The sequence below is a fragment of the Camellia sinensis genome, chromosome 6 (assembly GCF_055761805.1).
Source record: "Camellia sinensis isolate YWXY chromosome 6, ASM5576180v1, whole genome shotgun sequence".
NCBI lineage: Eukaryota > Viridiplantae > Streptophyta > Magnoliopsida > Ericales > Theaceae > Camellia > Camellia sinensis.
Genome location: NC_138966.1, coordinates 199,983,772 through 200,055,860, shown reverse-complemented (window position 1 = coordinate 200,055,860; position 72,089 = coordinate 199,983,772). Strand labels below are relative to the sequence as shown.

General features: G+C 35.6%; 1 protein-coding gene and 1 long non-coding RNA gene across 3 annotated transcripts; one reads left to right on the top strand and one right to left on the bottom strand.

The window, feature by feature from the left end:
* The first annotated feature begins 34,584 nt into the window (after positions 1–34,584).
* On the top strand, positions 34,585–38,962 carry LOC114269396 (acetate--CoA ligase CCL3). Of its 2 annotated transcripts, none has more exons than XM_082875840.1 (3): positions 34,585–34,875; positions 36,928–37,567; positions 37,816–38,962. In XM_082875840.1, the coding sequence occupies exons 2-3, from the start codon at positions 37,034–37,036 to the stop codon at positions 38,710–38,712; spliced, it is 1,431 nt and encodes a 476-aa protein (XP_082731966.1). In that variant the 5' UTR covers positions 34,585–34,875; positions 36,928–37,033; the 3' UTR covers positions 38,713–38,962. The 2 variants fall into 2 exon arrangements, with proteins under 2 accessions (XP_082731966.1, XP_082731965.1); XM_082875839.1 differs by having other exon boundaries at positions 34,586–34,875; positions 36,977–37,567.
* LOC145793157 (uncharacterized) lies at positions 38,518–50,654 on the bottom strand. Its single transcript, XR_014333800.1, has 2 exons — positions 50,374–50,654; positions 38,518–40,176 (listed from the first exon to the last, which is right to left on the bottom strand). It is a non-coding gene; the product is annotated as an uncharacterized LOC145793157 (long non-coding RNA).
* Between the last annotated feature and the right edge of the window lie 21,435 nt (positions 50,655–72,089).

Sequence of the window (72,089 nt, the reverse complement as noted above, 5' to 3'; positions counted from 1 at the left end):
TAGATGATCCTAAGTTAAAAAATATATATATTGATAAATTAAAATCTTTATTAATTCCTTCAGATAATAAACCTAAGTTTGATAAACCTATTATTAGTTTATCCAAGACTCTAGAAAGATTTAAAACAAAAAATAAAGAAATTACACTACAAGATTTACAATCTGAAATCAACCAAATTAAAAAAACTATTCGAGATTTACAGAAAAAAGATAAAAAATTAGAAGATGAAATTTTACTCTAAAACTTAATCAAAGTCTAGATAATTTCCAACCTAATCCACATACATCACCTCATGAATCTGAAAATAATTCTGAACATGATTCTGGTCACACTAATCCAGAAAAACTCTTATTTGATAATCGATCTCATCAATCTAATAGTCTTGAAGAAAAACGATTAAATCTCATCAATAAAATTTATATTCAAAAATGGTATTCAAGAATTAAGATCGTTGTTGAAGATTTTGAATTAGATTTAATTGCTTTAATTGATACTGGTGCTGATTTAAATTGCATACAAGAAGGATTACTTCCTACTAAATATTACGAGAAATGTCATGAGAAATTAACGTCTGCTAATGGTAGTCAAATGCATATTAAATATAAATCACCTAAAGTTCATATTTGTCAAGATAATGTATGTTTCAAGACTTCATTTGTTTTGGTTAAAAATATGACTGATAAAATTATTTTGGGAACACCATTTATCTATTTACTATATCCATTTACTACATCTAGTGAAGGCATAACAACTCATGCTTTAGGACAACCTATTACATTTAAATTTTTATCTCCACCTGAAATGCTAGAATTAAATCAATTAAAAGATTGCTCTATTTCTCATACTATTAACAGATTAACTCGACATTTAAACTTTCTTAAAGAAGAAATTAATTATAGACGTATTGACCAACAATTAACTGATCCAGTTCTTATTTCTCAAATTAATGATTTTAAATTAAAATTAGAATCAACTGCTTGTTCCACTTTACCTACTGCATTTTGGCATAAGAAAAAGCATGTAGTTACTTTACCCTATATTAAGAATTTTAATGAACGACAAATACCTACTAAATCTAGACCTATTCAAATGAATCATAATTTACTTGAAATGTGTAAAAAAGAAATTAATGAATTATTGAAAAATCGGATCATTAGTCCTAGTAAATCGCCATGGTCTTGCCCTGCCTTTTATGTTAATAAAAATGCTGAATTAGAACGAGGTGTCCCTCGCTTAGTTATCAATTATAAACCATTAAATGCTGCTTTAAAATGGATTCAATATCCCATTCCTAATAAAAAAGATTTGATTAAAAGACTTAGTCAAGCTGTTATTTTTAGTAAATTTGATTTAAAAAGTGGTTTCTAGCAAATTCAAATTCACCTTAAAGATCGATATAAAACTGTTTTTAATACACCATTTGGCCAATATGAATGGAATGTCATGCCTTTTGGATTAAAAAATGCTCCTAGTGAATTTCAAAATATAATGAATGATATATTCAACCCCTTTAGTCATTTTTCTATTGTTTATATTGATGACATATTAATTTTTTCAAAATCCATTCATGAACATTGGAAACATTTAACTGCATTCTTTTACACAATTAAAAGTCATGGTTTAGTCATTTCTACTCCTAAAATTAAATTGTTTCAAACTAAAGTTAGACTTTTAGGATATGATATTCATCACAATACTATTCTGCCAATTAGTCGCTCCATCGAGTTTGCGTCCAAGTTTCCTGATGAAATTCTTGATAAAACTCAATTACAAAGGTTCTTAGGTTCTCTCAATTACATTGCTGAATTCTACAAAGACCTTAGGAAAGTCTGTCAACCTCTGTTTGATAGGTTAAAGGCTAATCCTCCTCCTTAGTCTTCTGTTCATACTGCTATCGTTCAACAAGTCAAACAATATGTTAAGTCTCTTCCTTGTCTTTGTATTCCAACTGAAAATTCATTCAAAATTATTCAAACTGATGCTTCTGATATTGGTTATGGTGGCATTCTTCTCCAGAAAGTCACTCCTCAATCCTCTGAACGGATTGTTCGTTATCACTCTGGTGTCTGGAATAAAGCACAGTTAAATTATAGTACTATTAAAAAAGAAATTTTATCTACTGTTTTATGTATTTACAAATTTCAAGATGATATTTTAAATCAAAAATTTTTACTTCGTATTGATTGCAAATCTGCTAAATATGTCTTAGAAAAAGATGTTCAAAATCTTGCCAGTAAATAAATTTTTGCCCGTTGGCAATTTATCTTAAATATTTTTTATTTTGATATTACCTATATACCTGGTTGTCAAAATTCCCTTCCAGATTTTCTTACCCGGGAATTTTTATAGAGCGGTAAGGGATGAGTGCTACTCCACATATTCCATACCTTAAAACTCAAATTACCCATTACCAAACCCTGATTAAACAGTTATCCTACCGCATTCACCATCTCAAATCAGCCAGAAAAACTACTAAAAGAGCCCAATACATCAATTACCACCAGATTCAAGCTCGACACCATTTACTTGCTGATTACATTAACTGTTTGAACTATTACCAGAATTATTTAGATCTTCTTTCTGGCTGCTAATCATTGTTTCTTGTTCAACAGATGTCTCATCCAAGGCCTCCTTCCAAGGCTTTGGTCCCATCTTCTATTTAACCTAATCAGCTCCTTGTTCCTCCTCCCTCGGAGCCAATAACCCAGTTTCACCCTCTTGAAATGGTTAATCGCTACTAAGTCCTTGGTAACATTTACCGACCCAATTACTCATCCGCTTTGGCCTCAGACCCTTTTGCTTCTTCCTGCCAAGTAGTTTCAATTACTCCATTCCCTGCTAACCTAGTCAGGTCATCTCGATCTGATTATACCAAATCACACACTACTAACCTGTTCTATAAAAAACCCAGTCATCCCAAAGGTCAAGTTATCCATGAAATTGCTAAATCCTATTTTGGCTCTGGATGCCATTTCATCCTTTCACATCCAGAGAAAACACTCACCTATTACAAGGATATTCTGATCCATCACCAATCAGTTTTAATCAAACCCATTTATGATCGAACCTATGCTAGCAAGGTTCTGTATCATTCTATTTACATTCACAACATTGTTTCTTTAGCTGAATAGGGTCCTCCTTATCAGCTTCGTAATTTACCTGGTCACTCTATTCAATACAATTACCATGATTACATTGATGCTTGGTTCAAGATCTTCTTGTACCAAAATGAAACTTTCAGTCACTCCTGATTCATTTCCTTTGATCAAAAATTCAAGTCTGAATTACCTTTCTGGTTTCTGCGATGGTGGACTCATTATGGTGCCATTTCAGACATTCTCCCTGGTGATCTTATTGAACTAATTAACTATTTTGCTTCTATTTATCCATTCACTGCTCATTAGCGATCATTTCCATCCTTGTTAATTTTTATATCCAAATATAAAATCCCTTGGATATTTAAATGGCATTATGGAATTGATGATAAAATAATCATTCGTCAACACTCAGTCAAATGGTGGCCTAAATTCATCGTGCCTCGCATAGTTGAAATTGTTCAAGAAGAATTTCCTATTGATCAATGTGCTCCTACTCCTGCACTCGTTAAAGCTCAGCAGAACCCAACTGCTACAATCAGCCAAGGAAGTCAGCCCAGTCTTCCTCCAATCAACCTTGGATGCCCCTCATCAAGTGGTTCCAAGCCCAATTCATCCAAGTCCAAAATTCAGCCCACAACTGATAAATTAAGGTCCAAGGTTAAGTCCAAAGCTCCTGCAGTACCGGCTCAGCCCAAGACTCAATCAAAGCCCAAATCAAAATCCAAGTCCAAGGTTCAGTCAAAGCCCATTTTTTTTAATAGTGTTTGATGGAAAACGCCATTAATTATCATAAGTCCTGTTAAACAATAAGTCTACTTATTAGAATCTATATGTAAGTCTCACAAACTATAACTTAAATAATCTAAAAAATTAATTATTAAAAAATTGTGAGTGAAATACTTTTAATTTCTGATTTTTTTTTATTATTAACTTTTAACTTATAAAAAATTACACTAAACAAACCTTATCTATATCTATATCTATATTATATATATAACCAAATGTAATTGTTAAGTCAAAAAGTTTCAAAACTTGAATCCTAAATTTTCATAATTTTGAAAGAAAAAAAATATTACGTGGCACTGTCTTTCACCTCTCTTTTCCCTCTTCAAGCCTTTTCACACTCTCTCTCCCTATATAAAATATAAAATATTAAAATATTTATCCATATCCATCACCAACAATAATATTTATCCCCAAATAATAAAATATTCATCCATATCCATCACCTACAATAATATCTATCTCACTCTCAATCTCAATTTAATAAAAAAAAAAATAAAAAAAAAACTGGAACTCCTATAACTTTCACAAACACACCTCTATTCAATTTATTCAAATCAAATTCAATCATTTTCTCATCTATCCATATTTTATTTCTCAGAATAACTCATCTTCTCCGTTGTTACATTTTGCAAGTTTGATGATCTGAAAAAAATCATTACAAGGTCAGTGTAATATTATTTCTTATTTTATATGTATTTTTTTAATGTTTGTTACTTTATGTGTATATATTTCTCTTTCTTAATATTTTTCAATTCATCTACACATCTTTTCATATTCTCCATTTTTATGCTCCTAATATTATTTCTTATTTTATATGCATTTTTTTAGTGTTTATTACTTTTGTATGTATATATATATATATATTGCCAATATTTTTCAGTTTATCTACATATCTTTTCATCTTCTCCACTATTACATTCAATCTATAGCGATTCCGGTTTTCCCTTTGCTTTAACTGTTGTAGCCGGACTTAGGTTCCGTGGAGTTGGTTGTTATATATGTCTTGTTTACATCCTTTACTCCTTGCATTCGAGTATTGAGTTGTGTTGGGCGAGTTTGAAACAGGTTGGTTGAACTTAGAAACCAAGAGTAGTTGCCCAGATTTTGGCCCTCACGCTCGAGCGGGGATTTTGACGCTCGAGCGGGCCCTTCGTTGTTGTCTGTTCGCTCGAGCGGGGTTTTCGACGCTCGAGCGTAGTTTTCCATCTTCCAGTATCTCCTCTGCAGAGTTGTACGCTCGAGCTGGAGTTTTGACGCTCGAGCGGGATGTTGTGTGTGACGCTCGAGCGGGAGGGTTGACGCTCGAGCGGAGACCTGGTTCTGTAAAAGTTCTGGAAGTGTGTATTCGCCGCTCGAGCGGGATTGTTGACGCTCGAGCGGGAGTCTGTGAGTGATGCTCGAGCGGGGCGTTGGACGCTCGAGCGGGGCGACTGGGTTAAAGCTCCATGTTTTGACTTTTCAAATCACTTTTTCCATTTCTCTTCTCTCTCTTACTTTTCCAAAAACCCCATTGTTGAGCTTCTCACTCTAGGACTCTACCTTCTCTCTAGGTATTGATCTAGTAGGAGTGATTTGCTCACCTTTGGCCTTTACAAAAAAGTTGTTGATCGTCGAGGGCTACCTTTTGATCCGAAAAGTTTGTGGTTTGGAGCACTTCCGTTTTTGTAACGCCCTCAAAATAAACCCATTTTATATACATCATTGACATGCAATATTAAAAGAAAACAATTCATTATCCCATTCATCAGAGTATTATTAAATAAAAACATTACATGTAATACCAAATTAAATGCCCTACATTTTTCCAAGCCAACACTTGGACACAAATTATGAGTTCTAACTCAAATACAAATAAAGCCCTAGGCTTGATTATAAATCAAATAAAAACAAATAACTAAAGATGGTCTTCAGAATCTAAAAGCTAAATCCTTCCAAGCTAAGTCCTTGGAGGTAGCTTATCACCTGAACCTGAAAATGATGTTCCCATAAAGGGTGAGCCACAGCCCAGTAGAAAAATACTAAACCAAATATAAGCATTGAATAAAGCATTAGCAATCAATAGATGGTTAACCAAGATAATCAATTACATCATTTTACAGTCTCATGACAATATTGTCTAAGACACGTTTTACTTTCCAACTTTATCAATATGGCTCAGAACCTGGCCAAACTTACAACAGTGAACTATATATATTATATTCACATTCTTCCAATGTCAACAAACAGATGAGACTCCAGCTCAAATCAAACACTTCATACTTCCAGTTTGATACACATTTTAGTGTTGTGTCAAATAAAACACTTCAATATAAATAAGCACACATAAAAGTGATGCTAATGGAGTCCATCCCCTATCTCCTCCCAAACAAAGTCCGGCTTAGAGGTCCATCCCCTATCTTCCCCTAAACCGTGGAGTACATCCCCTATCTCCTCCCACACAAAACAATATATGCAAATGCAATGCTCAATCAATACACGTATTTTCTATATTAATGCAATAGTCAACATTAATGACTTAACCAATGTGATTAGTTTCAGTTATTCCTAATCCACATGCAATGTCTACAACAAACATGACTATCCTCTACCGATAGCCCAAAACAGTTATTTCTAGACTGGAAATAAATATATCAACAATTCAATAGGCTAGTGATTTTAATTATCCAACTACACCATTTAATCAATGAATTCCTCAATTTCATGCATTTAACCAATTTCCCAAATTTCCTTAAATTAATTATACAAATTAATTTATTAATACAACTAGGGTTTTTCCCAAAATTACCAAAGTACTCCCAACATATCAAAATACCAAAACTTAGGACAAAACTTATAGGATGGAGTAGGAAATCCCTACCTTGAAGCGAAGAATTCGAATGGAGAAGATGACGAAAACCAAAGTGCTCCAAACCCAAGATTGTTCAAATTAAACGGAAGCCCTCGACCCACTCTATCTTTTTAACAAAGGACTTAGGGTAGAAATACACTCTAAGTAGATCAAACCTAAGAGAGAAGGTGTGTAGGGAGAGGAAGAAGACGGTTCTAGGGTTTTAAAATCAAAAAGGAGATGAAAAATGATTCAGAAAGTCGGATCTCGGATTTTTATACCAGTCGCCCCGCTCGAGCGTGGAAACCCCCGCTCGAGCGCCACTTACAGACTCCCGCTCGAGCGTCCAAACCCCCGCTCGAGCGGACAAGCCAAAATCTGGGCAACTAGACTTGGTTCCTAAGCTCAACCAACCTGCTCCAAATCTTCCCAACACAACCCAAGACTCAAGATAAGAAAATAATGAATGACAACAATAATTATACAATGACGGAATCTACGGAACCTAAGTCCGGATACAATAATCAAATGGGAAAAGACCTGGGTCGCTATAGTTTTCTTCGTCTTCTCGGTTAGGAGTTATCTTTGGAGGTAGGGATAACCTACTCCTTACTATGGATTTTGTCTTTAAATTTTAGTAGTTTGAGATGTTGGAGTTAGTTTGGTAATTTTGTGAAAGTTTGAGACTTTTGTGCAAATTTACAAAGTTAGGGTTTTAACTATATAAAAGCCTAGATGCATGTTTGGCATGGAAAAGTGGAATTAATGTTAAAACATTAATGAAAATGGAACCTAAGGGTTGAGATGTTAATTATGGAAAATGCCCTAATTACATTGGTTAATTAATTTGTAAAATTAATTGTGAGAAATGAGGAATTGAATTGGAAATGTTGAGATTAGGAATACATGGGATTAAAGGGTGTAGTTGGATTTTATGTCACTCACCTAGTTGGAAATGTCGATTTTATATCCATTTGTTGCATTTATTTTCTATATAGAAATAACTGCTTTGAGCTATCGGTGGAGGATAGTCTTGGTTGTTGTAGACAATGCATGATGATTAGGCAAACTAAAACTAATCACCAGAATGTATCATTGAGTATGACGGTTGAATGAATACATTAAATGTTATGTATTGGTTGATGATGTGTATAATTATTGTTTATATGCATTGTGTTGTGTTGGAGGAGATAGGGGATGTACTCCGCGGTTTAGGGGAAGATAGGGGATGGACCTCTAAATCGGATGTTGTTGAGAGGAGATAGGGGATGGACTCCGTAGATAGAGCTCATTTGCTTATCTAGTAATGTGTTGACAGAGCTCATATGCTTGTCATTGGAAGTGTAATAGTGCTCATATGCATATCTGTGGAAGCGATGATATAGCTTGTATGCTTATCTGTTAGTATGTGATATAGTTAGTATGCTTATCTGTTATGTAATGGGAGGTGCTTGATATGAGTTATTGTCTCATATGAGTTGTTTGGCCAGGTTCTGAGCCATGGTTATAAATTGAGAATTTGAAAGGAATTGGAAAATGAATGGTAATATGGACTTGTATGTCACGAAAATGTAAAGTGTGATAAAGGAAAGTATCAGTGTTGGCCATCTATCAACTGCTAATCTTTTAGTCATTGTTCATATTTGGTTTAGTATATTTCTACTGGGTTGTGGCTCACCCTATATGGGAATATCATTTTCAGGTACAGGTAGCATGCCACCTCCAAGGACGTAGCTTGGGAGGCTAGAGGCAGGCAGACTTTTGTGGTTTTATTTCTTGATGTATTACATGTATATTCAAGCCAAGGGCTTAATGTGTAAATGAGTTAGCACTCTTTTGCTGTAACCAAGTGTTAACTTGAAAAGCTGTAAGCCCGTAGGGCATTTGCTTTTGTTGATTAACATGTAATAATTTTGTAAAGAATTACTCTGATGAATAGAAGAATGTTTATCTTTATTACCAATGCATGTCTATATTGATGGGTTTAATGTGTTATTTTGAGGGCGTTACACAATCATTCTCTCATCTACCTATCTTTTCTCAAAATAACTCATCTTCTCGATTGTTATATTTTGCAAGTTTGATGATCTGTGAAAATCATTACAAGGTCGGTGCAATATTATTTTTTATTTTCTATGTATTTTTTTAGTGTTTGTTACTTTGTGTGCATATATATTTTTTCTAATATTTTTCAATTCATCTACACATCTTTTCATTTTCTCCATTTTTATGATCCTAATATTATTTCCTATTTTATATGTATTTTTCCAATGTCTATTACTTTTATGTGTGTATATTTTTTCCCTAATATTTTTCAATTCATTTACACATCTTTTCATCATCTTCATTATTATATTTTACATGATTTGGGCTTGCTTTTTTTAAAAAATAAAAATAAAAAATTGTGAATTGCGTTTGTTCTTCAATTTAATCAGATTTGAAACTCATCAAATCTTGAATTTAATTTATTTTATTTTGTTTTATCTCATATCTATCACACCATCACACTCATTAATAGTTTCAGATAAACTTTCGAAATCAAGAAGATCAGCTATGCATAGAGTTAATCTCACATTTGTTCCTTCAAGCTCTCTCAATCGTCTACAACCAATATACATCCAGTTAAATACACACACAAAAAACAGTTTCAAAACCTTAAACACAATTTCTCAATTTTAAAATTTTTAAAAATAAAAAATATATTTGGCTTAAAGTGATAGGTACATCTAACAATATTTAATTTGAAAATTTGAAAATGTTTAAATTCTATCTAAACATACCTAATTTAAATTTTTGATTTTTTTTTAATAATATTAAAAAAATGGTTCAAATCTATTAGTGTATTATCTAAATTTTGAATTAACCCACATAGCATAATCTTACTGGATTTAACATTTAAATTTTAAAATTAACTAAAATGTCTAATTATATGATTAGAGGAATTCCAATACTTTGTTTTGAATTTTTCATTTTTTTTTTTAATTTTTGCAAAATTTAATGCTAAGTGTTGATTTTTTATTGGCTATCCATGATTTTATCCAAAGTTCTTTTTGTAGGCTATAATGATAACAATTGACTACCATCAATTTTAAAATTTTCTATCAATGGTTTTTTTTTTTTTTTTTTTGAAAAAATTATCATCAAGCATGCAATTTAAAAATTAAATATATTTTATTCTATTACAACTTTATTAAAAAAGTAAATTTATTTTGCTACTATTCAATAAAATATATATGCCTTTATTTTGATATAACAAACAAAATTAAATTATCTTTTACTCATACGTAATCTCTCATAAATATTTTATCTTTTTAAAATTTTGATTATCAACAACCGAATTCCCACACTTCTCTCTTCTTTTTTTTTGTAGGATGTTTATTTTACTTTTATCTTTATTTTTCAAATTAGATTTGATATCTATCTTTTTACCTATGCATATAGCTATACTATATATATAAGCAAATATAATGTGTTCTCTAAAATTTTTAAAGTCTCTATACTCAATTCTTAAGCAGAGTTAAGATTTTATTTCTTACATGTTGCTCTCTTAAAGTTATGTTTTTAATTTTTCATCCTTATTTTTCTCCAATAAGAAATATTTTTTTCTCTTACTATTGTTTTTATTTTAAATTTTTAACTTTTAAAATCTTTTTATTATCGAAGACTCCTTATTTCTCTTTATTGATTTTTTATTTATCTTATTCTTCTCTAATATTTTCATTTTTCTTTATTTCTTATTTCTTCCTTTTAATTTTTTTTTTTTTTTTTTTTTTTGTATCCCCAATCCTATCATTATCTCCAACTTTATTTTTATTATATTTTTCGTATGATCCTTTTTTTAAATTTATTTTAATCTCTAATCTAATAATTATTTTCAAATTCATTTCTATCTTATTTTTCAAATGCTTCACACTTTAGCTATATATTTTAACATGCCATCAAGTTTTTTTAGTGTTTGCATATTGGGTATAAAGTTTTGTTCAAACTCTACGTTTAAGATTCGAGTTACATTCAACCATCGACAACGTTATAATTGGTTAGACAATTGTAGGATTTTAGGATTTTCATGAATTTTATTCTCTTTGTATACCTATATGTATATGTAGTGGGGGCATTTTTTTTTGTTGTTTTCTTTAAAGGGGCCTTTGAACATTTTTACATTATTTGTAGTAGTATTCATTTTTACATTTTTATATTATTTGTAATGGTATCCACTTTTACATTATTTGTTTTTAAAGCTAGAATAATGCTCGATATAAATATAGTTCATGCTGCTAAATGACCTACTTGGACTAAGATAATTTTATAATCGATGTTTCAAATGACAAATTGCTGGAAAAAATGAATGTATGAACTTAGGTATTAGATAGTTATCATATTGAAAATATTTGTTAGTTATAACTCCCTATTATATTTTACATTTATAAGAATTTTATATTTTATAATACAAAAATGAGTATAATAAATTATTTAACTTATATATTTTCGATTTCCGTGCATAGCACGGGTTACCGCTAGTGTCTATATATATATTTGTATATAAAAATGTTGAAACTAGTTTAAAACAGATGTTATAGCAAACATTTGAAAGAAAAAAAAAATAGCAAAAATTTGAAATAGTCACGACAAGCCCATGTAAGTAGCTAAGATCTTTTGTTGTCCCTTTTTAAAAACTCACAATCAATAAATCATATGACAATTTCAAGGTGCGAATAGAAAAATTATCGTGTATTTAAATTGTTAGGAATAATAGTAAAATAAAAGAAAATATTTGTATTCATAAAATGGGATATGAAACTCTCACAAAGGATGGGATTCACATGTGCAGGATTCATATATAAAATCCACTATAAAATGGCTGTATCTGTGAATGATGTTTGTATTCTTAATATTACTTAAAAGAAAAGAAGAGAAAGAGATAAAAGAGAACTGAGACTCACCAAATGCTGTAACAAAAAGGATAACCAAGAGAATCACTTTGAAATTAGCACTCAGCATGTCTCTCAATCAATCAATATATGCTAGAGAGCTTCGGATTTTGAACTAGTATAACATCGTGGTTTGATTTACACCGTTGTTGACATATCAATCCTGTAACAAAACTAAATTTCATTAGTCACCCTTTAATTATGTGATATATCATAAAATACTATAAAAATATACGTTTCAATTCAGTCTTTTTGAAATTATAATTTTATTTATTTCATCTCTAAATTTCTCAATTTGGGTGAATCAAATTGTTCAATTTTATCATTTTAGCTCCTAAACACTGATATAAAAGACAAAATATAGTAGTGTTTAAGGATGAAATTTACAAAATTGATACTTTCGGTATCAAAATGATACACAAAACATAGGATCCATAGGTGAACTTTTTAATTGGACTAATTTGACTAAACCTTTAAAAACTTTATGAAAAAAATTAACAAAATTGAAATTTAAAAGACAAAGGTGACACCAAATACATATGTATAATTTATCAAAATTTGAAATATATACTAGACTGACCAGTTATAGCAACTAAGAAGATAGCATGAAAGCCAATTTGATATGTGTCTTCTCCATGTTGTTGAAAGTGTATATATCTTATGCAGTAACTTTGAATTTACTTTGTTATGTGACAACCATGGTTCATTTGAGCGGTGTTTATAATGTTGGAAAAATTGTGTAATATAGGCTTATTTTGGTTTATTTTTTAGTCCAAAATTGAGTGGGCTCCGAATATCTTTTGGGGTGGATCCGAAAAGGTAACGTGTTCCTTGCCGCATGGCAAGTCACACGGTTAAGACGGTTCATCAAAATCATTTATGAGTGAATGGAATTTGACGTCGTTTTCGGATTCGTGAAATGAGAAATTTAAAGAAGTAAATGTAGGTTTCTTGAAATGGGTTGTCCCCCATTGAAACTTTAAAAGAACTTGTTTATGTATATAAGCTCTAGACTACAACACTTGGGTTGGGCCCCAAGGGGCACCCCAAGTTTGTAGAAGGGAGGAGTTATGGACGAAGTGAACCTTAGCCCAAACCACCACACACGTGCACGCGCCGCCGTCCAGGCATGGGTGTGGGTCGGTTCTAATATTAATTTTTTAAACAAAATTTATTTGAATTTTTCCTAAATTTCTTGCGGGAAAAATTAATTTAAATTTTGTAATTTGAATTTGAATTCAAATTATTGTCCAAAAATTGTGTCTCTTTTTGTTCATTCCATAACAGATTATAACAGGCTGCTGGGTAGTTATCTGTCCATAACTGCTGCAAATCTGTTGCAATTTTGAAACCTATCTATTCATTTCAAAAGTGCACCTGTTCAGGTTATATTCATACCTGTTCAGACAGCACTTTGTTTCCTATATATGCCAAACATTTCCAGCAGTTTTGTTCATGGAAAAACAGTCTGAAAAATATTATTTTGCAGTCCAGACTTTATCTTTGGTGCATTATTCTTCATATTAGTTTTAGAATAAAATTCAGAGATTTAGAACACAGGTTTGGTTCGCCGTACAATTTGTTTTGGAGTGCTACTACAAATTGGTTAAGATCATTATATATTGGGAGATAGACGCTACATAACCGTAAGCACCATAGCGGGGCGAATCTGTCTTAAGGACAGAATGTCACACACTTGACTTGGTCTTTTAGTTTTTCGATTCAATAAAATAAACTATGTTAGTTATTTATTTTATTTTGTTTGATTTAGTTTCAATTTATTTTATTTACACAGAATATTGTTCCAACAATCTTAAGACAGATTCGAATTATTCTGTTTACAGAATTTTTCGTTTATTTCCTTTCTCTTTTCTTCTTACAGAAATTATTTTCTGTGTTTTTACAAAATAATATTCTGGTTGGAAAATAAATAGTAGTAATATACTGTTTGACAGATAGTAGTAATATACTGTATATTTTCTTTGACAACTAGTAATAACATATTGGTGTCATTAACAATTCAGAATATTTATTTGTGAAGTTTGTCAGAAATTAATTTTGGTTTTCTTAATTTATTTCTGAGTGTTCATTAATTAAAAAATTCTGGTTTAGTTTTTTTTTTAATTATTGAAGTGTTACAGAAATTTAATTTTCTGTGTGGAATTAATTTGGTTAAATAAAATTTTATTTTATTTTCAAATTAATTGAAAAATAAAAGTTACATTCTTGTTTCTTTTATTTTTACGGAATTTAATTCTGTGAATTTGGATTAATTTTCTATGTAGTATAAATTCTAATTATAATTTTGTTTATAATTTAGAATTCATGGCTACTGAAACAAATGCTCAAACAAGTACTAGTGTGGTGGCTGCAATTGCGCCAACCCCCTCTCCTGTTGTGATAGTACCGGTAAATCACGGTGAGAAGCCAAAGAAGTTCTCAGGAATTGATTTTAAAATATGGCAACAAAAATGTTGTTCTATCTTACAACTCTGAACCAGGCTCGTTTTCTTCGTAAGGATGCTCCTATTTTGAAAGAGGATGAAACCGACCGACAAGTGGTTACGGCGGTCAATATCCAAAAACATGTTGATTTCCTTTGCCGGAACGACATCTTGAATGGACTTGACAACACATTATACAACATCTACAGTCCTATAAAAACAGCAAAGGAATTCTGGGAGTCTTTGGAGAAAAAATACAAAACGGAAGATGCCGGCTCAAAGAAATTTGTGGTTGGCAAATTTCTGGACTTTGTGATGGTTGATTCTAAGACTGTGATTAGCCAAGTTCAAGATCTCCAACTCATTCTGCATGGCATTCACGCAGAAGGCATGTGTCTTAATGAATCCTTCCAAGTTGCAGCTTTAATTAAGAAATTATCACAAGGCTGGAATGATTTCAAGAACTACCTCAAACACAAGTGCAAAGAAATGTTTTTAGAAAAATTAATTGTGCGTTTGAGGATTGAGGAGGACAACCACAATTCAGAGAAGCGGGCTGGTAAGCATCCTATGGAGTCTAAAGCAAATGTGGTGGAACATGCTCCAAAAGCAAATAAACGGAAGTTTTCTGGAGAAAGTTCATCACAAGGCTCTAAAGGAAGAGGAACTAAAAAGTACAAGTTTAATGGCAAATGTTACATCTGTGACAAAGAGAGACATCGAGCTAAAGATTGTCGTAACAAAGGCAAAAGAAAAAGAAGAACAAGCAAGAAGCTTGCTCAAGCCCATATGACTGAAGTGGACAATATTTCCAATATGGTGTAGATACCATCAATCTTTTTGCTGTTGTTTCTGAGACAAATCCTTTCGGAAATCCTAAAGAATGGTGGGTGGACACTGGTGCTACTAGCCACATTTGTGTCGACAAAAAAATGTTCACATCTTATTCTACAGTGGACAACGGTGAACGACTTTTTATGGGCAACTCCTCAACTTCCAGAGTTGAAGGACAAGGGAAGATTGTTCTTAAGATGACATCTGGAAAGGAACTCACTCTCAACAATGTGCTGCATGTACCGGACATTCGTAAGAATCTTCTAAAAAGTACAAGTTTAATGGCAAATGTTACATCTGTGACAAAGAGAGACATCGAGCTAAAGATTGTCGTAACAAAGGCAAAAGAAAAAGAAGAACAAGCAAGAAGCTTGCTCAAGCCCATATGACTGAAGTGGACAATATTTCCAATATGGTGTAGATACCATCAATCTTTTTGCTGTTGTTTCTGAGACAAATCCTTTCGGAAATCCTAAAGAATGGTGGGTGGACACTGGTGCTACTAGCCACATTTGTGTCGACAAAAAAATGTTCACATCTTATTCTACAGTGGACAACGGTGAACAACTTTTTATGGGCAACTCCTCAACTTCCAGAGTTGAAGGACAAGGGAAGATTGTTCTTAAGATGACATCTGGAAAGGAACTCACTCTCAACAATGTGCTGCATGTACCGGACATTCGTAAGAATCTTGTTTTTGGATCTTTGCTGAGTAAGAATGGGTTTAGGCTAGTGTTTGAGAGTGATAAAATTGTACTTACTAAGAATGAGATGTATATAGGAAAAGATTACATGTCTGATGGCCTTTTCAAGATAAATGTAATGGCCGTTGTACCCTCAGTTATTAATAAAAATACATCTTCTTCTTACTTGCTTGAGTCTTCAAATTTATGGCATGGTAGACTTGGACATGTTAATTATGGATCTTTACATAGATTAACTAATATGGAATGTTTACCTAAATTTGACATTGATTCAGATCATAAATGTGAAATTTGCGTTGCGGTAAAATTATCCAAAACTCCTTTTTATTCAATTGAAAGAAGTACAGAACCACTTGAATTAATTCATAGTGACATTTGTGATTTTAAATCAATTCAAACTAAAGGTGGGAAAAAAATATTTTATCACTTTTATAGATGACTATACTAAATATAGTTATGTTTATTTTATTTGAACCAAGGATGAAGCTTTGGAAACTTTCATTCAATATAAGAATGAAATTAAAAATCAACTTGGTAAGAAAATCAAGAAACTTAGAAATGATAGAGGTAGTGAATATGAATCACCTTTTGATGAGTTTTGTAAAGAATATGGAAAAATTCATCAAACCACCGCTCCTTATTCACCTCAGCAAAATGGAATTGTTGAAAGGAAAAATAGGATTTTAAAAGAAATGATGAATGCCTTGTTAATAAGTTCTGGATTACCTCAGAACTTGTGGGCAGAAGCAATACTTTCTACTAATTATATTTTAAATAAAGTACCCCGAAAGAAAATGAATCAAACACCTTATGAAATGTGGCATGGGAGAGTACCATCCTATAAATACTTAAAAGTGTGGGGGGGTGTTTGGCTAAAGTGGTTATTCTTAGTCCTAAAAAGACTAAGATAAGTACTAAAACCATTGACTGCATTTTCATTGGTTATACTAAGAATAGTAGTGTATATCGGTTTTTGATACATAAATCAGAACATTCCGAAATGCATGTAAATACTATTATTAAATCTCGGAATGCATCTTTCTTTGAACATATATTTCCAAATAAGACTGGACAAGAGACTAGTAATAATAAAAGATCTCATGATGCTATTACTAGTCAGGATCAAGAATATGATCAAGAACATGATCAAGAACAAGAGCAAGAGTTAGATCAAAATGAGAAAGAAGAACTTAGGCGCAGTAAACGTGCTAGAACCTCAAAATCTTTTGGTCTAGATTTTCTAACATTTTTGTTAGAAAATGAGCCTTCAATTTTCAAAGAGGCTATGTCCAGTCCTGAGGCTCCTTTATGGAAAAAAGCTGTCAATAGTGAAGTTGAATCCATCTTACAAAATCACACTTGGGAATTGGTGGATTTGCCACCAGGTTGTAAACCTCTTGGGTACAAGTGGATTTTCAAAAGAAAAATGAAAGTAGATGGATCAATTGAAAAATACAAGGCTAGACTTGTGGTCAAAGGATTTAGACAAAAAGAAGGTCTAGATTACTTTGACACATACTCACCGGTTACTAGAATAACATCCATTAGAATACTAATTGCTATTGCGTCTTTGTACAATCTAGAAATTCATCAAATGGATGTGAAAACCGCTTTCTTAAATGGTGAGTTAGATGAAGAAATTTATATGGAACAAACAGAAGATTTTTCTGTTCCAGGAAAAGAAAAGAAAGTGCGTAAATTGGTTAAATCATTATATAGTTTAAAATAAGCGCCAAAGTAATGGCATGAGAAATTTGACAAGGCAATGATGTCAAATGGATTTAAAATTAATGAGTGTGACAAATGTGTTTATATTAAAAACATAAACAAAGGTTATGTCATTGTATGCTTTTATGTAGATGATATGCTCATCATAGGTAGTAATAATGATATGATTAAAACTACCAAGAAAATGTTGAATAAACATTTTGACATGAAGGACATGGACATTGCTGATGTAATTCTTGGTATGAAAATTACCAAAACATCATAAGGTTATGCTTGTAGACATCCCATTTTTGACCGACCTTAAGACTCAGACGTCATCGATTGAGCGCTCGGTGATTGCGCATGTTGTGCTCGTTCTAAGGTTACGGAGTCTCGGTTGAGAGCCTTGCCCCTGGACCTTGCGACCCTTTTTGTGCTTTGCCTCGGTCTGCGAACCAGGTTCTATTTTCTCTTCTCGAAGGGAGGGAGAGGTCTCGTAGACCATCTCTCAGTGGCAGTAGGCTACTTTTCGTAGTCGTAGACCACTGTTCCCGTTTGGAGACCAGTTTCTAGTTTTCGGAGCTGTCGGCCGTGCGCCTCGGTTCGGGACCGCTTAACTTTCTCCGTTTGCTCCGATTTTTGGCACACGCTTTGTTTCCTCTCTCTAGAGGGACACTGTGGCCCGGGAGACCACCTTCGTGGTCGCACGCCACTTTCGATGCTTAACAGTTAGTTTTCGGGGCACCCGGCTGCGCGTTTTGGCCCCCGAACCCTCGTTTTGCATCCGTCTTGGTTCATTTTTGGCATGGACCTTATTTTCATTGTTTGGAAGGTGGTACGAGGGTGGGAGACCACCTTTTCTTCTTGGAGACCACTTTTTCCCGCCGGTCAATTTTTCTTGTCAGGTAGCTGGTCTCCCTGACTTTTGAGCCACAATTACTGGTCTCCCACCATACCACTAGCTTGCATTGAGTGAGGAGACCACCCTAGGAGATGGCCGACCACCATTCACTCACTTGAACCTTTTGAACTGGTCGGCCGACCAGGGGAAGTGGTCGGCCGAACCCCTGAACTGGTCGGCTTGCCTCCTCTTGTCTTGTCCCTGTAAGTTGTTGCCAACTGTGCCAGCTGGAAGACACAGAATTGATCCTCCATACATGTATGGAGGATCTTCAAACTTGGTTTTTGGCTTCTTGAAAAAGCTTTGGACCTCTTTAGCTATAAGAGAGACCCTCTCCCTCATTAGCAAAGGTTCAGAATTTTTGATCTAAGGCATATATACCTCTCTCTCTGTATCTTTACATTCAAGATCAAAAGGGGCCTTGTTCTTACACCATTGCATATCAACACTTAGCCTAACACCTCCAACACCAACCTAAGCTTCTTGAAGGTCATTTGCAGAGGTTAAAGGCTGAGTTTTTGGTCCAGAGGTTGCTGGCCTTGCTGAGCTACAAGGGTAACACCCTATTCCCTCTTTTGGTCTTTATTTTGCTTCATTTTTTAGCTATACTTGCAAGCATATTTGGGCTTTGTCATAAACTGAAAAAAGTCTTATTTTGAGGTCCTTAACATGTTTGTTTACGACCATTTTTCTGTTAGGGGTCGTCTACCCCCTTTGCATGCTTTCTTTCATCTTATTTTGAGCCATGCCTTAGGGCCTTTACATTGACCTTTGTTTGGTCTCCTGGCCACTGAAATCCAGTGGATTTTCAGTGGCTAGCATGTTGTTTTGAGCACCAAAATCAGAGAGGGGTGACCCTCTCACCCCTTGTCTTGTTTACTAGCATATTTGGCCTAACAAAGGGGCCCTTATTTGCATGCTTCCAAGCCATGTTTCAGGCCATTTTGGTGGGTTTTAGGACCTGTATAGGCTTTGTCCAAAGCCCATTTTTCCATTTTGGGTGTCCATCTTGCATGTGTAGAACAACCCTCTTTATAGCCTATCAAAGGAGCCTATCATTCTTGCATGCATAGACTATGTTTCTGTGGTTTTTTTGGGCTTTATTTGGCATGCCATACCTCTGGCTTTTTTTGGCTTGGTGACCTCTTGATTGCCTCACATGCTTGTAGTGCAAATCCTCTTTACTAGCTTACATTGCATGCTATTTTGGCCTTTGATTCTAGCACTTTTTGGCCATGCTTTAAACTGATTTTGTGCATGTTTTGGACTTCCTTAGCTCTGTTTTCATGCCTCATGGTCGAATGATACTTGCTATGCATGGTTGTAGTTCAATACCCTTGCCTAGCTTTGAGTTTTGGAGCCTATTGCATGCTTATGTTGAGGTGTTTCTATGTTTTGGGACCACTGTGCATCATATTTTAAAGCGTACATGTATGCCATATTCTCATGTTTTCCACTCTTTAAATGCGTTTGAGAGTCGTGCTTGTATATATACCTCATTTTTGGACCATTGCATGAGCTTAATTTCCATGCCTTTCGAGCCACCATTTTAGTCCATTTTCCCACTGTCTTGGACCTGCCTAGGGTCTGTTTGGGGCTGGTTTGGCCATTTGTGCATTGCTTTGTGTACCTCTAGTGTAATGCGCTTCACTAGTTTCGGTATTCGGGCCATCTAGTATGCATTGTGTGAGGTGTCTGCATGATTCAGGACCATCTTGCATGTCATTTCAGAGCTGAAAAATGTATGATTGTATGCCATATTTCATCCCTTGCCATGCTTTGGTAGAGTGGCATTTGATGCCTTAAGTTTGGTCCCTTGCATTTGTGCATATTTGCATGTGTTTTGTTACCTAATTTCATCATGTTTGGCCACTGATTTGAGTGTGGCTGAGGCCCATTCATTTTAGTTTAAGTCCATCTTGCATTGCGTATGCCATATAGTCCATATTGTTGCGTGATTGACCATTGCATTGTGTATGCCTTGATCATTTCATTATTAGTCTCCATGTGTGCATTGCGTATGCCATATAGTTTTCATGTGCATTGAGTATGACATTGATTATTTTATAGCATTGTGTATGCTAGTAGCATGTTTACATATCATCATTTGCATGCTTGCATCATTTAGTGGCATTATGTTTAAGTTGCATGTTAGAGTTGCATTCATGCATGCCATGTGTATTGCATTGTGTTTGGAGTAGGGTTTAGTCCAGACACGGGAAACGAGGGACGTTTCGTACTCCAAGTGACGAAACATGCCTCGATTCTCGGTCGCCGACACTCCGGATTACCCATGATAGAGTTTAGGACTTGTGTTTATATGTGCATTCATTTTACATCGAGTCATGTAATCCGACTCCTTGGCCATCATGCATCGAGATGCGTGATTGATGGCACGAGGATCGAGGACTACACTCCCTAGAGCTTATGCAATGACGGGGAGAGTGGTCGTGCACACATATGTTGAAAATACTTTGCCATGCCCCCCTTTCTTGCTCTCTGTTGCAACAAACCGGAAACCAACAGCAAAAACTAGTTAGTAGTATCCCTACAGCATGGTGGAGTTTCAGCCTTCTGGAGTTTTGAACAGTGTTCTGGGATCAGTTGCAAACAGAGGCAAATCGGGGCATCGCGATGGATTTTCTGGCAAGGTGACTCGAGTATGCATGTATTCCTTATCATTCAAGACCGAGCTGAGGCAGTCCATTTCATATGTTTTGCATGCTAGCTTATTTGTTTTAGTTAATTTGTTAATTAATTAGGGTTTTGTAATAATTAGCTGTAATTCGTTATTCATTCGGTTGTGTATTATTTATTCGGACTCTCTGAGGAGGGCAATGTTGTAATAAGTGTGGGTGTGTGTGATGTATGTCCTCCAACCCCACGTCTTTCTCCCTTTTATTTACCAGCTTATGATGGTTAGTTTTAGGGCACGTTTAAATTAGCATCCATATGCTCTTGTGTTTGCATCCATTCATCTGTTTTGCATGCACCAGGCTCGGCGCATCATGCTAACTGCATTGTATTTCAATTCCAAGTTGAATACATGTATCGATTGTTGTATCTCATATGCCATCTTAGAATAGCCGAGCCTATCGTAGTTGCATTTTTGCATGTGTTGCATTAGGCATTCTTAGTATAGTTAGGATTCATGCATGATTTCTAATTAGCTTCTTTCTTTGGCTCGGAGTACTCGGTAAGTGTTTATGCTTTAGCATCCTTGCATGCATGTGAGTGACTGCCATGATAACATGCTTGCCATGAGGCTATGTGCTTATGTGATATAACTGCCTGAATGCCTGTGGATGAAGGTTAGGTTGTTTGAATTGGAATAATTCGTCGAAACCCGTGTTTTAGCCTACTTGAGAGTAGCAAACTTCAATCCATTTTTAAAACAAATGGATATGCGATGCTTTGTTCCAACTTAGGCAATCTAGTCTATACTTGTATGTTGTGCGCATCACATAGTAATTCTAGGCTAATAAACCGGAATAAGAACGCATGTGTTTTCAAAAACTCGATATCATGTTTAGTAGTGGCCGATCTTTGATCAGGCGAGCGGGGGTGCTCACGAAGTGACCTTCCCTAATCGTACCCAAGTTCCCGAGCCGAAGCAACTTTGGTGATGACGGACACGTGGCCTTAGGCACGAGTTAGGGTTTCCTAAATTCTCCAAAATAAAATATTTAGGTGGCGACTTTGTATCTGGCAAAGCAGTCTATGTTTGGCACTTCTTTCTAAAAATCAGTTTTTCAAAACGATTTGTCAAATTTGGACTCTTTGATAATTCATCGGTCTTGCATTGCACTCTGCGAGATTAGATACAGGACCGTGACATTGAGTCCTGAACTGTAGTAAGCCCAAATGAACAAAACAGGATTTCCTCCCGGGACGTTTGGGGACGTCTACAATGCTTTGTCTCAATCTCATTACATTGAAAAAATACTTGACAAATTCAGCAAAGATAATGATCATCTTGCTAAAACACTTGTAGATGTTAATTTGTTTCTATCTAAGAATGTACAGGAAAGTATTTCTCAATTAGAGTATGCCCAAATTATTAAAAGCTTAATGTACTTGATGAACTGCACTCGCCCGGATATTACTTATGCAATAAGTAAATTAAGTAAATATACAAGCAATCCAAGAGTATAACACTGGAGAGCAATTATAAGGGTTCTAAGATATCTCTGATTTACTCGTAACATTGGGCTGGATTATACTTGATATCCAGCAGTACTTGAAGGATATAGTGATGCAAACTGGATATCGGATACTAGAGACTCAAAATCCACTAGTGTGAATGTCTTTACTCTTGGTGGTGCGGCTGTATCTTGGAAATCTTCCAAATAGACTTGCATAGCTAGGTCTACTATAGAATCAGAATTCATAGCTTTAGACAAAGCTGGGGAAGAAGCAGAATGACTTCGCTACTTCCTTAAAGATATTCCAATATGGCCAAAACCGATGCCTGCTATTTGCATACATTGTGATAGTCAATTAGCAATTGGTAGAGCATAGAGTCATATGTATAACGGTAAGTCACGACACATTCGTCGTCGACATAACACCGTGAGACAACTACTCTCTAATGAAATTATTTCCATTGAATATGTGAAGTCTAAAGACAATATAGTGAATCTACTAACCAAAGAGTTAGCAAGAGAGTTAGTTGAAAACTCATCGAGGGGAATGAGACTTAAGCCTATTAAATAAGAGTTACCACAACGGCAACCCAACCTAGTTGACTGGAGATCCCAAGATCTAGGTTCAAAGGAACAACCGAGTTGTGTATGACTCAGAAAGATCACTGGGGAGTCCAACTCCTACCCATTTCTAGGATGAAATAAGTGATGTCTGCAACGGTTTACGTTAAGTAATACTTTTAATGATTCTTATATCTAGGTAAACTTAGTAGAGTATGGCATGATACTCTTCATAAAAATCACCTATATGAGTGTGAACTGGGCCGGTTCTATGAGATTTGTAAAGGGGTACAATTCTCTAGAGCACTCATGAAAGACCAGGTTGTTCAGGGCCAAAATGAACACAATAGTGAGAACTAAACTGTGTCTGGGGATATACTGTGTGAGTTCTATTGTCTTGATTTACACAAACGGCTGGACAGTTCAAGACATCATGTTCACTGGTTAGCTAGTAAATCCGATAGTGTCTCACAAAGGAAGGTTAAAAGCCAAAATCTACCTATCATTTGCTAAATATTTCCAATTTCTGTACTCTCCGTATTTAGATCATGTTGTTGCATTTTCTCTTCGTCAAATTCCATTCATATGGGGAATTATTGGAAAAATGATGTAACATATGCTTATTTTGGGCCATCTTTGAGCCCAAAATTGAGTGGACCCCAAACATCTTTTAGGGTGGGTCCGAAAAGGTAACGTGTTCCTTACTGCATGGCAAGTCACACGGTTAAGACGGTTCGTCAAAACCATTTATGAGTGAATGGGAAGTTGACGTCATTTTCGGGTTCATGGAATGAGAAATTTAAAGAAGTAAATGTGGGTTTCTTGAAATGGATTGTCCCACATTAAAACTTTAAGAGAGCTTGTTTATGTATATAACCTCTAGACTACAACACTTGGGTTGGGCCCCAAGGGACACCCCAAGTTTGTAGAAGGGAAGAGTTATAGACAAAGTGAACCTTAGCCCAAACCACCACACGCGCACGCATGCCACCGTCGCCGTCCGACCGACCTAGCTGTGTCGTGCCGGGTGTGGGTCAGGTCGGTTCTAATATTAATTTTTTAGACAAAATTTATTTGAATTTTTCCTAAATTTCTTGTGGGAAAAATTTATTTGAATTTGATTTCAAATTATGGTCCAAAAATTGTGTCTCTTCTTTTTTATTCCATAACAAATTATAACAGGTTTTGCACCCGGACAGGATCCAACTGCTGGGCAGTTATCTGTCCATAACTGCTGCAAATCTGTTACAGTTTTGAAACCTATCTGTTCATTTCAAAAGTGCACCTGTTCAGGTTATATTCATACCTGTTCGGACAGCACTTTGTTGCCTACATATACCAAACATTTCCAGTAGTTTTGTTCATGGAAAAACAATCTGAAAAATATTCTTTTGCAGTCCAGACTTTTATCTTTGGTGCATTATTCTTCATATTAGCTTTAGAATAAAATTCAGAGAGTTAGAACACAAGTTTGGTTCGTCGTACAATTTGTTTTGGAGTGCTACTACAAATTGGTTAAGATTATTGTATCTTGGGAGATAGACGCCACATAACCGTAAGCACCATAGTGGGGCGAATCTGTCTTAAGGACAGAGTGTCACACACTTGACTTGGTCTTTTATTTTTTCGGTTCAATAAAATAAACTCTGTAAGTTATTTATTTTATTTTGTTTGATTTAGTTTCAATTTATTTTATTTACACAGAAGATTGTTCCAACATATAAGGGACCATGGGGACCCTTTGCATATTATGGTAACTGCCATAATATTCTCAACAATATTAGAGATCTCAAAATTTTTACTAAATTTTTTACCATATGTCTCGCATGGGTATGAGACTCATATGGTGTGGATTCCACACTCATGTAAGAGATTTGATAGAAAATTTGACAAAAATTTTGAGATCTCTAACATTTTTTTAATCTTTTTAGCCAACATTACCAAAAATGGATGTCCAAATTTGATTGTCCATTGAAAAGAATAATAACAAGTTTTTTGCCAACCTTACCAAAAATGGACGTCCAAATTTGGTTGTCCATTAAAATAAATAAATAAAATTAAGGTGTATTATATGAATAGAATGGGAATGCATTTAACATTGTGATAACCACCAAATAGAGTAATTAAGAAAGGAAGGTATGATTTAGGTAATCCACTAGTCATTGTCCAAATGACAATGTCCAAGTTATAAGGAAAATGATCCGTAGTTCGAAATTTTCGAACTCGAATGGCCCGAATAAAAGGTAAAGTCTATTCTCTCTCCTCAGACTTCAAAACCATCTCTCTCTACACACTCTCTCCTTAGACTCGACTCCAAAATATCATCTACTCACTCCAAAAGTATTCGAGCCCTTAATCTCTTCCAAATCCTCTCATAAACACCGTATCCTCATCCATCTCTGTGAACACGTAAAACAGATCTTCAGCTACGGGTGTGGACTTGCATACGGCGGTGTCGACTAGCAGAAAAAAAGGTACCACAACAAAAGGTAAACCAGGGTTTATGTGTTTCTTAGTTTAGATTTTTCTTGCAATTTGTGTTATAGGGTTTTGGTTTTGCCTTCAATTTGTAGAACATGTTTTCCGGCCTTATGAATTAATGATTGTTAGGGTTATGATTGTTTGTTAGGGTTTGGGCATTATGGGTTTTGCCTTCAATTTGTGATTGTTATGTTGATTTTGATTGACCATTATATTGATTGTTTGGGCATTATGGGATATCCATTGATGAAAGATATTCATTTACAAAAACTGATTGAAGTTATAATTTGAATGTTACGTTGTCAAAATATTTCGATAAAATTATTTTATTGGTAAAAATGATAATACTATTATTTACTTTTGCCCACTGGATATTTTATAATGAAAATGCATTTAACAGTGTAAAAAGTTGACATGAACGTAACCATGGCATATTATAGGTGGCAGATATGATTTAGGTAAGCCACTTAGTCATTGTCCAAATGACAATGTCCAAGTAATAATTTGAATGTTACATTGTCAAAATATTTTGATAAAATTATTTATTGATAAAAATGATAAATCATAGCCTAGTTTGAAAAGACTAAATAAGTGCACTTTTTGACTTTTTATGAAATATGGGTTGGGTTTGGGTTGAGTTTGAAGTGATGTGTTAGAGAGGTAATGTGACTTAAATAAGATGATGTGACTTAAATAGGGTAGTGACTTTTTGACTTTTTATCTTTTTTTAATCATGCCAAACTTGACAATTTCTTTACTTTTGCCCATTAGATATTTTTCAGCGAAAATGCACTTACAGTGTAAAAAGTTGACATGGATGTAACCATAGCATAAACTAGAGGTGTCAAGTGACACTACTAGATGTTGAAATTTGATTATAATATAGTGAACCCAATGTCATCGGAAAAGAAAAAAAAAATTACATTATGGGTTTCACAAAGTGACCCAAATAGAATAAAATGAAAAATATAAATGCAAAAAATTTACATTTTATAAATTGATCCACAGAATATGAATATCTAACGCACTTAACTTATTAAGGGGTTGTTTGGGATGACCTAAATAAGTGCACTTTTTGTTTTTTTATGAAAAGATGTGCAGAAAAATAGAAAGATGATGTGATGAAAAAAAAATAAAAAGATAAAAAGATAAATTATTTGGGACTTTCCAAACTTGGGCTTAGTACCTCCTGCTAAAATTTATTGATTGTAGTCAAATTTGTCATCCATTGATAAGAATTATTTGCATGTTGTTATGAGCTTTTGGGGGTTGTCCAATTTTTTTTTTTTTTTTTTTGGGGTTACATCTATGTACTCTATTTAAAAAGTACGAAAAATAGAGTGTTTCTGTTTTTTCACATCTTAAGGCTTCGTTTGGGAAGCTCAACTTGAGGTTTTTTTGACTATTTTAATCACGAAAAATAAAATAGATTTTTTAGTCTAATAAGATAAAACATTACATCCAACCCATAATCATTACATTTTTTTTCTCACAAAAAAATCAAAAAAATCAAAAACTTTTTCCAAACTAAACTTTTTAACCTCATGCTAAAATAGTCAAAAAAACCAAAAACTAGCCCACTTCGCAAACCAACCCTAAATTGCTTCACTCACATGTTTCGGTTAGATGCTCACCGATTCAAATATAAAAAATGACTTGGCAAGTTTGGCAAGAACATGAGTCTTTAAAAAAAATTATAAATATAATTTGTTTAAAATATAAATTATCTTTGTAGTTTAAAATTTTTTAAATATCTCATTATTAGAATTTTAATTTGATAGAATTAATTAAAAAAATAAAATTTCTAACTACTCTTTTATACAATAAAAAAATTAATTAAATTATTAATTAAAATAAAATTTTAACATAATTAAAAATTGTTAATTGACTGAATAATTTATTAACAAAAGATGCTATTTGTTATGAAATTAAAAACTTTAAAGAGTGGGATGCAATTTTTAGAATTATAGGAGATAATTTGTATTTTAAACAAATCTCATATAATGTATTTGTAATTTATTCTAAAAAAAATTACATAAATTGTAAAATAACCCATATGAATTATAAATATTTATCACATGCATATTTCACAAAAATTTTAAAAAAAATTACAATAATTATAATATAACTCCAACCCTGTATCAAATATTTCATCAAATTTAAATTTGATAAAACACGCCTACTTTTTTTTGCTCCAACGCTAACATTAAACCCATATCAAATAAGGAAAAAACCAAAAAATTCATTAAATTGAGAAAAGCTTTATCGTTCATTAAATTACTATAAATAGTCGTTGGAGACTGTACACTGAATGATCGGCCAGTTGTCCTCCCGGACAACCGCCTTGTCAACCGGTCTTGCAAAGTTGCCTATATCATGATTTCGTCAATTTACGCCAGTCGGACAACCACTCAGACATTCTCCAAGATGTCCACTCGGTCAACTAGTTGTATGATGAAAATTAAAAAATCAGTGTTGGAACATATGATATCAAATAAAATTTTTACTCAAATATTTACTAAAATTTGATGAAAAATTTAAGTAAGCATTGGAGATACTCTTATGCAATTAAGCTTTTGGTGCCTAGTCTAATTTTTGTTTTTTTCCATGTCAATCTTGCCAATTTGTGTAGTGCATGACTATAAAAATAAATAAAAATTATATTGATCAAAAAATAATTATAATTTCATAATATTATTTATTTATTTATAAAAACATATTTATTTATAAAAATATACTTATTATTTATTTTTTATTTTTTAAAAATAAATATACCTCCTAATATATCTGTTATTCTAAGTTTCCTGATGAAATATACTTATTTTTTATTTTTTTAAAATAAATATAATAAAATTATATAATTATAATCAGATCACTTTAAAAAAATAATAATAAAACAATATACACAATAATTTCTATGGCCGAAATAAGATCCGTGGACCTGCACTTCCATATATGCCTGGAGGAATCGAATCAGGATCCTTTCCGTTAAATTCCTCTTTGATTTTTTATTTGTTAGGCTATTGGATCTACTTTTACGCTCAATTTTGATAATCCGAACAGTTCACATTTTAAGATTTGTTCAGTATATCATACCTATAAAAAATCAAGTTGATCAGATATCAGAAAGTATATGTTCGGATCATCGAACTAAAAATTATTTTTTTTAAAAATTTAATAAACAATTTTCCGAACACATGCTTTTTGATATCCGATCAACTTGATTTTTTATAGGTATGATATACTCAACAAATCTTAAAATGTGAACAATTCGGATTATCAAAATTGGGCCTAAAAATGAACCTAATGACCCAACAAATAAGAAGTCAAGTAGAAAGTTTAAGGAGAGGATCCTGATTCGGAGGAACCACATAGGAGGAGCCGCCTTCTTAAATGGGTCTGTCTTCTTTGGACCAAACTCTAGATTTGGCGGTGTTATCGGTGCGTTTAGTTTTACTTTTTTGAATTTAATTTTTTAAAAATTAAATTTTTTTTATATTTTATATATTTTTTTATTTTTAGTAATTATTTTTAAAATTTTAAATAATTTTTTTACTTTTTTAAATGCACCTTACTTAGATTATTTTAATAGGTAAAATATTTTAAAAAAATAATAAATACACAAAATACAAAAAATGTAATTTTCATATATATATATATATATTTTATATATTTTTGGTATTTAGTGAATTTTTAAAGAAAATTTTCACAAATATTACACTTTTTAAGTGTATTTATCTAATGTCTAAAAATTTTTAAAATTACTTAAAATATTTAAAAATTGAAAAAATTAGTCTAAAATCCTTCTCTCATTTTTTGTAATAGAAAAGATCCATAATATTATTTTATAATGTCTAAAGTCCCTCAACCACACGCTCATATATCACAGAGAAATTTGACTCTCTCAAATCAAACCTCGTTTCTCTCTCTCTCTTTGTATATGTATGTATATGTTTTCTCTTTCTAGAATTCTTCGAATTTCTAGGGTTGCTGTTTTTCTTTCTTTGCGATGACTTAAGAGGAATTGCAGAGAAGTTGGGTTGAAATATGTTGTTTCGGTTGCACCTGCCTACAGCTCTTCTAGCCCAAGATTGTAATGTGCAAATTGCTCAACATTAGTGCTAAGGAGTTCAATTGCAGTGCCAATGACAACGACAATGGCGACTCTAATTCCAATCTCGAAGGTCTGAGACAAACAACTTGCAATTTTGTATATATCTGTATATATATATATATATATGTATAGTTGATTGAATTTTGAATTTTGAAGTATTTACTTTTTTTATGTTTGAATAATTTGATTTAGGGTTTAAGTTTGATGCCGCCAAGTGTTTTTCAGCAGAAATTAGTGAATGGAGAAAATAATTGCGATTTCAAGATGGCGACAAATGAGATGAAGTTGAGACTGATCTTACTAGTAATGTGTTCTGTTTAAAGTTCAATTTTTGAATTTTTTTAGCATGGTTAAATACCTATTTGCTTTTCATCAACTCTGAGTATATTATATATTTGGTAACAGTGGTGATTTGATTTTTTAACATGGTTAAAAACCTATTTACTTTTTTCTTTTCTAGTTCCCTTAATATCTTATTGTGACAACCCTCACCTCTGATTAATGCTAAACTGTGATTGAGAATGATAAGTAACTGATTTGACTGAAATTCTGAACTGAATGCATGAGTATATTGCTTTACTTGCATTTCTATTTGTTTGTTATTTGATTGATCTGTTCATGTTTTAAGTTTCGAACTGTAAATTAAATGCCTTATCGGCGGCCGAATCTAAAATTGATTGGTATTTTATACTAATTAGAATTTATGTGATTTTATGGTGGATTTAATTGAAATGTGATTTAGTATGATTAAATTAGATTAAATAAAGCTAAATTACATTAGTTCAAGTTTATTACAATACTGCCATTGAGTGGGCCACTTTCATTAGCATTCTTTGAGGCTCAATTTATACACTTAGCTTATCACCTCTTCAGCCATTTTTTTCTAGACCAAACCGTATGAGAGAGGAGAGTAAGAGAAAGAGCTTGAGTTCATCTAGATTGGCTTGAAACTTAGAAGATTTGAATGAGAATTGCACATTTGAGCTATCACACCTAGAATTTAAGACCTAAGGTAAGAAAATCACTTTCTTAATTGTGAATTTGAGCTACTTCTTGCATGGTTCATGGTAAATTGGTGATCTAAGTCAAGAATTGACTTAAAGAGTTGATTTGAGTAGCTAATTCATGCATGCATGCACATGTTCTTGGAATTTGAGGTTGTTTTTAGAGAATCCTCACATACATGTCCATTTTCTAGTTGTAGTTCATGAATTCATCATGTTTTTGGAAGGATTGACTCATTTAATCATGTGTTAGAAGCTTTGAATTCAATTGAACACATGCATGTTAAACGTACATCTTGTTTTTGAAGTTTATTTGAAATTCGTGTCTAATTGGCTTACCCTTGGGCTTTGATTTTTCAAATTAATTTTCAAAACATGTTATATTATGGCTTAAAGTGTTTTAAAGTACATCTTTGCATCATCATTTCATCCTAGGCATTCCTAAGCCTAGTTTAAGGCATCTTTATGAGGATATCGATGTAGAACCACACCGAGTCAAGATAGGGACTAAGTTGTTGATTCCCAAGTGTGTAACTTAGTGTGTGTTCGTTCTGTAACCGTGTAGGGTTGGCACCCGAGGACGCCCACTAACTGCTTATAGCTCAGTGCTCTGTGAGTAACAATATTGTAAAGATATGTTCAATTATGATTATTTTCTGAATGATCAATTGTTCTGCTTACTGAACCGTTATTGTTTAATGAATGAATGTTTGTCCTACTTGTAAACTGTATCCGTGGCATTCATAGTAATTTACTGTTACTGCTACTGTCACAAAGCTATCTGTCGGTTCTCATGTTTGGAACCACTACTGTTACTGTTATGATGGCCATCAACTGACTGTTCGGTCTGTTAAGATCTACTGTGCTGCTTTGCTATGGGATACATCACATATGACTGTTATGGTTTCTAAGTGACTGATATGACTGTTTAATTACTGGAAGGACATTCATTCTTAACCCCTTTACGCATATGTTATTCACTGGGCTTTAGCTCACTATTTATATACATATATAGGTGTCCAGGCACCGGACCGGAACTAGGAGCGTCGGGTTAGCTCTTGTTTTGTCAAGCCAACCACTGTGCCTCACCTCGAGGTTCCAAGTTCGTTCAAGCCACGGCTGTTTTGGGGTGTTCAGATTCACCCTTCTGTTTCTGTTTTGTATTAGATGAATAAGACTTGATTGTACAATTAGTTAGGGATTTGGTCCCTGACATGGATGTTTGTGTATATGTCGCATGTACATATGTTTTGGTTATAAATATGACTTGTTCATGAAAGTCTTTTTGCATTCAGACTGTCACAGCTCATTGGACATTTTTTATTTACTGTTTTGGCTTCCGCAGCCCCTTTACTCTGTATTATTGTCATTACTGTTAAGCAGGCCTTTGGTAATCAGGGATTACTGGCCGGTTACGGTGCTAAACCCATAGGGGCGGGTTTGGATCGTGACACTTATATTTCGCGATTCAGAAACTCGGAGAAAATTTAGAAAAAATCTAGAGAAATTTTACAGAAATCCAGAGAAAATCTCTAAACTGGAATCCAAAGAATTTCTCTGTTTGTTTCAAGGTTTATAAGCTGAATGAAGAAGAGCTCAGATAGGCTGAAGTGACAGATTTGGGTGAGAGAGTATTGTTGGTGGGTATAGATTGCTCCTACTCTTTTCTATTGCAGATTTCGATATATGCAAAGGGATGAATTGTGTTTTCTACTTGGATGAATGTTGCAGTCTGTATGATGAAAACTTTCATGATCAATATGATGAACTTAAGGCATATGGTCAATGTTTATTGAACTGTATTTCTAGTTGAGTTTGATTTTAGTCCTACAAACATTACAGAAGAAGAAGAAGAAAAAGAAGATGATGATGATGACGGAATCATAGAACTCTATGTCCATGGATTTTCTCTCACTTTCTCTCTTTTCTTGGTAAAGTGAATAGAAAGAGCATTTTTGTCTTTTGATGTTAATGTGTTTTTGATCTTGAAAGTGAATTTCTCTGGACTTTTATTTGAGTCCAGAGAAAATTAAAAGCTTGTTATTACAATTCAGAGAAAATTATAATTATTATTTTTCGCCTATTTTTCTTTTGAATTTCTTAGAACTCTTTGATCATATATGGTTTATATAGCTTAATGCACGTTGTGTTGAAGAGCTTGGGAGAGAAGTGCTCATGGAGAGATTGTTTGAAGATGATCAAGTCTGTTGAATTTCTTTGAGAAGTCCAGTCTAGAGAAATTTGGATTTTCAGAATTTCTTTAGAGTTGTAGCTGTGTTTTTTTCTCTTTTCTTTGAGTTGTTGTTGACTCAAGTGAGATCATACGTGGCTAGTTTGTAGTTGTTGTATCTGCTTGTTGTCCAGCTTATTTTAAAAGGGTCAAATCGAGCCATTGATGAGTGGAGTTGATACTGTTATTTCCTCAGGCTACCTCTAGTTAATCATTTGTCTTGTTGTGCATCTGTGTTGATGCTATTAAAGTGATGTTGCTTCTATGACTTTTACGGTGCTGCTACAGCTGCTTATTTGATGTAGAAAAAAGATGCTGATTATGATAAAGGCTATCAAAGAATTTCTCCGGAGAAAGAATTTCTCTAGAGTGGTTTAAATTTTCTCTAGAACGAAGTAGAGAAATTTTGAATTTCTAAGAACAAAGCAACGAAATTTTGAATTTCTCTGGAGTGCTTTGAATTTTCTCTTCATCAGGTAAGAACAAGGCATAAAATTTTTGAAGCCTTATGAATGCACCATGTAATAAATTACAGATTTATAATTTAGAGAAATTCTCAACAATTCAAATTTATAATCCAGAGAAATTCTCAATAATAATGAAGCCTTGTGAACCAGAATTTCTCTATGAAGTCCAGAGAAAATTCATCTAAAGAAATTCTCTATGAACCAGAATTTCTCTGTGAAATCCAGAGAAAATTCATCTAGAGAAATTCTGTATGAACCAGAATTTCTCTGTGAAATCCAGAGAAAATTCATCTAGAAAAATTCCCAGGATCGAATTTTCTCTAGATCGATATTGAGAGACCTTAGACATTATGAAAATATTGAATATTCTTTATGCTATAAAATCTTAATATTAGGGATTTTAAAAAAAATCTCCAAATTTCATTGAAAACAAAAAACTATGAAAAATAAAAAGTAGAATTTTCTGAAAAGTATTTTATGGAAACCAAAATCAAATAAGCTTGTATTCTACAAACGCCACTGTTATAATTTGAATAGTTTGTTTTGTAAATTTTTTATGTATATTATTTATGTAAAATATTAAATTGATTCAAAAATCATAACAAGTTCCATTTGTTATGTCTATCACTAAAAAATATATAATTTATTTTTAAAAATACATTTATTATATATATTTTAAAAATAAATATAATAAAATAAATAAGTTACGATAATTAAATTAACTTAATTTAATTTTTTTTAATGTACATAACCTATACAAAACAAAAATGAACTAAATTATAATATAACTTACAAGTAGAACAATGTAAAATATCATCTAATCTACCAAAATAAACCAAATCTCACTGATCTATTCATTAATTGCGGATTAAATTTTGAAATATATAATCTATCTTTGAAATTATTCTACTCTGCTATAATTAATATATATATTTTTTTAACTTCTAATGAAATATCAAAATAAAAATAAATATAAAAGAGATTTACAATGTGAAATTTATTACAAATTAATAATTATATATATGAAAATATTATAAAATTATTTTATATTATATATATAAATTATTATATAAATTAATATTATACATAATATAAATATTTAATAATATTTTTTAATCAACTAATAAATTAAAACCATGAAAACATTCAAAACGTGAGATAATTATTTACCAATCCATTATTCAACATTTAATTTATAATTTTACTTTTCAAACAATTGAAGAGTTGACTTTCTCACAATTATGGGAATGTAGCGTTTTAGAGATAGTTAAAAGTTTATTTTTTAAAAAAAACATGTAAATAATATAAAAAATAATATAATTTAAAATAAATTAAAAGTGAATAATCACTTCTAAGTCAACGCAAAAGAGGCCGTGAGCAAAATACACCTTATGTAATGTATGATATCGAGAGAGAGAGAGCAGAAAATGGCGGTGGAGAGAGACATAGACGATCTACCAAAGAACGCAGCGAACTACACTGCATTGACGCCATTGTGGTTTCTAGAGAGGGCTGCTCTGGTTCATCCCAACCGCAAATCGGTTGTCCATGGATCTCTGCACTACACCTGGCACCACACCTACCTCCGTTGCCGTCGATTAGCCTCCTCTCTCTCCCGCCGCTCCATCGGCTTCGGTAACACGGTAATTTTATCTATCTCCTCCTCTCAACTCAACCTGACTTCTCCCGTTTCAGCATCCGTTTGGTTACTGGGAAACGGTGAGAAAATGTGTAAACAAAAGAAAGAGAAGATAATTCTGACGATTACATTTATTATCGTATATTTAGAGAACGAGCTACTGATTTTATTATTTCTGGACAAAGTTATACTTACCTTACCTCTCGAACTGTATTCTTCCGTTTTAGCATCCGTTTGGTTACTGAGAAAAGCTGAGAAACTGTGGAAATAAAATATATAGAAGAAAATTTCGAGGATTACATTTCTTTTCGTATTTTTTTCCGGAAAATGTATAACTCATCTCAATTAATCCAAATTGTTGAATCTGGCTCTCTCGACTGTTCTGTTTTGTTCTTCTATTAATAAAAATTTATAGATTGAGGTACTGATTGTATTGCCTCTTATTTCTGGATAAAGTTGAACATTTGGATGAAATTTGACATCCTGAACTCTGTTTTTAATATGAAACCTGTCAATTTGTGGAGTTTTGATGAAATGTAAAATTAGCAGTGGATTAGATTATGTTATTCGTCTGATGTTATACATGTATGTGTACATTTGTAAATATAATTATACAAGATATGTTTCTGTATATATTCATATTCTTTAAGTTGGATTTGTCACCGCTTTTGTTGGCCGATTGGGCTCTCTGATGATAAAATATGTTGATTAAGCACTTGTTAGTTGTATTAATAATTCTTTAATTTTTATTTTGTGTATTTATTCATTTTCTCTAAGTTGTATTTGGTACCGCTTTTGTTGGATGATTGGGCTGGAATGATAAAATATCTTAGATAAGCACTTTTCAATGGTATTAATAATTCTATTATTGATTGCCAAATCTGACCGTTGAGGCTCGAGGGTGACTGAATATTGACTTCTCTGGGTTCTGATGTAATTATAGAGCAATGTATAAAATTATGTCAGTAACAAGCACATGTTAGGCATATAAATAATTCTATTATTGGTTGCAAAATTTTATCTTCGAGGAGGGTGGCTAATAGTTAAATATTGATTCAGTGTTAAGGGATGTAAAGTTTGAGTAGAATAATAGAGTGGGATCGTTTTCAGATTCTGGGGAATAAGTTATTCTTGTTAACTAGTGTGCTATGAATATTGCTAAGTTCACTAAATTAATATTATTATTGATTTTGTTATCTTTTATTTTTTATCACTTTTGACAAGCTATTAACAACGAAGAATGATATTATGATGATTTTGGAGATGTGGGACATGTTAATTGGAGATGGTATAGGGGCCCAGCTATAACAAAATTAATATTATTCAGAGAGAACAATGCAAAAACAGTCCCATTTCTTCTTCTCAAGCACCAGATGTACTACAGTCTTATGACTGTTCTTCCAAGTACTACCACCAAACATCAAGGAGACAACAATTCATAATATAACACAACTTAATAGAGAACCTCCTCCAATTTGAGTTTTGATACCTTGTTAAGTTGGCAATTGTTCCCTAAGTTTAAGCTGTTAAAAAATAGGCCCAACAATATATGTCGAGCTATGCAACGCCAATGAAGCCACTTTGGCAACCACATAGCATTAATATGGTACCTGCAAGATGTCTGTATTGAGAGGAAGTGGTTGCCCATAGGTACATTAATGTGGACATCTTGGGTTTAGGGTTTAGGGTTCAGTTGCCCACTGCCTTTCACCAATATAAGTATGTGTTCAAGCTTACTAACAATCTTTTCATTATCATTTCCCTCAATCTAGGCATCATGGCTTTACACCATTCTGATGCAGTGCATTTCAACCTCAATGCATCTGTGACTTCTTTAGTATTATTAGACTATTTCTTCATCCATTTTCCAATTCAAAGATATGGAACGAAAGTGATGATATTGGCAAGCTAGAGAACCAGACCAAATCACCTGAGTTCTTCTAATTATCTACTGAAATTGAAATAGTTGTCTTCAAGGGTAGTACATGTAAGAAATAATGGTATTGGCAATAATGCTGCATAAAAGGGACTTATGTACTTGTTAATGTTGTTTCAGCTGGTTGGCGCTTTCCAGCTTACTCTTCACTTCTAATATATGCTGGCAGGTGGCAGTCATTGCACCAAACATTCCAGCTCTCTATGAAGCTCATTTTGGAGTTCCGATGGCTGGAGCTGTTATAAACCCTGTCAACATTCGGCTCAATGCATCAACTGTTGCTTTTCTCTTAGAACATTCATCATCTTCTGTTGTAATGGTGGATCAAGAGTTTTTTCCCTTGGCAGAGGAAGCTTTGAAAATTTGGCAAGAGAAAAAGAAAAGCAGTTTTAAGCCTCCACTGCTGATTGTCATAGCTGATGAAAGCTGTGATCCAAAGTCACTCAAATATGCTTTAGGAAGAGGGGCAATTGAATATGAAAAGTTCCTGGAAACTGGTGACCCTGAGTTTGCTTGGAAACCACCACAGGATGAATGGCATAGTATTTCTTTGGGATACACTTCTGGTACCACAGCCAGCCCAAAAGGGGTAGTGTTGCACCATCGCGGAGCATATCTCATGTCTTTGAGTGGTGCTCTAGTATGGGGGATGAATGAAGGAGCCATATACCTATGGACTTTACCCCTGTTTCATTGTAATGGTTGGTGTTACACTTGGACACTTGCAGCTGTTTGTGGGACTAACATATGCCTTCGACAGGTAACTCCGTGATTCAACTACTTATATGACCTTTTGATCTTGATCTGTTATTTATTTATTTTATTTATTTTAAAGAAAAAGATGAAGGAGAATATTGATGCAATTGTAGATTCCATGCTGTTGGACTTCTGCTTTTCCTCTAATTACAGGCTATCACAATTGTAGATTCCATCACTTTCTCTTTTTACAAGCTAGTTGCTCACTTCACATATTCATTCTCCTTGACCATGTTCATTGCATTTATACAGGTCACAGCGAAGGCGGTTTATTCAGCCATTGCCAAACATGGGGTGACCCATTTCTGTGCTGCACCTGTTGTGCTCAATACAATAGTAAATGCTTCACCAGATGAAACAATCGTTCCCCTGCCTCGTGTTGTCCATGTAATGACAGCTGGTGCTGCCCCGCCCCCTCCTGTTCTGTTTGCAATGTCCCAATGTGGCTTCCGTGTCACCCACACTTATGGCCTTTCAGAAACCTATGGACCCTCCACTGTCTGTGCATGGAAGCCTGAATGGGACTCGCTTCCCCAGGAAACTCAAGCCCGGCTTAATGCCCGCCAAGGCATCCGATATATCGGCTTGGAGGGCCTCAATATTGTCAACACCCAAAATATGATCCCGGTACCAGCTGATGGAACTACTGTCGGGGAGATTGTGATGCGAGGTAATGCTGTAATGAAGGGATACTTGAAAAATCCTAAAGCAAATGCTGAGGCTTTTGCGAATGGCTGGTTTCACTCTGGGGACCTCGGCATAAAGCATCCAGATGGGTATATAGAGATTAAGGACAGATCGAAGGATATTATAATATCTGGAGGCGAAAACATTAGTAGTGTGGAGATTGAAAATTCACTATATTTACACCCTGTGGTTTTAGAGGCATCAGTGGTGGCAAGGCCAGATGAGCGGTGGGGAGAGTCGCCTTGTGCTTTTGTGACATTGAAGCCAGGGGTAAACAAATCCAACGAACAGCGCTTGGCAGAGGACATAATGAAGTTCTGTCGTTCTAAGATGCCTGCTTATTGGGTTCCAAAATCAGTAGTGTTTGGACCTCTGCCAAAGACATCTACTGGGAAGGTACAGAAGCACCTACTGAGGGCCAAGGCAAAGGAGATGGGTCCTCTCAAAATGAGTAGGTTATAATCATACAGCGGGTATGTGACTAATGGATTCAAGTCACGAAAACTACCTCTGGAATCAATGTTTTAACAAGAGTCTAGTGCATTGAGTTCTCACGCAATGACTAATAGAAAGAGGCATCTTCATGGTGCCTGTTTATTGCTGTTTTCTTCTTTTTCCACGCAGGTGTATGTGAGCCCTTCTGCTGTTGTTATGTAAAATGGATTAATTTAAAATTGTGGTACTTAATAATATTGTCCATCTGTTCATATAATGAATATAGTATGTATGATTAGGACAAAGACTCTTCCCAAGGATTGAGGTCAGTGTGCACGTAATGAAGCTTATAGTATGTACGTTTTACAATCACAACCCTCAAAATTGAATTTGATTCTGTCCTGAAAAAGAAAACATGAGAAATATTTTGAGGTATGCTACAAATTTGTTACACTTACCGAGGGTTAGATCAATTTTCCATGTGATCTCAAACTCACGAATTCAGTAACAAAAGCCGTCACAATTTGAGTTTCAACTTGGATTGTGTTTGGTAGACGAATTTAGAAGAAGAAATGACAAATATAAATCAAACGTAAATGAAATTTAATTATATTTCATTCAGAATTGATTTGCTTTTGCTTTTTTTCTTTCAATTTTGTAAACCAAACACAGCGGTCTTATAAGCACCAAAGAGCCCCAAGTTTCTATGCTTGAGGTCTGTGCAACTGAACCAACATACTGAGATGCCTTTATGAAATGGTATTGAAGTCTCACACATGTATTGTAGCAATGTGGGACTCTTGCAAAACAGATTTCAATATTTACAGATTTTCATTTTTACATCAAATCTTTTTTTTTTAAATTTACAGATTTTCATTTTTACATCAAATCTTTTTTTAAAAAATTTAACATAAATTTGATGTTATATATATATATATATATGTACATCGGTTTAGAATTTGAAGTGTTAGGAATGTACATATATTTGGAATATAGAGGGTGTTTTAAAAAAAATTAAATTTATAAGTGGCTGTGCTCAAAATGTAAGTTTAATATGTTTGTAATTAGAAACTCCAAACTCACAGTTTACCATAGTATCTAATATGCTGTGTTGACAATTATTGAATTCATTTTGAGTGAAACTTGCATTCTGCCATGATGAATGTATTGGACAATTCTCACTGTATTCGAAGAATTAAAGAAATAAGAGAAACTGTTTGATTACAAAAATCAAAATAGTATATAAAATAAAATAAAACAACAGATTCTTATCTTGTTATAAAAAAACAAAATCAAAATTTGATAAAAAAATAAAACATAAAGTAAATTAATTATTTACCTTATTAACTTTCTCGAATAAAATTTTGATCAAGTCCAGTGTTTAATACTGTGCCTTTAAGATAGATTCGTCCTCTCCACGGTGCTTTCAGATTATGGATGTTTATCTCCCAGGATAAAATGATCAACAGCAAACAGTAGGAGCACTACAAACTGTTTGCACAACGAACACACTTTGTGTTTATATTCTTTCTCATAGGAGAATAATGCAGCAAAATGCAGAGAGAACAATTGCAAGATTGAGGACGAAAATTTTAAGTGAAAAATCAAATGAGGGATTTGTCTATATAAATGTGCAAAGATGGTTGTTCGGTTTGAATTCAACAGGTAGCAGATCTGTTTGAACAGGTACTGTAGCTATTAGGCACTGTTTGAACAGATACAACCTGTTTGGTTTGAATTTTGAACAGATAATTGAATCTGTTCGGTTTATATTGGACATATATGGACCTGTTTGGGTGTAGGAATAATCTGGACACCATTTCGGAATTGTTTTCAAAATTTAAATTCAAAAAAGGTAAGAATTTAATTTTAGAAAAATAAAAATCCAAAATGTTTTTGGTCCAAAAAGATAAGCATTGGGCTGGACAAGCCCAACCTAACCTCACACCACACACCTGCCCGACTGGCAGCAACGGCGCGCGCGTGTTTATTTTAGGTAGCCCACTTTGTCCATAACTTGACCCTTCCACAAAACTTGGGTACTCCTTAGGGCCCTCCCCAAGTTGCAAACCCATGCCTTATAAACCCACAAAAGTTTGCCCACCAAACCAATGTGGGACAAACCTTTAAGGAAACTTCACCAATATACCATTTCCATGAAGCTCACTTTGACTTTAATTTTTCATTCACCTGATAATGGTTTTGAGCAACCAAATATAATACGTGAATCACAACATGGCATAGAACGTGTTACCACTTAGATCTGCCAACTTTGGCGCATGGGTCCCACCTAAAAATTAGACCAAAGTTGAGGAAAAATCTGATGTTTCCAAGACCATTTCTTACAATCCCTTACATGAATGAAATTTGATGACAACGAAAATGCAGAATTTGTCAAAAGAGTATAAATGGAAAATATCTTACATCAGGATAGGTAGCTTTCGGCCTTGAACCTTCCCTAGTGATAACCTATCAGACTTACTAGCTAACCAATGGACGCGATACCTTGAATTGTTCAGCCGTTTATGTAAGCCAAGACAATAGATTTCACACAAAATATCTTTTGACACATCGTGGTTCTCATAGTTGTGTTCATTTTGGCCTTGAACGCTCCTTGTTATTCATGAGTGCTTCTAGAGAATTTAGTCTCTTTATTCTCATAGAACCAGTCCCAGTTCGACACTCATATAGGTGATTCTTATTGTGAGTATCTCTTATACTCTTCTAGATTTTTATACCTAATCAAGATATAAATAATCATTAAAAGCAAAGTTTATCCTTAAACCTCTGCATACAACACATGTTGCAGATATCACTCTCACCATAGGAATGGGTTGGGAATTTTTAATCCCTTAGTGATTTCTGGCGAGCCACACATAACTTAGTCGTCCCTTTGAATTTAGTTCTTGGGATCTCTAGTCTTTAAGTAGGGTTACCATTATGATGACTCTTATGTAATAGGCTTTAATTCCATCCCCTTTGATGAACTATACACTTGCTCTTTTGTCAAACCTTTTGTTAACGGATCTACAATATTCTCCTTAGATTTTATATAATCTATTGAGATTATTCTATTTGAGAGTAACTGCCTTACGGTATTATGTCGATGACGAATGTGTTGAGACTTACCATTTTACATATGACTTTGTGCCCTGCCTATTGCAGATTGACTATCACAATCAATGCAAATAGCTGGCACAGGTTTTGGCCACATTAGAATGTCTTCTAGGTATTGGAGAAAGCCAGTCTGCTTCTTCTCCTGCTTTGTCTAAAGCAATGAACTTAGATTCCATTGTGGATCGTGTGATGTATGTTTGTTTCATGGATTTCCAAGAAACAACAGCGCCACCTAGAGTAAAGACATATCCACCAGTAGATTTTGAATATTTAGTATCCGATATCCAATTTGCATCACAATAGCCTTCCAGTACTGTAGGATATCGAGTAAAGTTCAAACCATGATCACAAGTAAATCTTAGATATTTAAGAACCGGAATGATTGTTTTCCAATGGTCTTCTCCAGGGTTACTAGTGTACCTACTCAATTTACTGACGGCATAAGCTATATCAGAACAAGTGAAATTCATTAGGTACATTAGGCTTTCAATGATTTGGAAATATTTTAGTTGAGACACCGCATCACTTTTATTTTTTGATAAATAAAGACTGATGTCTACAGGTGTTCTAGCTATATTCATATCATCCTTGATATAATTACCAAGAATTTTCCCAATATAATGAAATTGAGATAATGCATATCCATCAGATGTTTTAGTAATTTTCATTCATAATATAACATCTACTACCCCCGTTTCTTTCATATCAAATCTTTTGTTCAATATTTGTTTAGTTAATTTGATCATGTTTTGACTGCTTCCAATAATAAGCATGTTATCCACATAAAGACAAACGATGACATAACCATTGTTAGTGTTTTTAACATAGACGCACTTGTTACATTCGTTTATCTTAAACCCATTAGTAAACATAGCATGATCAAATTTTTCATGCCATTACTTAGGGGCTTGTTTTAATCCATAAAGAGATTTTACAAGCCGACAAACTTTCTTTTCTTGCCCTGGTACTACAACCTTTTCGGGTTGCTCCATATAGATCTCTTCATTTAAATCGCTATTTAAGAAAGCTGTATTGACATCCATTTAATGTATCTCTAGATTATACAACACTGCTATAGCAATAAGCATGCGACTGAATGTTATTCTTGTCACAGGGGAATATCTGTCAAAATAGTCCAGACCTTCCTTTTGTCAGTAACCTTTTAGCACAAGTCTTACTTTATACTTGTCTATTGAACCATCTGCTTTCATTTTTTTCTTGAATATCCATTTATATCCAAGAGGTTTAGAACTGGGTGGAAGATCCACTAATTCCCAAGTATGATTTTGTACAATGGATTCTGAGAGGGTAATTTATATGGATAAATTAGGCCGCGCAAAGGACCGGGTTATGGGCCGTAATAAGGGCTTCAGTAGCTCAATCTTGCGCAGGCTAACATCAATCAAATCGGCTGTGTTGCCAAGGCTTCGACCTAACTGTCCATAAGGAAGCCTTGTAGCCGACCGAGGTACTCATTAGTGGCGAGAGTCGAGCTAAGTTTAGCTCGGCCGAGCGCTATCTACATCATTATTTTGTCGAGAGCACGGCAGAGACAAGCTAGCTCGGTTAAACCACACCAACTTAGCTGAGGTAAAAACCATCTCACTTGGTTAGCAGTGAGTAGGGAGTTATTAGGATAGGCATTATCCTTGGGAGTGTGATTTCTAGGAAGACTTTTATAATGAGAGTTGGAGTCGTACTAGGATTGTGTCAAGCGAAATCTACAAAAGCTCATGACAGGACCTATGTACAGATATCATAATTCTGACTCTCAAATACACAGAGCTTTTGTGTCTATTATCTGTTTTGCTGACTTAGGCATCAGAGAGGTTTCTGGCACACTCTCGCCAGCTAGCTCACGTTTGTGTTTTCAGGTGGCAAAGCGACAACATTTGGAGGAGTGCAAACTTGATCAACAGGATTATACGAGAAGATTATTTCTGTGCTCGTACAATTGGCGCCGTCTGTGAGAAGTCACAAAAAAAACAAACCTTTTGATTAAGTTTCCTCTATTAGTTAAAATCCATGGCGCACAATGAAGACTGACCACATTCTGTTATTGATAGACAAACCCCGAAAGGAGGTGGAATGCGCGAAGGTTTACCTTTTATCCTACATATGGCAGAATTAGATCCTTAGCGACGAAACCTATGGAGAGACACACGAGAAAGACAGGGTTCAAGCCCTCGTCACTCTCAGAGCCCTAACAGGCAGAGGTAGATGATAGATCCTCAGGTTCTAGAGGATCGCGTAAGGGAGCAAGACGAATTGATACAGAGGATGGCGGCAGACATAGAGACAATGAAGAGCCAGATAAAAGGCAAAGGGGTGGCAACAGAAGAAGGGCGCAAAGGCAACGCACTCTTGCCACTTAGAAGATCGTGACAGGCAAGTCACACCATCACAAGCTGAAAGCAGAAGCCTCAGGACAAACGACATGCAATCAAGGACTTTCAGGACTCGTTACTCCAGGTTTGAGAGAACGAGGACTAAAAGGTCTTATACGGAGGGAAACAGTTATCGACCCTCACATTCGTACCAAACAACAACTAGGCACACAGAGTTGCCTAGGTCGGCAGACCTGTGTACAATGCTACAGGAAAGGTCTCGAAGGAGACAAGACGCCCAGGCTCACGACCCCCGTAGAGTCTCAACGCTGCAACGGTTGGCTCCTAGAACACATGGGAGTGTCAAAGTTAGGATACCAGAACCACACCTTGCCTATGAACCTGCAGACAAAGCGTTAGCGAGGTTGTAGAGCTCGTCGTTCGTTCCGGCGATAGAGAACACAACATTACCCTTAGGCTTCCACCAGCCAAAATTCACTATTTATGAGGGGAAGTTAGACCCCTACATGCACTTGAGCCACTTCTGCCAGGTTATGGCCGTGTATCGGCGAAATGAGGCTCTAATGTATATCCTGTTTCCTTCCAACCTTGGCGACCTAGGTTTAACATGGTTTTAGAGGTTACCAGAAGGTAGTATAGCTTCATGGGCACAACTAGTGGAGGCATTTATGACCAGATTCAGAACGAACACCAAGACGCCAGTAGAGATTGACCAGCTTCTCTTCATAAACATGGGCGAGAAGGAAACATTGAGGTCTTACAATAATCGGTATTGGGAGACTTTAATCAGATTGGAGATTGTCCCACAAACCTAGCTATCGCACAGTACAAATGAGGTTTGTCGGCTGGAAATAAATTGAGGGATTCAATGATGATAACGTCGCCCCTCACAATGGAGGCCCTAATGGAAAGAGTGCATCAGCATATTCCGGTAGAATAAGATATCATGCGCACCAAAGCAAAAGTTGGCACAACAGCGATGTCAGACAAAAAACTTGTGGCAAAAGTTAACACGGTCGGGTGGGAAGAACAATTAAGCAAAAATGGGCGAGGCAGACGAACCAACAAATAGGACCCCCAATCAAGGAAGTTGAGAGTTTGCACTGCCATCACCACGGTATTCAATAAACCTATCTACCGGATTCTTAGCGAGATACGCGATGAACCCTTTATTTGGCGACCAACCAAGTTGAGAGAAGTGCAAAAGGGCTACGATGATAGGTACCGTTGCACATTCTATGATGAAAAGGGGCACCAAACTGAAAACTGTACGCCATTAAGGCAACATATGGAGGAGTTAGTGGCCGCAGGCCACCTGGACTAATATATTGAAGGAGGAATGCAGCCAGCCCCCCAAGACCACAATAGGCCAGATGGGATGCCGGTCGACGGTCCGCCCCAAGGCATAATCAATGTAATAAATGGGATCATTGAACCTGAACGAGTATGTGACCTCAGAGGGATGACCAAAAAGGTTGAGCACATAAGGGAGGTACTAAGTGCACAATCTACTGTGAAAAGGGAAAAAAAATGGAGGCAACGAACATCATCACCTTTTCTGACAAAGACTTAGCAAGGTTGCAAAGCCCTCACAACGACGCACTAGTGGTTACTCTGCGAGTCAAGAATTTCAACATCAAGCGGATCCTAATTGACCAAGGGAGTTCAAGCGAGATAATGTACTACGAGACCTTCAAGCAACTAAAATTGGAGGAAAAGACTTGGCACCCACAACATCTCCCCTAGTCGGCTTCAACTCAATGCCAGAATGGCCAATTGGCAAGATAATTCTGCCAGTCAAGGTAGGATCGATAACAAAACAGGTGAAATTTTAGATATTGAAAGTCCCTTCCACTTACAACATAATCTTGGGAAGATCATGGTTGCAAACCATGCGAGCGGTGGCATCGACCTACCATTAGGTGTTATGGTTCCCCAACGAAACCGGAATGATTGAAGAAGTCTTAGGAGACCAAATCATGTCCAAATAGTGCTTCGTTACAGTAAACAGCAGCCAGGCAGCTGCAAAAAGGTTTGTACAAATGGAAGAAGAGCCAAAAAGCAACGAGTTGTTTGCAAAAGTCGGCAAAGTAGCCGAATAGAAGGTAATGGAAGACTTGGTAGAGGTAAGGATAGATGGGAAAAACCCAGAGAAGTTCTTTTTGCTCGGCTCGTCTCTGTCTAGCACCGAGAGAATAGAGATCATGGAATTTTTTACCTCTAACATCGAAGTGTTCGCCTAGACGCCGTATGACATGCCTGACATTAACTCCAATTTCATCTGCCATCAACTCAATATCCACCCAACCACCAGACCAATTATACAACGAACTCGCCAATCGGCATTCCACCACACAGAAATAGTGGCAGAAGAAGTGGGAAACCTGCTGGAAGCAGAGGCAATCAGAGAAGTACACTATCCCATGTGGATTTCCAACACGGTAGTGGTACAAAAAAAAAATAGCAAATAGCATGTTTGCGTGGACTACAAAATAGTCAACAAAGCATACCTGAAAAACAGTTTTCCTCTACCATGAATAGACCGACTGGTGGACCTAACTGCAAGGCATAACCGACTTAACTTTCTTGATGCGTATCGCAGTTACCATCAGATCGCTATGTATAAACTGGACCAAGAGGTCACATCATTTACATCTCCCAGGGGATTATATTATTACAAGGTTATGCTCTTTGGCCTAAAAACTGCTGGGGCAACATTCCAACGAATGATCACCAAAATGTTTGAGCCATTGTTAAGTAAAACAATGGAAGTTTACGTAGATGATATGGTGGTCAAAAGTAAAAATGAAGGGGACCATCTTAAGAACCTAGACGAGATGTTTCAAATTTTGAAGTCCCACAAGTTGCGATTGAACGCATCCAAGTGCGCGTTCGGCGTGGGGTTTGGAAAATTCCTGGGCTTTCTAGTAACCAATCGGGGTATAGAAACTGATCCATCTCAGATCAAAGCCATCCAAGATCTTGAGAGGCCCAACACAGTCAAGGAGGTACAGCATCTCACTAGCCTTGCAACTGCTCTGAACTGATTCATAAGTCGGTCATCAGATAGATATCAACCGTTCTTCCAGGCACTGAAGGCCAAGTTTGAGTGGGATGACGAGTGCGACCGCGCTTTGGAAAGCCTCAAAGAATACATGGCCTCTCCACCATTGTTGGTAACCCCAATACCAAGGGAGGAACTCTTTTTGTACTTAACAGTTTCCCAACATGCAGTTAGCGTAGTGTTGCTACGGGCTGAGAGCATATCATACCTGCCTATCTTTTATGTTAGCATGACATTGCTGGGCACCGAAACAAGGTACCTACCGTTGGAGAAGTTGGCCTTAGCTTTAATAATGGCTTCCAGAAAATTGTCGCATTACTTCCATGCCCACACTGTGATTATTTTAATAGCCTTCCGATTAAAAGCCTTGTTTGAGAGAGCGGATTTCTCTGGACGAATTTTGAAATGGGCAATTGAGTTAGGGAAGTTCGACATTAAGTTTCGGCCAAGAACCGCAATAAAGGCACAAGCTTTAGCAGACTTCGTGGCTGAATTTTCCCTAGGAAGCCATCAGGTTTGCCCAATCGACTTAACCGGGAAAAGGGGGAAGATGTCATAGGGATAGCGCAACCCCCATAGCAGGGCACCCAACTGCATAACAAACCGTTCACCCTTTCAGAAAGGGAAGAAAAAGCAACTTGTAGTACGACAAGCAAACACCCGGCTGAAAGTCCAGTCCTAAATAGTGAGGACCAGATCATAACGACAAACATCAACTTTGACGAAAATAGTGTCGGCGGCGAAACCCTTAATCCTAAGGCGTTATCAGATCCCTTAATTTGCGGGAAGTTATTTGTAAGAGAGATGTGGAAGCTCTTCGTTGATTGTCACGCCCTGTATTTTATCACTCAGATAACATTACCAATATTCATTAATTAAGTCCATTTACAAATAACATTTCATCCTTGGGTGAAATGATGAATAATTAAATATACATATTCCCTCTCATTATACAACAATGACATTTACATGCGAATAAAAGAAATGCTCTCAGGCTTATAATAAAAGAGATGACACTACTCTTTATAAAAAAAATAACACTAAGCCAAACAACAAATAAAGTAGTATAATCCATCACTACATTGCACTTATGAAATGGTAAAACCCATCGTTTGATCTTCAAATCCGAAAAACATTCTCTGTACACATGTACAGGCAGGGGGTGAGCAAAACCACTAGCTCACCAAGCAATCTCATATTAAAACATTAGAAAATATGCGGGTACCAAAATACTCGTACATATACATGAAATCATATCATGTCAAAACCATATGATTTTATTACATAATCTTTTAAATCCAATTTATTTAATTAACCACAACAAGTTAACTTAAATAAATAAACATGTTTAAATAGCAACATGACATCCTTTTCAATTCATTCAATTATCTCATTATCAATTGAATCAAATAATTAAACAATTCATCAAATCCATTTTATACAGTCTTATGAGATGAATGCATATGTCATGTCATGCTCAAAATATTTTTCTCATCTTTTGAAAATCTTACGCACAATGCCAATTTGAAAACACATTAAGCCAACAATTTCAATAAAATTCTAAGATGGTAAATACAATTCAGATAATCCCTAGGCTGGTGTCTGCAAGTAGACTATACAAGTACTACCAATTTGTCATTTTTACCAGTATTAACTGGAAGGCTCGACACTTGTAATTCGTCATTTTTACCAGTATTAACTGGAAGGCTCGACACCTAGCCGCGCGGTTTCTGGTCTTTCACAATGGACACTCAGGCCAACTTAACCAATATCAAATTACACCCCCTAGCCAGACTTACCATTGTATTTACCCAAAACAATTCAAAATGATCTTGTCTCACTAAAAACAATTCATTTCTTAAAACAATAGTTTTCAATTGCAATTCGAAATCCATGATAACAATGAAATGAAATGGCAATGCAATATGTAACAATGCATTAGAATAGTTCCAATTTCAATTCCACCACACAATGCTCCATTGTGATCAAATTCCATATCTCTATCAATGTAATATCATAATACAATTCCAAGAGATAATTCAACAATATCCACATTCATATAGTCTCCACAAGTTAATCAACATTCCCAATTTAGTCATGTCAAGACAATTCTATAGCAAACTATATATCAAACTTTCCATTGTTTGGACTCACACAAAACCTTAAATCAATTTTTGTTTCACCTCAATCACGATAACCAAAATGATTTTCACCAAATCCCATACTTATTGAATATTACCATTTTCATCCTACTATATTAAAAGTTATGATATAATCTCAATAACACACTTTTATCATAAACGATACAAAATATTAACCAAACTAATTTAATCCATCAAATTAGTAAGTTCATTATATTCACAAATTTTCAAAATAAATTATATCAAACCTAACTTAACATGTCTCATCTTTTAAACATAGTCATATGTCATGCCAAGCTACTTAAATAGTTCATTTTTCTCTCAAATCTCTACAAATAACAATTTTCACAAGTTTTCTAAAATTAACTAATTAACATGATATTTATATCAAAAATTATGAAATATACCCAAGAGTAACATTTTCAAGGTTATGAGTTCAAAAGTCCTATTTCACATTTTTCATTTTCACAAAAAAAAAAAAAAAAAAAAAAAAAAATGAACACAACTTAATCATCAACATATCATCTTCATAAAGTTTCATGAATATAATACTTTTAAAGTTTTTAATCCCAAAACAACTCTATAATCCTAACTTAACAATTTACATAATATTCCTCAACATCAATTTATTTTTATCAAAAATAAATTCCAAATCAAAGATAAAAAAAATATTTCAACTTTATATTTCTCAAAATAAATCATCTAATCATAATATGATGTAAATACAATCATATAACCTTTAAATTTTATTTTCAGATTTTTTTTACAAAATTAACAACACAAAATGATTTTTCCAAAATCAATCTCAAAATGCCAACATTCTTAACATTTCATCATAATTTTTCTTCCAAAAATTACCAAACAAAAATTTGAAAATTATATATATATATATATATGCAATATCTCTTAAAATGACATATTCTCTCAAAATAACCCTAACATAACTTTAATGTAAAAATATGAAGAAAGTCCCTACCTCAAATAATGAAGAAAAGCAAATCTGGAAGGCAAATCTTACCCGATTATGAATCCGTGACTACCATTGCGAAGATCACAACGATTTCTCCGACTTTCATTTATAATGCTTTAACAAAATCTCACTCTAAAGACTTCCATTTGGAGCTCAAAGATTAAGCAACAATGGAGAATAAAGAAAGAGGGGGAGAGAGAGAGAGAGAGAGAGAGAGAGAGAGATACATGCTGGGAGAAAAGAATGAGAAAGCCAAGCTCTCTGCACAACAAAGAGCAAAGCAAAAAGGAGGGGAAAATGAGAGAGACATGAGGGGACAACCCCATGTGGGTTTGGCTTTCCAAAAGAAAAAAAAAATGGTTTCCCCAAAATAAATTTTTTTTTGTAATAATACCTCAAAATTTTATAATATAAATTATAAAATGATATAATTTTTCTCACCACAAAATATAACATTTTTGTACACCACAAAATATAATATTTTGCTCTCTACGAAATATACACATTGCATTCTTTATAAAATATGTAACTTTTTACCATATGGTACACACCATAAAATCAACTATCAAATATTTATTATAACCCCTATATAATAAATAATAACAACTCCCAATGTAGTTACTACCAATCACATAATTAAAAAGGCCCAAACAGTTAAACATATCTCAAGTCATGGCCTAAATACCCAAAACTTAATATCAAATTCTGTTGTATACTAGACCGAACACCGATCAGTTCACGAATTTTTATAAAATAAATATTCATCAATAAATTCTGAAATGTTTACCCAACGTGCTAGACTTATATGGGAACAACATATAAAAATTTCATAATTTTTTGAGATCGGAAACTATTTTTAAAAAATACAAAACCAAACTGTTTCCACACAAAATTTACACAACAATCAAATTCAAAAATTTGCTCAATTAAATTATGCACTGGCTATTTTAAAAAAAAAAAATTGGGTCATAACATTGATTGAGCCTCTAACGGACACAGTGCAGGACTCAGCATAGTTCTCATCTCGCCGGAAGGCATGACCATTGAACAGGCAATCAACTTTGGCTTTCTAGCATCCAACAACGAAGCTGAGTATGAAGCATTATTAGTGGGTTTGAAGTCGACATTTCGCATGCAGGCAACCGAGCTGATGGTATACAGTGACTCCCAATTGGTAGTCAACCAAATTTCGGGCAACTACGAAGCAAAGGATGATAGAATGGCCAAGTACTAAGATTTGGGCAGAAAAGAGATCATGAAGTTTGAAGTAGTTCGGATAGAGCAAATCGATCGAGAGGAAAATAGTAAAGCAGATGAGCTAGCTGGTTTTGTGTCAATGGCAGACACGTCTATCCCACACCCATTGTTAATTGACTTCCTACCTAGGCCAAGCATTGAGGAGCCAGAAGTGGCCGAAGCATGTTGCGCATATCTAGGCCCTTCCTAGATGAATCCCATCATAGTGTTTTTTAAAAAAGGCATCTTACCTGGAGAAAAGAAGGAAGCCAACAAAATTAGAACAAAGTCACAGCTATTTTGGCTCTCCCCATCACTAGCATTGTACAAAAAGTCCTTCACTGGACCATACTTGAAGTGTATCCATCTTTGCAAGGTTGAGACATTTTTGTTCGAAATACATAAAGGCATTTGCAGAAGCCACCAAGGGGGAAGATCGCTGGCCGACCGAGCAATTTCATAAGGGTATTGGTGGCCGTACATGCAAGCAGACGCAGAGAAATATGTCAAGAAGTGTGTGAAATGTCAAAAATTCACGCATCAAATACATCAACTGGCCAGAGAGCTCCTACCTTTGACCAGCCTGTGGCCCTTTATAATGTGGGGCCTGGATATAGTAGGACCACTCCCAACCGCACCAGGCAATAGAAAGTTCTTTCTCACAACAACGGACTACTTCACAAAGTGGGTGGAGGCAAAAGCACTCGCATCCATAAAAGAAAAAGACGTCAAGAAGTTCGTCTGGCAGAATATCATAACTCGGTTCGGCCTACCCAAGGCTTTAATATCTGATAACGACACTCAATTTGATTGCAAAATCTTTAGGGGCTTTTGTGAAGAATAGAATTCTACAACTCTACACCAGCGTACCCCCAAGTTAATGGCCAGCCTAAGGCCTCCAACAAAGTAGTCTTAGACGATCTGAAAAAGAGGATGGAAAGAGCAAAAGGCAAGTGGGCTGAGGAGCTTCCCCATGTTTTACGGGCCTAGCGTACCACACCTCGGCTGTCAACTGGTGAAACACCTTTTTCTTTGGCCAATGGCATGGAGGTAGTAATTCCACTGGAAGTGGGCCTCCCCACTATGAGAAGCGAAAATTTTGATCCAAACTTGAATGGTGAGACATTAGCCCTAGAACTTGACCTTGCAGAATAAAGAAGAGAAAGGGCATTAGTACACATTGCCTCATATCAACAAGAGTTGTCTAGGAAATACAACAAAAAAGTGCACCCAAGGCAATTCAAGATTGGAGATTGAGTACTGCGCAAAGTAATGGGTAACACTTTGGTACTTGGAGATGGCAAGTAAGGACCTAATTGGGAAGGACCATATAAAGTGATTGGTTTAGCGGAAAAATGGGCATATCACTTAGAAGATATGAATAGCAAAGCAATTCTCAGGCCATAGAACACGGTCAATCTTAAAGTATTTTATTTCTAGCTTTTTCTTAAAACACTTGTAATTTTTTCTTTTTCAATAAAACAAGTAGACTTTTTTTGGGTAAAATTCTTTCCTCTGTTTGTAAAAGTTGTTCGTAGTTATTGCCGATGGGGGTAATCAAGAAAAGTTGGCAGGTTTGACCCATACTTTTTCTTCTTTAGCCAAGATAAGGATCTAGGCTTAAGAAGGTTAGTAGGCTTGACTAACACTTTTTTCTTTTTCAGCCAAAATAAGGATCTAAGCTCAAGGAGGTTGGCAGGTTTGACCAACACCTTTTTCTTGCAACCGAGATAAGGATCTAGGCTCATGAAAGTTGGCAGGTTTGACCAACACTATTCTTCCTGAAGCTGAGATAAGGATCTAAGCTCAGGAAGGTTGGCAGGTTTGACCAACACTTTTTTCTTCTTCAGCAGAGATAAGGATCTAGGCTTAAGAAGGTTGGCAAGATTTGACCAACATTTAGTTCGTTCTTCGGCCGAGATAAGAATCTAGGCTCAAGTTAGTTGGCAGGATTTGACCAACACTTAATTCATTCTTCAGCCGAGATAAGGATCTAGGCTCAAGTAAGTTGGCAGAATTGATCAACACCTTTTCATCGAGATGAGGATCAAGGAAAAAATCTTGGTTACAAAGGTTTTGCAGTTTCCCAAGTTATTTTTCAGCCAAGATAAGTATCTCGGCCGAAAAAGGTGGGCATGATAAGGAAAGGTCGAGCTAACTAGGCCGGCTAGGCTTGCTGTAAAAATGATATACTATAAAGCAGAAAAGTGTTGTAACCGAACAAGAAGATGTGAAAAAGAAGAGTTTCTTTCATTCATTGGAAATTAAGTACAAAATGTGGGACATATAGCCCGGTTACATTTCATAAAAACAAAAGGAAAAAATGCGACAAACAAAAAAGATAGGTTTTTCTTTCAAGCGAACAAATTATCAAGGTCAGTGTCCAGGTCAACCCGGACTTCACCACTGGATATGTAACACTCCAAAATTTTCCCTCCGCTCGAGCGTAAGAGTTGAAGCTCGAGCGGCCTTTAAGGCTCCTAGTACTTTTACAGTCTGTCCGAAATTCTGAGAGTTGTGAATTCCCGCTCGAGCGCAGGAGTGTTTGCTCGAGCGGTCGACTTTGTTGGTCTCTTCGCTCGAGTGGAAGATTGGACGCTCGAGCGGTCTGCTTGGTTAAGTCTAAATTTTTGGGACTAGTAGGATTGCTCTTGACATTTTATTATTGTGTTTGAAGCTCCCTTGTTTTATTTTGGGACATTAATCAAAGTGGTAACATGATGGTAAAGTAAGATTGAACCAAAAACTTTAATTCAGATAATCTTTCTATGAACAGCTGTCATTTTTTTGCCCTTTTCTTTTTCCACACTTTAAATTTGGGTGTGAGGCTAGAACCATTGGAAATCTTGTTTTCGGGGCTTCGATTTGGACACAAGAATGACCTAAAATGGAGTCCAGGTGAAAGAGTTATACCCGTTTGAAGTTTTGGTATCTGTGCTAGAAACAAGTACTCTCGAGTGCAGAAAGTGGTGCTCTAGTGGACTGCATGAATTCAGCAACTTAAAAAATGATTTTCTAGATCATTCTTTGCACTTTCCTTTTTCCTCTTCCTTCCTTTCACCCTAGGTCCGAAAACCCTTGATTTCTTGACCTAAATAGCTTCCATTTCTCAAAGATTTGGCCAAGATCTCTTGCCAAAAATTGAAGACTACTTGAAGCTCAACATTTTCAACCAATTGGATTTTGGATTTTCAAAAAAAGGTTTTTGATCTAGCTTCTTTGCTTGGTCTTTGAGGTAGGGGTTTCTAGTTCTCCTTCAATACTCTCATTTATAGATAGATTTGTGGTATTTTCCTTTTACAACTACAAAATTTATATTTTTGAGCATATTATGATAAATCATGAGATTGGGGCTTAGGGTTTGAAATGTTGGGGTTTACTAGTTGGATTATGATTATGGGCTTAGGAGTTTGGATGTATAATTAATAGAAGAGTTGGAATAAAAAGTGTTTGGATGAAAAACTATGATTTTTCGTAAAACCCTAACTTGGTACATGAAGATAACTGATGATTTTGCTTAAATTGAAAGTAGTATCATGAAATTAAGGTATTAAATTGCACATATATAGGTTTAATTGAATTTTGGAAGTGTTTGGAAATTATGTAGAAATTTGCAATTGAACTTTTATTGTGGATATTATAAATCATGTTATAATATGAAACAAAATTAGGGGAAAGAAATTGTTAATGATATGGATGATATGGGATTTGTGATAAAATGATGAAGTGAAGATTTAAAAATTTTATTGTGTAATTAGAAAGTGATTTTATACCTCAAAACTAAAAATCCAAATTTATGTTTAACTCTAGTTATGAAGTTTTATTTTAGAAAATAAAGAATACTTCAATTAACATTAAATTTATGAAATTAAGTCTATGTTGGGTTAAGATGAGTGTGAATAATGATAAATGGGAGATTGCGAAATATGACGGTGTTATATGAAGGAATTGTATCAAAGAAATTAAATGTTGGAGATTTAATTTATGACCTTGGGTAGTAATTGATAATCAATGTGTTGTAAAAATTGAATTTTGAAGACTTGATAATAATATGGAAAAGTAAAGAAATAGTTTGAAACCTAAGAATTGTGAATACTTTAAAGATGAAGTTTTATGACTCTATGGATGTGTTGTTATATTTTTGTTAAAACAATTAATGATTTGATGGATAATGAAGAAGGTTATGGAACATATTAGTACTTTTTATGTAAATGGAATTTTAATATATGGTGGATGTGTATTGAACTAATTTGTTACGGAAATAATGGAAGATGTTTTGGCATTGCCCACTAATTGTAATGATGGATTGTGATGTTACCTTGGGGTCCATTTCCCGCCGTATTTGAGCCAGCAAAGCATGGTGCTTGAGATAGGTTCCGTCTTCCTTCTAGACTAACGCCCGGTAAAGCATGTGGTATGTTAAGGTTTCGCGTTCTTTCCGGCTTGCGACCGGTAAAGCGTGAGGTTTCGCGTTCCTCCCGGCTTGTGACCGGTAAAGTATGAGGTTCTGCATTCTTTCTGGCTTCTGACCGGTAAAGCGTGTGACTCATGGAGATGACTTGTTATTGGATCCTGTATTTGATATGAAATTAATTGAAAAAATGTAAAATAAAATGGTAATTGGATTAGGGATTGGTGATGATGCACTCAATGGATTGCTTGTGACTATAATGGAAGATTATGAGTTTTGTTTTGTAAATAATTAATAAATTGAATTAAAAAGGGATTGATATTCTTGTGTTATGCTTGTATTCTATTTGGTAATGCAAACGTTAATGTGAGGTAATTGTTAGGCAAGTTGGAGTTGAGTGTATGAGGATTGTCTTTTGAACATAAAGGAAATTAGATTTTGACATTATGGAGTTGTAGTGATTGGAAATAGTATAAGGGGAAAATGGAAATGAAACGGGGAATATTTTGGAATTGGATAAAAATTTAAAATGATGTTGTTCCTTAAACATAATTGTTTTCAAAGAGGATTTATGGTCTTTCTAATGATGAAGGATGATTTTCATGATTACAAGTTTTTCTCTAAATGTTCAAAGAAATTTTTGAGAAAAAGATACCCTGCGTACAATATTTTAAGCTTACAAAATATTACCCTACTATATGGTATCACCTTGCATGCATAATCATTTCTATCTATGTGTTAGCTATTGTTGTAGAACTATAAGATTCCTACTAGGCATTAGTGTTCACCCCTTATTGTTTTATTCTTTTTTAGGAAGAGAGATTCAGATTGATTAGTCGAAGAGTTATGGAGTCTATGTACTTTTTACGTATAATTTCATCATAGATGTGAAAGGAATGAATAATGTATCTTGTTGTTTGCAATTATTTATTTGTAGTTTCGCAGCTGAAGCTTAGCATTAATTATTATTATTATTATTGTATTCATTGAGAGAGAACATTTATTATTATGTTTCTATTGCTCAAGGGTAATAGATATTTGTTTTTAAAAAAAATGGACCTAAATTACAGGCTTTGATAGTATTTTCGAGTAATTAAAATTTGGGTCGTGACAGGATAGGCCGGTTTGGGCAGCTGCCTTCTAGGATAGCTCAGTCGCAGGCTCTATGTAAACCGTGCTTGGCACAGGTTGGCTGAGTGGATCTACTCGAACTTGCAGAGAAAGTTGAAGACTGAGGTCGGTGTTGGCAAGAGAGGCATTAGATAGATCAGGGGTCTCTTCTTCCTCCTCCCTCCCTTAGAGAAACTTTTGTTGGACTGCGTTGGCGTAGTCCGTTATGTAGCTCGGTATGAAGTGAAGGGAAGGGTTCAGAAAGATCTCGGTGTCATGCCCCTAACCGAGCTTGGCAGCCGCAGCCTTCCACCCGCATTTGAAGAAAATATCTTTTGCTACTTTGCACTGCCGGACATAGGCTTCTTCTCCCTCCTTGTAACCTCGGTCTTTAGCGTCCTCTGACTTCTTCTTCTACTCCTAGATCTCAGCGTTCTTTTTCTTTTCCAGTTTGGCCAGCTCACGCAAATAACAGTCTTTTTTCTCGGCCAAGGGTTTTTGTTTATCAACCTCAGTCGTGCTAACTAGCTCGGTCAGTCGTTCATATTCCGCAACCGCTGCGGCCAGTTTTTCCTTTTGTTCTTTCAGCTCGACCGCCTTGGTGTTGGAATCAGCCACGATAGACCGCACTATCTTACATAGTTCAACCGCACGTTTGTGCGCTATGTGGTTTTTTTGCAGTGCCTACGATTTAAATGAAGGGGTGTTAGGCTGCAAACCGAGCAAATTAATAGACTTAAGCTACCGAGTAGAGGGCTTACCAGCACCATGGACTTTGAAGCCGACCGAATTACCTTTAGTTTGGTCAAGTGGTCGTGGTGCTCCATATTAGCTGGCAGGCAAAGACTTTTAGAGAGGTTGAATGCAAGCATGTGGTCCTTCTCAACAACCACCAAGTCCTTGGTGGACACAACCCGGTTCTTGTTGGACATTGCTGGTGCCTATTCCGAAAGGCTCACTCAGTCAGGTTTTGGGTTTGGCACCACAGGGTCAGAAAGCGCAGTCTCTTCTTCATCTACCAAATGTTGTGTCTCGGTCGACGAGGTGCGCACGCGCTTACTTGGCCAAGACGTGGTTCCCCTTGAGGTTCGAAAGGCGACCACGGTCTCATGCGGTTGACTAGAGGAAGCTTGTTCGATTTAGATTGCGACGGAAGTTTGTTTGGTGATAAGAGCTCGCACAGTCCTCTTTTTAGCCATTTTTTGCTCTTCAGTGAGGGGAATGAGGTTGATCTGAGGCAAGCTGGGATCTAGTTCGGGTGAAGACTTAAGCAGGAAGTCTGTGACTCTACTTTTTCTCTTATCGATATACTAATAGGTCGGCTCAAAATTTAGGAGCTCGATCCAGTCTCGGTTGCAATAGCAGAGCACGGCTCGTAGTGTGGCCTGGTTGGCGTAGGCGTAGTTGGATTTAAGCTGGTTCAAATCTGTGCAAGGGACAATCACAAGGGTTAGCACGGTGGTTGTTTAAATAGCAAAGAAAATTTAACCGAATTGCTCTTACTAGCTGTTCCTGTCACGACCCAAACCCGGCCCTATGGGTTTAGCACCGTAACCGGCCAGTAATTCGAGATTACCGAAGGCCTGCCTAACAGTAATCCAGTAAAACAGAGTACAGGGCCTGGCGGAAGCCAATACAGTAAATAAACAATGTCCAATGAGCTGTGACAGTCTACACATACAAGTACAATCATTCAGAACAGGGATCTAATCCCTAATAAACGGTACAGTAATAGTCTATACAGTCTATACAGTAAACAAAACAATTACAGGGACAAACGGGGAATATTAGAACACCCCAAAGCCGAAGCTTGAACGGCTTAGAACCCCACAGTGAGGCACAATGGTTGGCCGACAAAACAAAAACTTGCCTGACGCTCCTAGCAGCGGTCCAGTGCCTGAACACCTACATATATATATGAGCAGTGAGCTAAAGCCCAGTGAATAACATAATACGTAAAGAGGTTTAGGATGAATGTCTTTTCAATATTTAAACAGTTCATTGATTCAATATATCGGCCAGTCAGTTTGTGGCTCATATTGATGCCGTAACAGTCATTTAGAAATCATAGTAATCGTACGTGGCACATCCGTTAGCAGTACTAGTAGCAGTGTCAGTACAGTAGCAGTAACGGTAACAGTACAGTAGCAGTAACAGTAGCAGTACAGTAGCAGTAACAGTAGCAGTACAGTAGCAGTACAGTTCTTATGGATTCAAGAGGTGACTCGCACAGATTCTAGAGGTGGCTCACTTTGTAGCACTTAGTTCCGTGCAGCACTTTGCTCCAAGTTTCACAGATTATAACAGTCATATGTGGTACATCCAGTAGCTAAACAGTACAGTAGGTCTTAATAGACCGGGTCTTAATAGACCAAACAGTGAATGATGGCCATCATATCAGTAAACAGTAGTGGTTCCAACATGGGAACCGACAGAGATCTCTGTAACAGTAGTTGTCAATAACAGTAGTTGCTAAGGATGCCACAATACAGTTCAGAATATAGGTCATACATTCATTCATTCAGTTAACAATACCGTTCAGAAACAGTTCAGTTAAATTGTTCAGAAGATAATCAGTTTGAACATATCTTTACACAAATGTTACTCACAGAGTTCTGGGCTATAGTAAGCTAGAGTGTCTCCTCGGAAGTCAACCCTACACAGTCAACAGATCGAACACACACTAAGCTACACAGTTGGGAAAGATAATAACTTAACCCCTAATTTGCCTTGGTGTGCTCTACATCTATATCCTCATTAAGATGTCTTAAACTAGGCCTAGGAATGCCTAGAATGGGATGAGGATGCAAAGATGCACTCAGAAAACATTTTTAGAAAATCAGAGGTCCCGCTCGAGCGTGGATTTCCCCGCTCGAGCGGACATGCTGACAAAGGTCTACGCTCGAGCGTACATTACTCCGCTCGAGCGGACTGTAAAACAATGCAAGATGCTGGGAGCTCGAATTCCACGCTCGAGCGGCACTTCCCCCGCTCGAGCGGAAGTGCGAAATCTGGAAAACCCAGATTGCACCTCCAAGCTCAAAACCAAGTTCAAAAGCATCAAAACTCGACCTCTTGGGCTAAATTTCCAGAAAACATTTGTAAACTCATAGTTAAACATGATTCAAAACTCAATTTGAGAAATCAAAGCCCAAGGGTGTTTCATTCAATCCCAATTTCAAACCAATTTTCAAGAACAATCCTCAAACATGACATGCATGATCTTAAGTCATTTTCAAAGCTTTAATGCTGTTTCAAAAGAGCTCAAACCTTCAAAACAAGATGAACTCATGGAGTATGACCAAAAGATGGACATGCATGTGACAATTTGCCATGAATTCAACTCAAAATCCAACAATATTAACATGCATGCATGAAATGAGCTTCAAATCATCAACAATGAACCAAAACATGACTTAGTTCTACAATGAAGCATGAATCATGCAAGAACTAGCTTAGTGGCAACAATAAGAAGATGAGTTTCCTACCTTAGTCTTGTATTCAAGGTCAAGGAGCTCAAATAAGAAATCTACACTTCAACAATTCTTCAACTTCCAAGCAATTCACAAGGTAGAACTCAATCTCTCTCCCTCTCCCTCTCTTGGTCGGTTAAGTACAAGAAATGAGCTGAGCAAATGTTTGATCTAGGTGTAATGAGGCTCAAATATGTTATATTGAGTGGGCCACTAAGTGTGGCAATTTGGTAATTAAGTCCAACTCTTTAATTAGCTTATTTTAATCTAATTTAATCATACCTAATCAGTTTTTCAGGTAAATACACCATAAAATCACATTAATCATGACAATCATAAAACATTAATCGGTTTCTAATTCGGCCGCCGATAAGGCCTTCAATTAGCAGTTTAAACATATAAGCATGAACAGATAATCATACAGTCAAACAGATAGAATGCAATTTAACTAACATATATTCAATCAATTCGGTTTCCAATTTCAGTCAGTCAGTTCAGTACTTTTACCAGTCCAATTATCAGTCATAATCAATTCAGTTTAACGGTAATCAGTGTTTATTGGTAAACAGTAACGAGGGTTGTTACAGTTCCTTTATTCCAATTTATATTATAGCCCGGTATTTGGGCTTCTTGGTCTTCAAAATTGCCCGACACCCAAAGAAAGTCATCATCGTTTAAGTCTTTGTCTGGTGTTTTCTTGACAATTTTCTCTCGGCCTCTCCTGACTTTAAGGTAATAAACCCAGCCGTCGTCATTTTGGCCGAGCGAGTATTGATGGAACAGCTCGGCCAAACTAAGGTTGAGACCTAGGCGACGATTTAGCTCGGCAATCCCGTTGATAATCTTATAAGTGTTGGTTGATAATTGAGTGGGGCATAGCCTAATCTATCTAAAGAACTTACAGATCAGTGGTTGGACAGGGAACCGAAGTCCTGCCTCTACGATGGACACCACGGTGAAAGGAATGAAGCTTGATTTGCCCCATGGTGTGGTGTCTAGCTTGGCTAAAGAAAGGTGGACATCGTCTGGTATATGGTAATCTCTTCGAAATTCGACCATGGCTCCAGTGGAGTCCACTAGAAATCGGTATTTTCCCATTTAACTTAAAAACAAAATTGTTATGCTAAAGTGTTCACGGTGGTCTAGCTCGGCACTGTTGTGGTTTTGGTTGGCCCGGTTAAGCAAAGCTGCCCAGGGGCAAAGTTCAAGGGTGTGTCTGGCCAACCTAGTCAAGTCTGCAAAGTGGAAATAGAAAGGGGGTTATGCCCAAGTGATAAACCAGGCTGAATAAACAAATTAAATTAAGTCTAGCTCGGCTGAAGTTAGGCACGTGCTAGGCTTTGTTCGGCAGAAGAAACAATTGGGATCGAAGTGGTTCAAATCTCAAAACAAGTTCTGGAAACCGGGGTAAATTCAGTTCGGTCAAAGGGCAGGAACAATAGTGTAGCTCGGTTTGTTGAGAGAGGGATTTCTAGTCCAGTCGAAAGCGAGCCTAAACTCACATAATGGATCAAAAACACAGTTCTAGACTGGTTCTTATTCCCAAGTCAGTGTGTTTCCAAGTTTACTCATGGGGCTTCATTATTCTCAATATTGGTTCAGGTTTTAGTGTATATAAACACGCGTATTTGGTGTTAAGACACCATTCTTTAGAAATAAACAAAAGTATAACAGCAGAAAAGAGAAAATGTCATGAGGAACTTACGGATTTAGGGCGTAAATCAAAATCCAATCGACAGAAGGAGCACTTGTGATTGAGATGAGCAAGACGAGCGGTTTTGATTGGGAGCTCAAGAAAATGGAGGTTTGCAAGCTAGGAGATGAACAGTAAGGGTTATTGTTTGAAGAAAAGAACGGAGTTTTGTATGGCATAGAATCACAAATGGCGGGACTTTTCGAAATTTTTTGGTTAATGTAAGACGGTTGTCACAGTACAGAGGGGCAATAGGCGCATGCCACGTGTCCCAGTAAGGACATGATGTCAATTACATGGAACAACGGGCTATACAATCGACGTGATCCTTGTATACCGAGCTTCCTAATGATAGGAGCATTTTTAGCTTAGTGGAGTGGAGTGTCATTTAGCTCGGTTGGGTTTTGGTTCAGTCGGTTCGAATGCCTTGGCATGACTTGAGAAGTCTAATCCCACTCATGTTTTGCAGAGGAAATTAAGGGACAATTGAGAGGGTAATTTATATGGATAAATTGGGCCACGCTAAGGACCGGGTTATGGGCCGTAATAGGGGCTTTAATAGCTCCGTCTTAGGCAGGTTAACATCGATGAAGTCGGCTGTGTTGCCAAGGCTTCGATCTAACTGTCCATAAGGAAGCCTTGTAACTGACAAAGGTACTCATCAGTGGCGAGAGGCGAGCTAAGTTTAGCTCGGCTGAGCGCTATCTAAATCACTACTTTGTTAAGAGCACGACAGAGACAAGCTAGCTCAGTTAAACCCCACCAACATAGCCGAGGTAAAAACTATCTCACTTGGTTAGCAGTGAGTAGGGAGGTATCAGGATAGGTATTATCCTTGGGAGTGTGATTCCTAGGAGGACTCTTATAAGAAGAGTTGGAGTCCTACTAGGATTATGCCAGGCAGGATCTACAAAAGTCATGACAGGACCTATGTACAAGTATCACAATTCTGACTCTCAAATACACAGTGCTTTTGTGTCTATTGTCTGTTTTCCTGACTTAGGCATCGGAAAAGTTTCCAGCACATCCCCACCGGCCAGCTCACGTTTGTGTTTTCAGGTGGCAAAGCAACGACGTTTGAAGGAGTGCAAACTTGATCAACAGGATTATACTAGAAGATTATTTTTGTGCTCGTACAAATTCAATTTCATTATTAATAGCCTCTTTCCATAAAGGTGCTTCAGGACCTGTCATTGCTTCCTTAAAGCTTTGAGGTTCATTTTTTAACAGGTATGTTAGAAAATCAGGACCAAAGGATTTTGATGTTCTTGCTCCCTTACTTCGTCTTGGCTCATCATCAGTTAAATCCTGTTAGTCGAAACCATTACTAGTCTCTTGTCTTTGATTGTCATTAGTCTCTTGACTTTGTGTACAATCATATATATATATCAGGAAAAACATGTTCAAAAAACATAACATTCCTTGACTTTATAATAGTGTTCACATGTATATCAGATATTTTTGATTTATAAGTCAGAAACCGATATGTATTACCATTCCGAGCATAATCAATAAACACACAATTCACTGTTTTTTGTCCTATTTTAGTCTTTTTCGAAATAGGAACTTCTACCTTTGCCAAACACTCTCACACTTTTAAGTATTTGTAAGAAGGTGGTCGACCTTTCCACAATTTATAAAGAGTGTTGTTGGTTTTTTTGTGAGGTATTCTGTTAAGAACATAATTAGCAGACAAAATTGATTCCCCCCATAAGTTTGCGATAAGCCTGAACTTAATAACATCGCATTCATCATTTCTTTAAGGGTTTTATTCTTCCTTTCAACAATTCCATTTTGCTGTGAAGAATATGGTGCTATAGTTTAGTGAATAATGCCATGTTGTGCACAAAATTCATTTAAAGGTGCATCATATTCACCACCCCTATCACTTTTAACCGTTTTAATGGTTTTCCCAAGTTGATTTTCAACTTCAATTTTATAGAGTTTAAACATTTCCAAAGCTTCATCTTTACTTCTAAGTAAATATACATAATAATATCTTGTGCAATCATCGATATATGTTATGAAATACTTTTTGCCTCCTCTAGTTTGAGCAAATTTAAGATCACATACATCAGTATGAATTAATTCTAGAGGTTCGGTTTTTCTTTCAACCGATTTAAATGGAGCCTTAGTTAGTTTCGCTTCTACACAAATTTCACATTTGTGATTAGGATCAATTTCAAACTTTGGTATATAATCCAAACCAATTAATCTACGCAAAGTATCAAAATTTACATGTCCTAATCTATCATGCCATAAATTTGACTCAAGAATATAAGCAAAAGATGTGCCATTCTTATTAATAGAAAGTTTTGGTACAACAATCATTACATTCAACTTGAAGAGACCATCACTCATGTATCCCTTACCAACATACATACCGCTCTTTGTTAATACAAATTTATCAGACTTAAATACAAGCCTAAAACCATTCTTACTTAACAAAGGACCAGAAACTAAATTCTTCCGGATGTCTAGTACATGCAGTACATTGTTGAGGGTCAGTTCCTTCCCCAATGTCATCTTCAACACTACTTTCCCTTGTCCAGCCACAGCAAAAGTAGATGAATTTCACATGAATAGTTGCTCACCATTTGTAGCCTCATTATAAGTAGTGAACATCTTCTTGTCCGTACATATGTGTTGAGTTGCCCTAGTGTCAACCCATCATTCTTTGGGATTTCTAACCAAATTAGCCTCAAACACCATATCAGAGAGATTGATGTCATTTACCCCGTCAGAGATATAATCAAGTTCTGTCACATTGGCTTAATTTGTAGTCTTCTTGCTTGTACTTCCACGATCCTTCTTAGGACGGCGGCAATCAGAGGCTCGATGTCCGGTCTTGCCACAATTATAGTATTTTCCTTTAAACTTCTTGTTGTCATTGTTGTCGCCTTGTTTAAGACCATCTCCAGCAAACTTCTTCTTTTTGTTATGTGATTTTGGTACATGTTCAACCACATTAGGTTTGGACTCAATGGGATTTTTACCATTCCTTTTTTCAGCCTTCCGGTTATCTTCCTCAATTCTTAGTCTTACAATAAGTTCATCCATGGTCATCTCTTTGCGTTTATGTTTTAAATAATTTTTGAAATCTTTCCAAGCTGGTGGTAATTTTTCCACTAACGCAGCGACTTGGAAAGACTCGCTCAGAGATATACCTTCAGCATAAATATCATGCAAAATTAATTGAAAACTTTGAACTTGAGAAATAACCGTTTGAAAGTCTACCATTACAAAGTCCAGAAATTTACTGACAACAAATTTCTTTTTGCTGGCATCCTCTGTCTTGCATTTTTCGTACAAAAAATCCCACAATTCTTTTGCTGTTTTCAGAGGGCTGTAAACATTATATAGCATATTGTCAAGGCTATTGAGGATGTAGTTTCTGCATAAAAAATCAGAATATTTCCAAGCGTCTACAGTGGCAACAACTTGCCGATCACTTTCATCTTCCTTAAGCACTGGAGCCTCTTCGCAGAGAAATCGGGTCAGATTAAGAGTTGTAAGATAGAACAACATTTTCTACTGCCGTCTCTTAAACTCGGTGCCATCAAATTTTTTCGATTTTTCTGCATGATTTAATGGAACTAGAACATGGTTCTAGATAGGGACCTTAGTAATTGTAACGATTGGAGTACCACTTTCAGTTGCAGTAGCCATAATATCTGATCATAAAAATCAGAAAAATCAAAACACAAATTAATTTTCTAGTTACTAAAACTAGAAAATAAATTATAACAAAAATTATTTTACTTTTCCAGTTACTAAAACCAGAAAAATAAAACACTGCTCAATATTTTTCTGTAACACTACTATACAAATTAATATTCTAAAATTGTTAATGACAAATAGTATATTACTATTATTTGTCAAAGAAAATAAACAGTATATTACTACTATTTATCAAACAGTATATGACCACTATTTGTATTTTTCAACCAGAATATCATTTTGTAAAAGCACAGAAAATTAATACAATGAAAACACATAAAATAAATCTATCTTAGATTGTCGGAAATCTTCACTGTATTCAAAAAATTAAAGAAAGGAAATAAAATGTTTGATCACTAAAATCAAAATAGTATATAAAATAAAATAAAACAACAGATTCTTATTTTGTTACAAAAAACAAAATCTGAATCTGATAAAAAAAACAGAAAGTAAATTAATTACTTACTTTATTAACTTTTTCGAATAAAATTTTAATCAAATCCAGTGTTTAACATTGTGTCCTTAAGACAGATTTGTCCTTTCCACGGTGCTTTCAGATTGTGGACGTCTATCTCCCAAGATAAAATGATTAACAACAAACAGTAGCAGCACTACAAACTGTTTGCACAACGAACACACTTTGTGTTTACACTCTTTCTCACAGGAAAATAATGTAGCAAAATGCAAAAAGAACAATAGCAAGATTGATGATGAAAATTTTAAGTGAAAAACCAAAAGAGGGACTTGTCTATTTATAGGTGCAAAGGTGGCTGTTTGGTTTGAATCCAACAGGTGGCAGATCTATTTGAACAGGTACTGTGCCTGCTCGGTGCTATTTGAACAAATACAACCTGTTTGGTTTGAATTTTGAATAGATAAATGAATTTGTTCGGTTTATATTGGATAGATATGGACCTGTTTGGGTGTAGGAATAATTTGGACACCATTTCGGAATTGTTTTCAAAATTTAATTTTAGAAAAATAAAAATCCAAAATGATAAGCATTGAGACGGACAAGCCCAACCTTACACCATTGACCGGACGAATGGTAGTTGTAGCTTGACTTTTCATGCTCATTTCGGAAGACGATAAGCCCTACAGTATTGGACTCCCACAGTTCTGAATTTTATCTCACAAGTGCAATTTGAAATAGATAAACATCAAAGAGTCTCAATCCGACAAATCTTTTGGAAAATCAATTTTGAATCAAATTGCCAAAAATAGACTACTTCGCTAGATACAGAGTCACCACCTAAATATTTTTGAGAAATTTAGAAAACCCATGACTCGTGCCAAAGGCCACGTGTCCGTCATCACCAAGATTGTCTCGGCTTGGGAACTTAGATACGAGAGGGGAAGGTCATGATTTGAGCACCCCCGCTCGCCCGATCAAAGATCGGTCTCTACTAATCATGATATGAATCTTATGTACATTATATGCTCTTATTCTGATTTATTAGGCTAGCATTACTATATAATGCGCACACACACAAGTATAGACTAATTTGCAAGAATTGAACCACTTGATCATATGTTTGTTTTTTTTAAAAGAGTTTCGAATATATACCACTTGAAAAAGTGATCGCATATGAACATTACTCAAATTATTCCAATTCAAGCAATTAGCTTTCATCCACAATCATTCAAGCAGTTTATCATTTAAGCACTTAGCCTCATGGCAAGCATGCTAAACATGGCAATAATCACACACATGCAATATGCTAAAGCGAGTAAAGGCTCACCTAGTTCTCCAAGCCAAAAACAATGATAGAATTAGAATAATGCATGATCCTAACTTATGCAATATGACTAATGCAACACACGCAGTATGCAATTACAAGGCCCAGCTACTAATATGGCATATGAATCAATTTGATAGCATGCGATCTAAGCATCTATTCAAAGAAGTATTAAACTAACAATGCTGTTAGAATGATGAACCGAGCCTCGGTGCATGCAATACAAGCGGATGCAAATATGCAGAATGCTAATCAAAACATGATGTTCTAATCTAACCATCGTAAGCAATTAAATAAAAAGGGAGAAAGACGTAGGGTTGGAAGACATACACATTATTACAACATTGCGCCCTCATACAAGAGAGTCCGAATGAACTATCTAGCTAACTAATTACTGCGAATTAACTAATTATTTCAAAATGAAATGAATAACTTAGCTAAGCTACTTAACTAATTATTACAACAACAAATTAATAAACTATTCTAGCTAATTAATTATTACAACAAATCAAAATGAACTAATTATTTACATGAATACAACATGAAAAGGGTGCTAAGCTAGTTATTCTAATTACTCCGTTGCGGGAAACAAGGAATGCTCATGTATGCACGGACTTTTCACCAGAAAAAGCTACTGTTTTTGTTGCCAAATGCCTCTGTTGCACAGTAGAACACTTGCACTGATTTCCACCTCCAAACTAACTTTATTCTACTTCAAAAGTACACTACTGGATTTTGCACTGGTGACTGGCAGAGGGCCTGTCGTCCACTGATGATGGCTTGCCGGCCACCAATAGTGGCTTGCTGGCCACTGATGACTGGATTGTCCTCCTCCGGAAGATGAATGAACCCTTAAGTCATAAGCCAACAATTTCACACTCTCAAGTGCTTTAAGAGCTCAAATTCAAGCTCAAATCACCACAGCAAGAAGCTCTCTAGATTTGGTTTAGAGAGTTTGGGTAAAGGCTGTGCAAGTTGCAAGAGAGAGAGAGAATATTTTTTCTCCCAAAATTTGTCTAACCTTAAAACCATGAAAAAAGGTCCTCTACATATAGAAATATATGAGCTTCAGTCGAAAATATCTATATAGAGACAGGTGGAGCAATGTGGAAACAGTTGGCACAAATATCTATAAAAATCTGATTTTTTGACACTTGTGGCCGACAGGCCACTAATGGTGGACAAAAAGACAAAAAAAAGGGCAAAAGTTTCACTACTGGCTCGCAGACCACTAGCAAGGGCCAGCAGGCCACTAAAGTGGCCAGCCATAAAAATCTATTTTCAGGCCCAATTTCAAATGGGCATAACTTCTTCATTCGGACTCCGTTTCAGGTCATTATTGAGTCTAAATTAAAGCGCCGGAAGTTTAGTTTCCAATGGTGGTGGCCTCACATATAACTTCTAAGTGTACAAAGTGATATGTCTATTTTAGTGAAGGTTGCTCAGTTTTGTCCCAACGGATTGATACCCCTCCATCTTTGTTTTCTTCAACTTCAAACCTTTAACTAAGATGTTTTAAATATTTTTTCAAAGAGTTTACGTCCTTTTTATTTATTTCCACTTTGTCCTTACTCAATTTACCGAAAAGTGTAATTTTTAACGAAATGCGAGTCTCGGAACATCGTAGAAACTTTTCAAAAGTATTTTGAAAAAGAGGGTTTTAAGGTATAAAATAGTTTTGGTCAAAAATAGTTTTGGTCAAAATGGGCTATAAGGTTGGGATATAGAAGCTTTTCTTGCTGAAGAAATCGAACGTTTGTACAGCATAACTTTCACCATCGAGTGGCCAATCAGTGGCGCCCAAGTCTAAAGGGCGGTCAAAAATGGGGTGTCTACAGTTGCCCCTCTTTAACAGAGCTCGGAGTCATGAAATGACGCGAGTGAATGTCAAAGCCCGAAGACAACCTATTTTGACAAGGCTATAAGGCTTGGGCAAACAAACAACATGCAGATGCAGTTGGTTGAACCTAAGGGTTGCCTACGTATCCATTTGCAAGGAATCAAACCCGCGTAGTTCAAGGGCAAAATACAAATGATACACAATGCAACAAAACAATGTAATGATACACAATGTAATGAAAATAATCACACCACAAGCAATGCAAAACACACGAATACCATAAAGGAATGGAGATGCAAATCAAACTACGTTTTATATAGAAAAGAAGTGTGGGCACAACCAGACGACACATAACATAGGCTAAGTACCTACATCCTGAATACTGGAGTCAGCGCAACATGGATGCTTACACATAACAGAACCATATTTTAACGTGAAAGGGGTGCGAGCACATGCAAGACTATGTTTTTCGTAGAAAGAGAAATAAAAACAAGTAGTTGGGTGGTATGATATAAGTGAGAAATGATCTGCTGGAGAAAGATAATGATCCTAAATACTGAATGTAAGAAGGCAAAGTACGATGCAGTAAATGCAATGGATGCAGTGAATAAGGCGTAGGTCGAACCACATTTTACCTAGAAAAGGCATGGGCACAAAACAGACCACTTCTAACACAAAAAAGGTGTTGATACCCTCAATATAGGCCTCAACGCAACATGGGTACTTACACATGACAGAACCATGTTTCAACGAGAGAAATGTATGAGCACATGCCGAACTAAGCTTAGCATAGAAAGGATGCATGATATAATGGATGTAATGGACAAGTAGTAAATGAATAAGGGTGACATACTCCAACCACGCTAGAATCGTGAGAGGATGACGAACAAATCCCAAACACATTGAAATCGTGTGAGAAAAGGAACACTCTAACCATGCTGAAATTGTGAAAAGAGGTCCTGAGAAAACCGCTCAGGGTCGCATTCCACACATCCTGAGATAAACTTCAAACAATCTGAAATCGTGTAAGAAAGGAATCACTCAAACCACGCTGAAATCGTAAGAAAAGGTCCCAAGAAAACTGCTCAAGGTTACGTTCCACGCGTCCTGAGATAAATTCCAAACACATTGAAATCGTGTGAGGAAAGAAACACTCTAACCACGCTAAAATCGTGAGAAGAGATCCTGAGAAAACCGCTCAGGGTCGCATTCCACGCATCCTGAGATAAATTCCAAACACATAGAAATTGTGTGAGGAAAGGAACACTCTAACCATACTGAAATCGTGAGAAGAGGTCCTGAGAAAATCGCTCAGGGTCACGTTCCACGTGTCCTAAGAAAAATTCCAAACACGCTGAAATCGTATGAGGAAGGGAGCACTCTAACCACGCTAAAACTGTGAGAAGAGGCCCTGAGAAAATAGTTCAGGGTCGCGTTCCACGCGTCTTGAGATAAATTACAAACATTTTGAAATCGTGTGAGGAAAAAAACACTCTAACCATGCTGAAATCGTGAGAAGAGTTCCTGAGATGATGCGATGGATGCGAAGAGTATGATAAGATTGTGTGATAGATGCACAAGAAATGCAGTAAACAAACAAAGTGGTACTTTGGAAAGTACCTCATGGTGTGAGTGGTGATGTACCGCTCTACTCTGACAGGGATCTCCCCCTTGTGTTCTTTGAACTCTTACCTTCAACTCACAGTTCAAAGGCCCTCAAATGCTGACAAAGGGTAACTTCCGCATGTAGAAGCCACGGATGCTATTTTTCTTCCTGATCATATTCATAACTTTCCTTATTCTCCAACGGAGTGACAGACTAGGTTAGTTCAATATCCAGAATTGAGGCGCACACATGCTATCTCAATCTATGGGGCTGCCATACAAATTTCAAGCCGGGGATACACCCCTGGGTATTCAAACCATACTTTAGTCTTTGAAATTCCAAACCTTTGTGTTCTAGGCATCACCATTCGAACTCTAGTTTCCATCATCGCAGTTAGTCTCCTAGGAACTCATTGCAAACGCAGCCAAGATGCCTCTGACAGGGAATGATGTTCAGGGAGAGCACTTTAATCACCATTCTGGCTTGAAGCAGGCTTGAGCTTGAGCTTGAGCTTGAGGTAGTACACTCATACTCTGAAGAAAAGACAAGGCCTGAGAAGGTGCATCTGGAATGCAATCTCGGGATTTTCTAAAGTTGAAATACAATAAGATGCTTCAAATTTTCCCTCTTTTCTTTTGCTTTGTAGTCCGGAACCTATGTAGATTTAGATAGGTCCTTGTTCGGACACTCTCTCTTTTGATCAAGGGTGAACCCTACAGTTTATAAAAGAAGGAATTCTGTTTTGTATATCATGCTGGGAATGGCATAGCATTCTGAGCACAGAATGATTTATTTTTTGAAATTAAAACTGAGAATGAATTCTTAACTGGGTATTGGGCCTATGAATGACCACAGTATGCCACGACTCAACAAAGTAAAAACAATCTAACACATCTATTTACACTCACAACGACTCAATACAAGAATTGAGACAAA

What these genes read in the sequence shown, in the direction of transcription:
- LOC114269396 (XM_082875839.1), top strand. Translation starts at nt 34,633, where the DNA reads ATGATATCGAGAGAGAGAGAGCAGAAAATGGCGGTGGAGAGAGACATA. An exon ending in CCATCGGCTTCGGTAACACG is followed by an intron (nt 34,876 to 36,976) that starts GTAATTTTATCT and finishes ATATGCTGGCAG; the next exon opens with GTGGCAGTCATTGCACCAAA. An exon ending in CTAACATATGCCTTCGACAG is followed by an intron (nt 37,568 to 37,815) that starts GTAACTCCGTGA and finishes GCATTTATACAG; the next exon opens with GTCACAGCGAAGGCGGTTTA.